Below are 71,065 nucleotides of genomic sequence, written 5' to 3'. Positions count from 1 at the left end.
GGGAACCTTCGCCCCGTTTCACTCATCTTTTGTCTAGGCAACCTCATGAATCATGTAATAATCTGCCGCTTACAGATCTTTGCAGAGGAACACGATCTCCTGCCACCCACGATGCTCGGTTTTCGAGCACACTTGTCTGCCCAGGACGTCCTCCTTCAATTACACCACGACCACTTGCATCCAGACAGTGGTTCGAGCAAGAAAGCTCTACGACGTATTGACCTTCATTGCGCCGTTCCAGGACTCGATGCGCAGACAGCTTCGAACTCTCTACGTACTGTCACCCCCACCGAAGCAGAAGCAGCTGCCATTGCGTTGGCTGCGGCCTCAACACACGTCTGTACAGTTATGAGGGACTCCAAAACGACCATAACAAACTTTGAGCGAGAAATAGTGGAACATACCACACCAAAGCTCCTACAGTCCCTATACAACAGAGTAGAATATATGGGTCCCGGCTCACGCGGGGAATCCAGGGAACGAAGCGGCCCACCAATATACTCGAGCATTCGTCCGCCGAGTGGAGGGCCTGCCGGAACCGGAGACATCAAACGAAGTCCTGCACTCACATCAGGACATGACCAAATACTACCGTCTTACACGACACACTAGGCCCACACGACACAGTAAACTAAACAGGCGTTAGGAGATCACCTGGCGCAGGTTACAGACACACTCATACCCGAACTCCTACGTATACTCGCACCTTCACCCGGACAGGGAAGTCCGTACTGTCACCTGTGTTGCAAGCTAGCTGCGCTCAGTCACATCCTCTGGGACTGTGAAGAGGAACCTTCATCGCGGGAGGAAGTGCTACTTAGCTTCAGCCCGGACGTGCAACTCCGAGCCGTGGAGCGAGCCACATCGCCTGGCGGCCATCTGGCCTTCCTGACGAGCCCGTCCATTAGCTCCCCACTCTGACGAATAAAGTTGTCTCTCTCTCTCTTTCTATATTTTCGACACTCAAGTGCCACCACTACGGTGATGCTTAATAATTGTGCAAAGGCGCAATGGTCCGCCTATGGGATTTTACCTACAGAACTATTTTCGATGCTACAAGGAATATTCGTAAAACACACAGATTTCTGCATCTATCATAGAGGATGTCCCTTCTATCTTGGAGCAAAGTAAAAAGAAGAACTGATATTATCACATGAATAAGAAAGGACCCTTATTGTTTGGTGTCTTGATGAGAAACCGCCATTAAGTCTTTAATCCCTGACGTTCAGTTATTAAATTAATTGTGATTACATCACTTTTTAACTGTTCTTCTAATTATGTGTGCTTTAGCATGGTTTCGATAATGGAATCAATCGCCTAATTACGTGTTTCTAGCAAGGTACACATCGCGCGTTAACTTTTTACTGGCAAATAGGTAAATTCAGTTAAGAAGGAAAAATACCATGCAACTGCGCACCCAGACAGCAGCTCCATTAAACAGCCTCAGTGGGACAGCAAGCTCGCCGGGCAGCGTATTGGCTCGATATTTATGCGCAATATTTCGCGGTAGGTGTTCGTGTGACGGAGAAATAAAGAACACGGGTGCCTGATAAAGGGAATGTAAGACACCCACCAAATCGCACCAGGACAAATTTTTCTTTAACTGCGAGGCTTTTCTTTCGAGGAACCCGTATGGGTTTCCTTTGTAGCAATTGCTCCGATAGGGTGAATGTCTCATTTTTTTCCCCCTTAATAATTATTTCTCTCCACCTTGCGGGTTTGCGCAGAACTATTACGTCAAACACGGGTGGTGTTATCGTCGCCGCTCGGTCCAGTAACCCGAGGAACATTTCGCCTTTCCACAGGCAGCTTGATACACGCTGCTATACTGCGTGTACGGCTGTGTATTTCGAGGTATTTCTCTTGTTACGTTTCGCCTACAACGCGCGGTAATGCCGGCGCGGATGCAACGGACGCCGGGGCTTTGTTCAAAGCGGCGGACATTTTGGCCCGTTCGACGCCGCCGCAACGCCTACCCGCCAAGCGTGTCCAGGCGTGTTTCAGTGCCACGTGTCTTCGTGTGTGCGTGTGTGTGTGTGTGCCCTCGCTTGTCAAAGCGCGGCAGCCGGGGAGCGGAGTTCCCCGAATGAGGAGCCTGGAGGTCTCTCGGCTCAACCGTTCGCGCCGTCGTGTGGGCGGGTTGGCGATGCGTCACTGCACTCGGTTCAGCAGGTCTCTCGGCTCGACCGTGCGCGCCGTCGTGGGCTCATGCTCCGCCGTTCCGTGACCTTCATCCCGTGACCTTCATCCCGTGACCTTCCCTTTTGGACCGCGACGCCGAGAGTATAAGAGCAGCTGCCCCCGGACGCCAGGAGAGAGACTCCGTTTTGTACTGTTGAGTTGCGTGCTCTCCCGTCTCTCCACTTCGGTCGACCTGACCGGCCGCTCTTTTGCTATGTTAGAATAAACAAGTTGTTCTGTTACCAGTCTTCTCTTGCTTTGCCGGGACCTTCGGATGCTTCCAGTGCCCCAGGCCGCCAGGCCAACGCTACCCTTGGGGCTTGCGACCCATTGGCAATAACGGGCGTCAGCACCGAGACCCCAACAACTCGTGCCAGCGGTGCGATTCCAACATCTGGTTGCCAGCGGTGAGATCGCGACAACGGAGGCCAGCAGCGAAGAGATGCGGTTGACTGTATGCTGAGCAGCTCAACGACCATCCGGGAGCAGTGCAACGAGCCCTGTGTGATGACTGGTTGCCTGCAGCGGAACGACTGCGCTGAAGTCTTGGCTGCAAGGTTTGGTGAGGGCGGGACTTTCTTCTTCTGAGTTTTGCCAGGCTTTTGTTAGTGTTAGAAACAGAGCTGGTAATTGTGGTTGTCGTTGCTACCGGGTTAGTTTGCGGCAAGACAATAGTAGGCAGTAGAGAAAGCAGCATTCAGAGCAGCCATGGATTTGAAGTCGTTGCGCAAACCGAAATTGCTGGAGCTTGCAAGAGAGTTGGGTCTGGATGTCTCAGACAAACTCAGAAAACCAGAACTGCTAAGGGCTATTCTTGAGTTAGAAGCTGAGGATGACGAGCTGTCGGAATGCCTTGAGACCATTGAGGAGAGGGAGGAGCAAAAAGAGAAACAGGAGCGCGAACTTAAAGAACAGAAAGAGAAAGATGAGCGCGAACGTAAAGAACAGAAAGAGAAAGATGAGCGCGAACTTAAAGAACAAAAAGAGAAAGAAAAAGAAGAGCGCGACCGTCAACACGCTTTGGAAATGAAGCGTCTCGAGTTAGAGATGGAACGCGCTCGTAATGGAAGTCAGGCACACGGTGCAGGAGAACGAGTATTGTTCAAAATGACTGACCTGATGCGGCCGTTTAAGCTTGGAGAGGACATTGGTTTGTTCCTGGTTAACTTTGAGCGAACGTGCGAGAAGCAGGGGTTCTCTCGGGAAACGTGGCCACAGCGCTTGCTCACTTTGCTACCCGGCGAGGCGGCCGACGTAGTCGCTCGCTTGGAGAGAGAGGAGGCAGAGGATTTCGACAAAGTGAAATCGAGTCTGCTAAAAAAGTACCGGCTGTCAGCGGAGGCGTTCCGTCGGAAGTTTCGGGAAAATGAGAAAGGCAAAAGTGAGTCATATACAGAGTTTGCGTACAGGCTTATGTCAAACATGCAGGAGTGGCTCAAAGAAGAGAAAGCGTTTGGTGACCACGAGAAAGTTCTGCAGTGTTTCGGGCTAGAACAGTTTTATAGTCGGTTACCTGAGAACGTGCGGTACTGGGTCTTGGATAGGCCAGACGTTAGTACGGTGGCTAGAGCCGCTGAGTTAGCCGAGGAGTTTGTGACGCGTCGGGCTCGCGGAGCTAAGGACGGTCAAAAGGGTGAATTTGGCTCCAAGTTTGAGAGGCCAAAGTTCACGCCCATGAGAGCAAAGGGGGATACACGTAGTGCGGATGCGAGTGAAAGCAGTCCGACCGAACGTACGGAGACGGCGGCAACCGAAGCCGAACGCAGAAAGCGGTTCGAGATGAGGCAAGCGCGCCTTTGTTATACGTGCCAGAAGCCGGGTCACTTTTCGGCGCAGTGTCCGACCGAACGTAAGGAGACGGCGGCAGCCGAAGCCGAACGCAGAAAGCGGTTCGAGGCGAGGCAAGCGCGCCTGTGTTATACGTGCCAGAAGCCGGGTCACTTTTCGGCGCAGTGCCCAGAAACAAAACCAAAAGTCGTGTTTTTTTCATTAGGCAGCACTGACGAGAACATCAAGCTTCTCGAGCCTTACATGCGAGACCTCCTCGTGAACGGGAAAGAGTGCCGAGTGCTTCGCGATACCGCAGCTACGATGGATGTAGTTCACCCCTCTTACGTAGAACCCGATATGTTCACGGGCGAGTGCGCATGGATCAAGCAAGCAGTGGAAGCTCATAGCGTGTGTCTGCCGGTAGCAAAAGTGCTTATTGAAGGACCTTTCGGAGCACTTGAGACGGAGGCCGCAGTGTCATCTATGCTGCCCCCCCAGTACCCGTACCTATTTTCGAACAGGTCCGATCACCTCCTGCGCGAGAAGGGGCTTTTGTTTGGTGAGGCTAGCGTTCAGGCCTTAACCAGATCGAAGGTTCGGGAGCTCGCTGCAAAGGCGGTAGTTACGGGGCCGACGTTGTTGAACGCTGAGAAAGGGTCAGAGGCGCAGCAAGCTGGTATTCAAAGCACGCCCGAACGGGATAAAATTGAGCCTGTAGCGTTAAAGGCACCAGATACTGGAGAGGAAATTCCCGATGCGGGAAAGTTAGAAGAGCTTCCGGTCGAGCTTCCGGGACTAGGCTCAGTGACAAACAGGAAAGACACCGATCAAGTCATTAGTGACTTAATAAGTAAAGCATCGCTGTCGCCTGAGCAGAAAACCGAACTACACCAGCTCTTACAAGAGTTTCAAGGTCTGTTCTCTGAGAGGCCTGGTAGGACTTCTGTCCTTACTCATGACATAGAACTTACCTCCCCAGAGCCAGTACGATCCAAGGCGTACCGGGTGTCACCCCGCCAGAGCGATATTATGGAGGCTGAGGTAACGAAAATGCTACAGCTCGGTGTTATTGAAGCGGGTGAGAGTGATTATACCTCCCCTTTGATTTTAGTTGAGGTACCGGGCAAGGAACCTCGTCCTTGCGTCGACTACCGCAGGCTTAATTCCATCACTAAGGATCAAATTTATCCGATCCCTAACATCGAGGAGCGCCTTGAGAGAGTGAGTAGCGCTCAGTTTATTTCCACCCTAGATCTTGTCAGGGGTTATTGGCAGGTTCCACTTACAGAAGAGGCTAGTAGGTATGCGGCGTTCATTTCACCAATGGGGACATTCCGTCCTAAAGTTTTGAGTTTTGGTTTGAAGAACGCGCCATACTGCTTTTCAAGCCTCATGGATAAAGTGTTGCGGGGACAGCAAGAATTCGCTTTACCGTATCTAGACGACGTAGCGATATTCTCCGCATCCTGGCCTGAGCATATGGCGCACTTGCGGGCAGTGCTAACCCGCCTGCGCGATGCGGGCTTGACAGTCAAGGCTCCCAAGTGCCAGTTAGCACAGGCCGAGGTTGTCTACCTCGGACACGTGATTGGTCGGGGTCGTCGCCGCCCCTCTGAAATAAAGGTGGCCGCTGTGCGAGACTTCCCGCAACCGCGCACGAAGACCGATATTCGGTCGTTCTTAGGTGTCGCCGGCTACTATCAGAGGTACATCCCCAGGTACTCTGATATCGCGGCTCCCTTGACGGATGCTCTAAGAAAGACAGAGCCGCAAACAGTCGTCTGGGATGAGACGAAGGAAAGAGCTTTTAGCGCCCTAAAGAGCGCCCTAACAAGCCAGCCTGTGCTACGATCACCCGACTACACAAAAGGGTTCGTTGTTCAGTGTGATGCTAGTGAGCGAGGCATGGGCGTTGTACTGTGCCAACGGGAAAATGGAGAAGTAGAACACCCCGTCCTGTATGCTAGTCGTAAGCTGACCAGTCGTGAGCAGGCGTATAGCGCCACCGAGAAAGAGTGTGCGTGTATCGTGTGGGCCGTTCAGAAATTGTCATGTTACCTAGCCGGCTCGAGGTTTATCATTGAAACGGATCACTGCCCTCTCCAATGGCTGCAGACCATCTCTCCCAAAAATGGCCGCCTCCTGCGCTGGAGCCTTGCTTTGCAACAATATTCCTTTGAGGTGCGTTACAAAAAGGGGAGTCTCAACGGTAACGCCGATGGCTTAAGTCGAAGCCCCTAACGTGGGAATCAGCCTCAAAATTGCTTGTTACTGATGTTTTTCTTCCTGAGGCAGGATTTTTAACCTATTGCTTTTGTGTAGTGTTTCAAAGTGATGATGTGCTTTCTAGTGCAATTTTCCGATTTGTGGACGCGTTCTGAGTGCTGCTAAACTACTGTAAGGAACTAGGCAGCAGTAAAAAAGGGGAAAGAGCCTGGCAGGGCTTAGTGAGGGTTGTGCCGTGCTTGCTGACTGAGCGGTTGACTTTTGGCGTGGTTCTAACGCTTGCCGGAAACGAGAACAAAAATGTCAACTCTCCCGAAGTCACTTTGCAGTGTCCTGTGTGCACCTGAACGTGAGAACGAGGCCTTCTCTGTGCGCTGCGCTCAAGAAACGCCAAAGGACGCCCGACTTCGGTTATGAGCATCATCGAGCGACATCCCTCCGGACAGCGGATGCAGTCCCCTGACCATCGGGATCTCCTTCCCCCGGCGGGGCGGTCTGTTACGTTTCGCCTACAACGCGCGGTAATGCCGGCGCGGATGCAACGGACGCCGGGGCTTTGTTCAAAGCGGCGGACATTTTGGCCCGTTCGACGCCGCCGCAACGCCTACCCGCCAAGCGTGTCCAGGCGTGTTTCAGTGCCACGTGTCTTCGTGTGTGCGTGTGTGTGTGTGTGCCCTCGCTTGTCAAAGCGCGGCAGCCGGGGAGCGGAGTTCCCCGAATGAGGAGCCTGGAGGTCTCTCGGCTCAACCGTTCGCGCCGTCGTGTGGGCGGGTTGGCGATGCGTCACTGCACTCGGTTCAGCAGGTCTCTCGGCTCGACCGTGCGCGCCGTCGTGGGCTCATGCTCCGCCGTCCCGTGACCTTCATCCCGTGACCTTCATCCCGTGACCTTCCCTTTTGGACCGCGACGCCGAGAGTATAAGAGCAGCTGCCCCCGGACGCCAGGAGAGAGACTCCGTTTTGTACTGTTGAGTTGCGTGCTCTCCCGTCTCTCCACTTCGGTCGACCTGACCGGCCGCTCTTTTGCTATGTTAGAATAAACAAGTTGTTCTGTTACCAGTCTTCTCTTGCTTTGCCGGGACCTTCGGATGCTTCCAGTGCCCCAGGCCGCCAGGCCAACGCTACCCTTGGGGCTTGCGACCCATTGGCAATAACGGGCGTCAGCACCGAGACCCCAACAACTCGTGCCAGCGGTGCGATTCCAACACTCTATTTTCCATACAAGAATCAAACTAACGACATGCAATTTTCGGGAAACATCCAAGTTTTACGTCTCCTAACAGTGTCTTCATAACACCCCAATTGATGCGTTGCCAATTGGATGAAGAAGTTCGCCAATTGCTTTTTTTTTTTTCTAAAAGGAGGCGTCTCACACAACAGCCATGTAAACATTATGCCGGGAAACGCAAACGTATCCTTCCGCGCAAATGAGGCAGAGCGAGCCATAGAGTTTTCTACGATAATTACTAGAGCGAACTCTGGAGCTGCAGTCCTTGTACCACCATGGGAATGATGGGAAGTATTTGTCTGATCTTCGTGCTTGTGCATTCAGACGTCCTTGCGGCTTTGTATATTACGCTATATAAATCTTATTGTCGACAGTTTCAGCGCAATCTGTACCCTTCAATGTGGAGAAGACGCCGCGAACTCGCACAATCGCTATTAATTGCAACGATTGAGCTTGTCCAGGTGGCCAAATCGAAACGCGCCAAGTGTCTCAAGGCACTGGCATGCCCGCGATAAATTGATAACGGCGTTTCATTCGCATGTCGATCCGTGCGTCTGTGGCTTAACGGTTTCAATATCAGGTTTCTGTGCTAGAGTTGCTGTGTTCTAATCCTGCCGTCGCACAATTTTAATGATGTTTATTTATTACGCAGTACATTGTTGAAAATGACGAGTTTACAAAGCCAGAAAGCCGTTTGAAGCCAAACAGACGAAGTTTAGGCAAATCCACGTACTTCCCACGCTGGTACAACCGCTCTCACTGCAGCTCCCGTAGACACTAGCGCCAGATTTCCCTCTAGTAATTATTGTATGAAACCTTATGCAGCGAGCCAGCTTTCGAAGCAAGCAACAGGATGAGCGCCTCGCCGAGAGAGAGGTGTATTCCATCGGTACCAGGATGTCAAACAAACGCCTGCGCAACGCCTAGTTAGTGAGAAGCAAACTCTGCGAAAAAGCGAGCTCGTCTCATAAGCATGCGCACCAAATAACGTATAGACGCCCACATCGTAAGCGCCTATACATAGTATGCACGTACGTCATTCAACGATACTCCACGATTACGGCAGCGCCATGTTGGCGAACCCAAAGGCCTATGCGCGCGCCTGCTGATAAGTACCCCAAGATGGCGGAAGCAGACGACAGCAGCGGATATGGCTTCACGCGCATACTATGTATAGGCAAGCGCCAACATCTATAAGTTACGCGGAAACGTTGTACAAAGTTATGAGCGTTGGATCTGCATGGTTTATTTTTTTTTTTTTTACTTTCTCAAGCTTAGGATCACAACGTGCAATAAATTAATGAAACCACGTTTATTCCACATGAGAATGCGCCGAGGGCGCTGCGGTGGAATGGGAGGAGGGTATTGTTGCAAAAGGAAAGGGTGAGGCGGCCAACGTGGAACGCAACTGGTTTGTCCGCCATCTTCTTCTGCCTGCGTCGCGTCAACGAGTGGCGAGACCGGGCATCCCTAACTAAGGCACACAGCATTAACTAAACACGACAAGCCGAGCTGTGTACGAATGTCTCGCAACCAACGCGCGGCGTCCACAACCAACAAGAACCTCGAAGCTCGATTGCGCTGCGTCGGCACACCTAAAGTGTACGCTCCGTTCACCCCACGATGCCTTGGCACCGTGACTTTTAAGCAACTCAAGGCTCCGAGACAATTGGCAGGGTTTGCGTCTTTGACGCGTCGTGTATGCAAGACTTTGAATGAGTAAAGGGCAGGACGAGAATGCACTTGCCGACGTCGCTCCAGCGAACCGGCCGTCCATGCAAGTTCATGGCTAGGCAATAAAGAAAAAAATGCTTGAATAGACACGGATACCTGTCTGCTTATCAACCCTGGTTCCTTGCGTTGGACACTGCAAGCACGAGTGCAAACACTTTCACACGGTAACGCATTCTTTACCATATAAATTACTCGGGTGACTTTGTTCCTTGTAGAGCACAAAAATACGAGAGTATAATAGTCGGCGTCGCCTAAACGTGCCAACGTCTAAAGCCAACAAATATTTAAAAATCTTCGAGAATGTAAAAGTCGGCATCGTTTCTCGTCGTAATAACACAGGCGATTATTTCAAAAGAAGCTGGAAATGTTGCAATAAATTGGAAAAAAAACACTACTACTTGCAAAAAAGCACGCAGAAAACAAAGCGAGGAAATTAAACAGACTGTTCCATGAACACCTGCTTGTAGGCCGGCGTCATGAGCTCGGCCACCTTGTCGATAAACTCGAACGTGTTGAGGTAGTCCTCCCTGCGGACGTTCCCGAACCCCCTGACGCACATGGCCAAGTCCTTGGTCATGTAGCCCGACTCGACGAGGTCGACGACCACCCTCTCGAGGATCCTGGCGAAGTCGACCAGCTTGGCGTCGCCGTCCAGCTTGCCCCTGTGCCGTATCCCCTTCGTCCAGGTGAAGATGGTGGCCATCGAGTTGGTGGACGTCTCGAAGCCGGCCTTGTAGCGGCGGAAGTGCTTCGTCACGGTGCCGTGGGCGACGTCCGCGATTAGCGTCTTGCCGTCGGGGCAGATGAGCACGCTCGTCATGAGGCCGAGCGAGCCGAACCCCTGGGCCACGAACCCGGACTGGATGTCGCCGTCGTAGTTCTTGCAGGCCCACACGAAGCCGCCTTCCATCCGCAACGACCTTGAAGGGGTTGGAGAAAAGAAAAGAAACTGCAATGAAGACTTTTATTAGAACTTCGCACTCGACACTTTACTGATCATCATTCTGACGGGAAGGTCTCCTTTCCAACTAACGCATGAGCAAGCGCCAGGCCACCCCGATATTCTTGAGGAAATAGGATCTCCTGCGTGGAACTGGTATTTCAGAATAGCGAGAAATGGGGTGCATTACAACGAAAAGCGATCATCAGTATTTGTTAGAGGAGTATATTGCTGCGAGGCAACAGACGCTTAAGAGAAAGCCCGAGCAAAAGACCGGCAGAGAAGAAGTCGAAGTGCGATTCGTGAAGTCTGGGTGCGAACCTGTGGCCACTTGGTCTCTGGCGGGCCTGCTGTTGTATATACATGGTAAATGGGCTCTTGTCTCTGTTGTTCCATCAATATGCTTATGTTTTAAAACGTGGGAACATAATAAACACCGAACAATTTTCACTTGTTGACATTTTAATATTTTCTCTGGGAGCACGTGCTTGAGGCCGAATTAACGTCAACCAGCACTCAGAGCTTAACTTTTTCCAGTAAAGTTCGCGTGTAGAACCCGTTTTGGAAAATACGGAATCTGTGTCGTAAAACGCATTGCTGTTTCAGTTCACAGTTTTCCATACAGCATTTTCCGCCGTGCTAGCCAGAACGTGAAGCCCAGTGGCGAACCCCAAGGGCCGAACCTCGGCGATACCACCGTCGCAGTCGGTAGGTTCCGTCGTTCCTTATGGCATATTATGGCGTAAAGCTCCTTCGTAAAGTAGCGGCACGCTTTGAAGAAGAATGCCGCCTCCTCCTCGCGCGCTCTGGCCGACGCCGACGCTGCGCTGTTATTGGCCTAATAGCATCACGTGGGCCCTCGCGCCGTGCTTCAGCGCCATTTGCGCTCGAGAAGCGTCTACGGGGTGGCGAGGAGCGCATGTTGGCGCTGTTGCTACGCTCAAGCGGTGTAGGCGGCGCCACGGTCGAGGAGGGCGCTTGAAAGAGAGGAGGAACGAGAAGCAGTGAAGGCGGAGGAGGAGAGTGTCGCTACTTTACGAAGTTTAAGGGGCTTTATTATGGCGCGGAAGGAGACGCCATCTGGCGGCGTTGCTGAGTACCGTGCCTTCCGTCACGTGTCTGAACTCTCCGCTCTCTTTGGTGGAATCGCCCGCGGCGTCGCTACGCGACCCGACCCGAACCGTTTTTGTGGCTAGAGCAAGGACAGCTTCTACTCGCAGAGGCAGCCAACAATAACCACGATAAACGACACGTGCAACGGTGGAGTAGTTTGCAAAGAAAGCTTAACATGGAAATCATCTGATTTCAAGCGGAATCAGTGGGCTGCACAGAGCACGGCCGCTCGATCGAAGCGCACAAGGTTATTCGCTTTGATGGAGTGGCCGTGGACAGTATATACGTCCTCATCTCCCTATAGCTGGATAATTTTACATGACTATGGTCACTGTGCTACTTCCGCTTAAGCAATAGCGACGAATAGCGCTACCATTCGATGCATTTTTCCTAAAATAATAACAGCAATTGCAAATAACTGTAGCAAACGTTTTCTGCAACACGAATAGTTTCTTGGCTATTTTCACCCGCCTTGGATGAATAGTTATCGGTCAATTTTCTCCTATAACACCGCGTTCTCAGAATTAGAGATCCGGATGTGGCCTCGAACACTGGGGATTAGCTTTGAATTATAATATATATATATATATATATAATGATTTATTTCCATCACCATTACATTGATGGAGGGGATGGGAATAAAAGCGATTGACGCTTGACTAAGTTCCCACCCCCCGTACAGCAGGTGAGCAGTGGCATGCGACGGCACCTCTGTCACGACAGCAAATACAAAGTCAAAGAAAGCATTAGTATAAAAACAAGTATGCAAAATACACAATCACCTGTGTGCGTGAAAAAAAAAATATAAACCGATTCAAAAGAAATACAAGTACAGCAACTGAGAGCAAAAACGCTTACGAAACAGCAAAAGAACAGCAACCAAAAATGCGCTTATAACACAATTAGACACAAAAACGTTCACAGATGTCTAAATGTTGGACAATCAAAGGGACGCGTTCATGAGAAAGTAGTTGCGAAGGTTAGAGCAGCTAATACTTCCCAAGTCTATATTTTCATCAATTAATTTGTTAAGTAAGAATGGAAGTTGAAATGCTACCATTTGGCGCCCATAGTTTGTTCTTACTTTTGGTAATACCCAGTGTGGTTTATGCCGGCGTGGATATGTGCAATGAAATAATTCAATCGGGGCTAAGTCAGATATATTACTTATGCATCTTCTTTGTTCTAGTTTATAGGTGCGTAGTAGTCTATAGGCATAGAGGCTGAAAACGTTAATGATCTTGTTCTTGAAAAATAAGTTTTTTGTTGAGTGTCTACTTGGCAGGTTATGAACTAATCTGAGGGCCCGTTTTTCGAGAGTTCTTAGTTTTTTCAGACCGGTTTGTGTAGCAGTACCCCATACTAATGAGCAGTAGTTTAGATGTGAGCGAAATAGTGCATGATATAGAGAGAGCTTTACCTTTTGCGGGAGATAATTTTTGGAACGCGTTATAAATCCTATGGCTCTAGATGCCTTTAATGCTACATCGTCTATGTGGTCGTCCCACAGCATGTTTTCGGTGAATGTTACGCCAAGTGATTTGAATGACCTTACTAACTCAATCTGGTCTCTGTTATAAAATAACTCACCGAAATTACCGCATTTTTTATTTTTGGGACGAAAAAGTACTGCCTTTGACTTTGCAGTATTAACAGACAAAAGATTTTTATCGGACCATACATGTATTTTTTCCAGGAGCACATTTGCATTTGTCCTTAGCTTACTACTGCTATCGTCAGATAAAAACAAACTAGTATCATCGGCGTAGATTATGAAACGAACATTAGTATCCACACTGACGATATCATTAATGTACAGGTTAAAAAGCAATGGTCCTAAGATACTCCCTTGGGGTACCCCGCACGAAACTGTTCGTAAAGTTGACTTATATTCGTTTATCTGGACATACTGTCTTCTGTGCGATAGGTAAGATTTAATTAAGAGTAATGCTGCGCCTCTAATTCCATAACATTCAAGCTTCTGAAACAAGATGCTATGATTTATGCAATCAAAGGCTTTGCTGTAATCTAAGAAAATTCCCAAGACGAGGTTCCTATGTTCAAAGTTCCTTAGGATATATTCCTTCTGGTGTAAAAGGCCAAGTTCCGTCGATCGGTTTTTTCTGAAGCCATACTGGTTGTCAGAAAGTATACTGTGTTTATTTAAAAAACTTTCAACTCGCTTAAGAATGAGCTTCTCGAACACTTTTGAGAAGACGGGCAGAATACTGATTGGTCTATAGTTCCCAAAGTCATTTTTGCTACCTTTTTTATATATGACTGCTACTCTAGCAATCTGCAATCTCGGGGGAAAAGTGGCCGTTTCTAAGCATAAGTTGTATATGTGCTCCAATGGCGCAGCAATGATATCAATGACGTGCTTAACTGGACGTATCTGCATATTTTCCGCATCACACGATGTACTGTTCTTTAGGCCTCTGAACGTAGACAAAATTTCACTTGTAGAGACAGGTTCTAGAAACAAAGACGAGGGACATCTATCAATAGTTACGTGAGTTGTGTCTGCTGAGAACTTCGGTGCGGCCGTAAAAAAGTTGTTAAATTTTTCAGCAAGAGAATTACCTGAGTATTCTATGCCATCGCTTGTAATTTTATCTGGAGTTGTAACCTGCGGGATGCCAGAGTCGAGTGACCGGATTTTACGCCAGATCTTATCAGGACGATTTAATGCAGCTGCAAAGTAGTTTTCGTAATGTCTGAGCTTTGCCTGTCGTATGTCAGAATTTAATTTATTTCTGCATTTCTTAAAGCGCTCAAGAACAAAAGTATATTTTGTATCAATAAATAGTTGATATAATTTGTGCTTTTCTTTAATACGCGTGTAGAGTTCACGTGATATCCACGGTTTTCTTATTGTTTTAGGTAGCCTCTTTAATTTTGGAACGAAATGCTTGTTATAGACATGAGTGAAGGCGTCGAGGAATAAGTCATAAGCGCTATCCGCCCTAGCTTCGCTATATATGTCAGAAAAGTCTACGCCTAGAAGGTCCGTGCGAAAGCTTTCTAGGGAACCTTCCGTTACACATTGATACATAGCTTTTACACCAAGGTAGCGTTTCAAGACCTCCTTCTGGCAAAATAAATATATGCCCATATGATCGCTTATATCACAGCATGTAACTCCTGAGTGAATGAGTGGAGAATTAATATTTGTTAAAAATAGATCGATACAAGTTTGGGAAGTAGGGGTTATGCGGGTTGCTGTGGTTATCATATTTGTGACACAGTAACATCTAAGTAACACATCAAAATTCACGCTGTTCACGGTTGTACATAACATATCTATGTTGAAGTCGCCACCGATGATCACGTCGTACTTGTTGCTCTTTGCCAAGCTTAGATAAGATTCCATGATTTCAAGAAATGCGTCCATGTTACCAGACGGCGGCCTGTAGACCACGGACATTACAATGTTTCCTGATATAACTGAAAGGATTTCAACATCATCCTTCAGGTAGCTGAATTCGTTCAAAATTTCACACTTATACTTATATATTTTCATTTCATTCTTAGCAGTCAGAAGAATTTCTATAGCTGGCTTCCTGTCCATCGCGCATATCACATACCCTTTTTCGGAACGTCTGACTTTCTTTATTACAAGATTTCTTCAATCCTCTCCAAGCAATCCTCTCCAAACGCAATTATTACTTATTAGTCCCATAGACTGCAGCGAAAATGCAACGGCGAATTTTACTAGAACGCCGTAAGTTACTTTTACGTGTTAATAGAGAATTTTTGGAAAGAAAATAAGGGGGGAGGGGGTGTTACGTGTTGCTAGCCAAATAATATAAACTAGAAACGGCCCCTTACATTGGAGTTATGAGGAGGAACTAACTAATGTATCGAAGTTATATTAATGAACTCATGAGGAGTATTGTACAGGATACAATAGCTCAGCTAGTATGTTACACGTTTCCCAAATACTTATCTCCCCAGTATCATGCATGCGTGTCATCACGCAGTTTCAAATATATTGGTCCAACCCTGCCGCAGTGACAACACAGCCAATGACGAAATGCTAGGGCTGCCGTTATGATCATGACAACCTGTAGGCGCCAGGTACCGTTTTCAATCGTATTTAGCCCCGCCTCTGGCTGTTTGAAGTTCTCCATTACTGGTCGTCAGCTGTTTAGCTCACTGAGAGTCCCTGTACAGATGATGTTTGATACCTGGCCACCATGTCATCCATGAGGCGGTGCTGGAAGAAGATGCCGACGTTTTTGAACCTCGGCTTGTACTTCTTTTCGTAGAGGCGCTCGAAGATGTCCTTGAAGCGGCCGTCGTACTTCTTGAGGATCGTCTCCTTGGTGCTCAGGTAGAGCGGCAAGTTGCGCCTGAGCGCGAACTGGAAGCAGCTGTAGGCGAACTCCGTGATGGACTTGTCCGTGTTGCACATCACCGCGGCCACGCCCTGCGTGTCCTCGAAGTCGTAAACTCGCATGCGGTACGGCGAGCCAATGTCCGGCTTGTAGCACACGTCCAACGATCCCGGGCCCGGAACCACGAAATCCCTGCGTACAAAATACCTTATTGTAGTGACTCAAAGCGCCCAATGATAAGACAATACTATGCATTGACGGGGAACCACGGAACTGAACTTTATTCTGATGGCAATCGCTTATATACGACTGATATAATTGACAGCGCTCCCTATACACAACACTTATGAACAAAAGTCGAAAGAAAGGCTCAAGTTGCGTCGAAAACAAAGATGGCCGACCCGGCAGCGACGACCACCAAGGTCGCGGGATCGAACTAGTTGTATGGGGACAAATAATCAGTTCATTTTTCTGCTCGCGTAAGCGACTACAGGCGCATAGGCAACGACAACCGTCCACAGACTCGACCCCTGCCATCTTTGAAGCTTGCGTTGGGAACATCGCGGTACCAAACCACGACGCAGAAGCCCAGTTAATTTTTTTTTACATGTAATAAATATTTTCAATATTGATGGCGGCCACCACACCGTATAAGGCTGCAAGAAGCTAAAGTTCGCGCACTGAGATACATTGTCTGCTTAATCGAAGTAATAAGCGCAGCCAACTGGCGGGCGCGTTTTCGCAGCTAAGCCAACTCTGACGTCATACCCGGGGCTTCCGTCACGTTCACGGCTCTGGCACGCGTCGCAAGGGGGGCCTTGGCAACCCGTTGCACTGCATTCGTGCTGTCCTCGATAGCGAGACGTTGCATTGGGAAGTACGGACGCGATAGAGCTCGGAAGTCCCCTTCGCTACTCCACCGTAAGAAAAGAAAGGAACGAGGACACTCACTAACCTGCCGAGGTGTTGGTCCCCGAACGCGTGTCGGGCGACCACGATCGGCTTTCGCCACTGCTTGATCAGCGGCGGCACGTTGGCGCAGATGATGGGCTCGCGGAAGAGGGCGCCACCGAGCGCGTTGCGGATCACCGAGTTGGGCGACTGCCACATGCGCTTCAGCTGGTACATCTCGAGCACGTCGCGCTCGGCCGTGATGGTGGCGCACTTGATGCCGCAGTTGTAGCGCCGCAGCGCGTCGCGAGCCTGCAGCGTCACCATGTTGTCCGTCTCGTTCCGGTTGCCGATGGACAGGTCGTACACCTGCGAGCCGAATCGACGACGAGCGAGAGGCGCGGAATCGCCACGCGTAAATAAGGTCGTCGTTGTACTCGCACGCTGCGCGCGCGAATCGCTGAAAAGGGCCGTTCACTGTACACGGCGTTACGTGCACCGAAGAGAAATGACTTTCGAATGAACTCGCTGTGGTACTGCGACAACTGATGGACAAAAAACAAAACGAAAGCGGATAAAGCACGATTGCCCATTCGCGACAGGTCAGAAACGAGCCGGACGACTAGGCAAACGACACCTATACATAGTATGCACGTGACGTCACATCCGCTACTGTCGTCTGCTTCCGCTACATTCCGCCATCTTGAGGAACCTTATCAACGGGCGCGCGCATACGCCTATAGGTTCCCCAACATGGCGCCGCCGTAAACCGGAAGTCGCGGAGTATCCTTGAATGACGTACGTGCATACTATGTATGCCCCGTTCCGTGCATAGCAGTCAACGTTGTGAAGGCTACGCAAGAAGTTCGGCCAAGAAATGTTATCACTCCGCGCGTTGCGTACATGGTTCGCTGCGCGCCAAGAGCGTTCGCTCGCGCAAGCGTGCACATGAGGCCCCTCGCGACGGGCTGCAAACGAAAAACCCGAGAAAAACAGCAAAAATAAAAATGATCTAAAACAACGCATTAACAGCCATACACCACAGTGTGTTTGTTTCTAAGGATTAGAAGTTGTTTCTTTCAATACTGAGTTTACATAAACAACAGTTGCGCACAATTGCAGTCAAAAAACATCGACATACATCCAAGTGCGAACGAAGCCATTGCAGGAAGTCTCCGTAGCTTCCTCAGCGTTGACTGCTATGTATGGAACGGAGTACAGAGCGACCGGCGCAGGCCTCATGCGCTGCATTTGGCCAAGACGTCACGCAACTATGAAGAGAGAATCGTGACTAAAGCGCACAGCAAATAGCTTAGTCGGCGAGAGGCGTTCCAGAGCTCCTCTAAGCTTTGGGAACCTGGTTCCGAAGCTAGTTCTCCATAACGGGGAAAGGACACGGCCTTCGTTTGTGCACGATCCTGCATTGTTCTTACAATCGTTCTTATACTCGTAAATGTAGAGTCTCTCGAACGTGGCCCGAAAGCTGTTCCACTCCAACTTCGATGAGCACGGCGTCCGCTCTAATCGGGCACGTGCCACGTAGAGCGGCAGCTGTTGGCTGCAAAGCGTGCCTTCACGTACCTTCAGGTCGATGTCGACGTAGGGCGCGATGAGTTTGTCGCGGACCTGCTCCCAGATTACCCTGGACATGTCGTCGCCGAGCATTTCGACGATGGGGCCGCACTTGATCTTGTCCATGACGTCTCGCGATCTTCTTTCCCGGGGGCCGCGGAAAAACGGCAGCAACCGCGTTGCTGGTGGTCCAGGATCGAAGCAGCGCTCGGGTGCGTGCTTTGCAAAAGAGAGAGAGAGAGAGAAAGAAAGCTCGTTCTTCACTGCACGCGGCAATGGTGCGCCAAAAGCATGCGGCGCGGAACAGCCCTACTTTCTTTTCTTCGTGGGCCGAGCATTGCAAAGCCTAATAAAGAGTCCGACGCAAAATCAGTTTAATCTGGCAAAGTATAAGCCGACAAAACCACTTTTTCTTTGTCTGCAGAAAACAGGTCGATTGTTATTGGAGAAAGTCAGTGTCACACATCACTGTTTCCTTTCTTTTCTTTTATTTTCTTTTTCGTTTATTCTTTGTGTGTGCGCGTGTTTCTTTTTTTTAATTTCGCACCGAAATTGAAAACCCATCAACAAAACCCATCGACACCGCCATCACCGGACCAACCTTCGAGCATTGGGAGGCCCAGATGACAAGCTCGTGCCCTGAAGACCAGCATCGCCTGGTGAGCAGGGCCGAGCTATCGGCTCAGGCCCACGGCATCCTGGACTAGGGACGCCGCCCAGCTCGGACGACTTTACCGTCGGCTCGTTTCTACTAATAAAGTTTATTCCTCCTCCTCTCCTCCTCGCACCGAAATGCCTCTGGCGGTTGTACGCGTATACGGGCCCATTCGGCGCTGTAACAGTTTGTGGAACCTGCTATCTTGAGTAACTCGTTCCTTCTGAACGAGAAGGAAGGGGGTTAACCGAGGGGCCCGATTTTCATTAATCATATCACGAGAAGCTAGCAACATTAATCCTTCTGAGTAATGTTGAAAGAGGGCCCTCAGTATTTCGGTTGGTGGGTCGGAGAGCACGTGCCGCTACGACCGACTCCAGCTGCATTGGTAAATATACAGGTATACGCGTTGGGTATACGTACAGTGCAGTTCAAAAGCTTACGGACCATAGTTGCCGCTAAATTTCTGCCTTTCTTCTCAGCCTAGGCATAAAGGCTGAAAACACGTGTACGGACCACGTGCGCCTGCTTGATCAGCGCCACGCTTTTATAGAAGTTGACGTGGCGCTGCTATGCCAGAAGAAACTTTTTCTTCTTTTCTTTTGCGTGTGCCGTGGTCTCTAGACTTTTGGGCTCGGCTGTATGCACAGTAAATTGTAACGGCGATAAACCACTCTTCTATTGCAAAGGTTGACAGTAAATATTCGAGAAAACGGTCCCCTGCGGGCGTACTTCGCATTTCTAATATTTCTTTAAATTTCTTCTTCCGCAGTCACGGCCAAAACTAAGACGAGAATAACACTAAAAAGGACGCACAACACGTAATTTCATAGCGTCGAAAGGGGATGTTCCGGTGAACTCTTAATTTTATGGGGAAAAAATTTTAGAATGTCGCATATACCCTCCGCTTTCGTCCCAAAAAAATAAACTGCGTAAACGCAGACCCACTTGTGCACTTTTACGGGTGGCAGCCCCGTAAAAGCGCGAGAAAACTGGACACCTCGTTCCTCAACTTTCGCTATCCTTTCAATGCTGCGTAAAAGGTTTCTTTTAAAGTTGGGCAGTGTTATCTCCTTCTTCTCCCTCCTCCTCCTTCTTCTTCTTCTTCTTCTTTTTCTTTTTCTTCTTCTTCTCCTCCTGCTTCTTCTCCTTCTCCTCCTCCTCCTTCTTCTTCTTCTTCTCGACCAGGTATTTGCGAAACGATTATTCATATGCACATGGCCGAATAACCAGTTGAAGGCCGCGCAGCGCTCTACTATACTCTCGAAGTAAAAAACGAGAAAGTCACTGATAAATCAAACGGGCAACGGGTGGAGCCCCTAGACAAGGGCCCCGCTGGCTTCTGCACGTCGTCTTGCTTGTCAGAAAATGGCCCCTTGGACCACGTCCTGTGAATTGGACAGCGACGCCTCCCATTGTGGGCGCTCCGTAATTTCTGTGTTTGTCTTTTGTGTCTCCGCCGTGCATGCCCGTGAAATGGGGTCCAGAGCTGGCGCGACCCCGCATCACGGGTACTTGTCCATATATCTTTCTGGATAAATTTTACGGAGAATGTGTAGATTGTTATGAGTATAGGTTTTCAGCTTTCTCCATGTAGCCTGTTCTTCCTTACTGAGATTCTTATGGGAGGAAAGGGAGGGGGGGAGTTTCATTTTATTCCCTCTGTGATAGTTTAAAATTGTAGTTCTGGTAAATTGGGATGAAGTTGTCAGAGGCGTGCTTTGAGCACCCGCGCTGTGTAGTATTTGCGAACGAGCTACTCTGTCAGCATCTTCGTTTCTCCCTGATTCCATCATGACTGAGTACCCATAAAAGGTGAAATTTGGCTCGGGGTTTTATATCTCGTATAAACCTATAGGCTGCAATGCATATTCGTCCGCTGAGGTAGCTTCCTGCATGCCACTTGTGAGTCCGCACTAATTTCTGTGGCAATGAAGGGAACGCTACAGAGGAAAAGCGCGCACAACTGAGAGCGCTCCCCGAAATAGTCCCGCATTATCATCCGGGTTAGCGTTTTCTGAGGAGAAAGAGAAAACATAAACAAATTACAGCAGCAACACATGACCAAATGCACAGTTGTGTGTTAAATTTGACTTTATTTTAACTCCTTTTCTCTTCCGCGTTTGGCCAAATGCGAAACCATCGCGCGTGGAAGCTACGCTGACTCACTATCTGCTACAAAAGAGAAATAAAGAGGAAAGGGCTCTTACAAAGCGTCGTTTTATGCATTCAAGCACAAAAGTAACTGGAACGCCAATGCATTTCTCCCCAAAATTCGGCAATTCGTATCTCGAAACTGTTGTCATCCTGAGAATTCGTTCCAATTGGATACGCCTTGCGAACTCCAGGGCTAGAATTTGTAAATCGCAATATGGGCTATAAGGTCATTTGCTAAAAAGTTAATTAGCGATTTTTTTGTTAGTTAGTCGATCATGCATTTCAATTCTTTGTGCACCGGTGTCCGCCGCTTCGAGTAGACCACCTCATGAACTAGAATTGTGCTATTTGCACCCAGGCAACGTTTAAGAATTTTCGGAAGTGTTCGCTGAAACACCCTGTAGTACAGTGCCGCGCGCCACGGTGCTGCTAGTCAGTGCGGTGATTTCGGTGAGTTCCGTCGTGCGCTCCGATTGACGAACCTTCGACTTCTCAGTCAATGGCTGCCTCCGGCTCCTTTGGACGTCAACGGAAGTACGCGAACGAGACCGAAGCGCCATTGGATAAATGTCGCAACGCCATCCCATTACCAACTATTATTGCCTGCTTAATTATCAACACATAATTGTGCCTTTCCATTGTATTTTAGATCGCAGCTCTTAGGCGCCCGTTTCTGCGTTGAGCGTCGGCGTGCCTCGGCATCGTACCTCGTAACTGAGCGAACGAGCACAGCGAAAGATGAAAGCGATGCGGAACGCAGCTGGCGACAAAAAAAAAAGAGGGCGCGAGGAGGAAAGTAGAAACGGAGGAGGATGCTACCGTGAAAGCATGGGGCTGAAAGCGGCGGAGGGCCGGACGGCAGACGGCCTGCGCATGAGCTGGATTGCCGGCAGCCCCTTGGGTGACCTCATCTGCGCTTGTGAGCGGGTCCATGGTGGCGTCAGGTAGTGAGGGCTACGCTCGTCGGCGGCGCCAACTGCTGAAGTCAATCCTCGGTACCAGCGTATGTGACGGGGATCACTGCCCCTGCAAGGAGCGACAGCGAGCGACTACTCGAATGTGACACTTCCTTGCGCGTTGTCGCAGTTGACACTGGCGGCAAGATTTCCCCGCAGCGAAGGGCCGCTCGCGTCGTTCGTGGAACGAAAGCGTGGGAAGAGCGTAGTGCCGCGGAAGACGGGCTGTGCGGCGACGATGGCTACGGTATGGCGCCAGAGTAGCGCGCTTCGTCTGTATGGAGACAAAGCGCTGCATGAGCGAAAGTCTGTCCGCGGGGGGTGCTGTGAATCACGCCCCCGCGTCACCCACACGCTGCCTCTCGCGATGTCCCGATTAGCGAGGCAGTCACCCCATACTTCGCTCCATTTGCAATGTGCCGCACGAGACAGATTGTCCGCGTCAGCTACGCTACTCGCAGCGTCCTCTTCCTAAGATAAACCGTGTGCCTATATAATAATAATACAAAGTATGGACAGGTGAAGTGAAAACAGGTGTATTGGTGAGCGCAAATTTCGCATTAGGCAGCGCCGTAACCGTCGGTGAACATTTTTGTCCCCATAAAGCCGTTGTGCTGCCTGCAAATCGCTCATACACACGCGCTGGCAACGCTTCCCTCGGAGTGGACATGGGGATGGCGGACGCCTGAGTAGACGCCGCGGTTGTCTCCACACCGTATGCATCAACGGGCAAGGAGGACATCGAGGCACCCTAGGATGCGTAAAGCCCCTGAATGATGCGCGAAGGTAAGCGCCATCTGGTGATGCTTCAAAGGACCCAGCGCCCCATGGACGCGGCGAGCGCCTCCCGTTGATTGGTTGTGACTACCTGACTTTTTTGTGATCCCTCAGAAGTTACAGAATGGAGCGTCATTTTCTTCTTTAGGTCACTATCACTATCACTTTATGATTTTCCGCTTCATAAGCCATATAATGTCTTAACATCAGATGTTGGCGCTTTCGCCCGATAGCTTCGTTTAGCATTGCGCCGAAAGCGTTTCAGAAACGCTGGCGCTTCGCTGACGTGACGAGTACGCCTCCAGCCGCGTTGCGGGCTTCGCATCTCGATGGAGGTGCACGAAATTAAAACCGTCGGCGTCTATCGGCGCCCAAACCGATGAATGAATATTAGCTCGAACTTCACTGCCGCTAAAAACAGTGTTACATACACACAGCTGCTAGGCAGGAAAGCTAAAGGGCGTGTACACAATGCTCGTTTTCCCTGCGCTTTCTGGTGTTTCGTCACCTGGCATAGCTCGGCGTCGACGCTGAGGGTGGCGCCCCCAAGAGACGCTGGTCCGCATTCCGCTCTTGTGGCTGGACGCCCTCTCTGGCGGCATTCATGCGACGATGCCAAAAGACGCAACGCCGGAAAACACCTGTAAGAACGCTGAATGAGGGCGGCCTTAAGATGTGGGAATGGCTGCACAGATAATGAGTTCCTAAATATAAAATCATCAAGGAATCTTATTTCTTCACCCGTAATTACATCGTTCAAGAAGTTTACTCACCTGCAGTACATAGTCAAGCGAAGAAAAGCAACAACACACGACAAACTATCGCAGTACGAGAGCGGAACTTGTCGGCAGTCCTCCGACTTTAGCGGCCCGCCGATACTCATTACGTTTCATGTAACTGTATACGCCCAAACGCAAGCCCTCGTGATTTAGTAAAACGCGTTGTTGTGTGACGTTAAAGTTAAAACTGCTTTTGACGTGCCGTTTTAATAGAACAGGAACCGTTCTGACAGGCGGAATGGTTTCCCCGGCTTTCCAAGAACGGTGCCAGTCCGAGGCCACCACATAACGGCCTTTCCATGCCTACAGCAGCGTCGCAGCGGCAGTTTTCCCCCTGTGTAATATTGGGAGAAACTCTATGCTGGGATCCCGACACACTGAGCGCCTGTCTCTGGAGGCATAGAGTTTCTCACTATATGTCTGGAGGCATTCAATTATAACCTTCTGCATGCGGACCACACATGCGCGTTCATAGAGTGACAGCATAATGGCGGCGGTGCCAAAGGCGAACGCGCCTCGAGCGTACGTGTAATTGTCGTCGCAATAATAATGCAGTGAAAAAAAGAAGTCGCTGCGGGCGCGCATGGTCATTGCGAAGTTTTGCATTCTGTTAACGCAGTATTTCGAGAATTATCAATTCGCAAGATCGCAAAGCCGTACGAGCACGGAAGGCCGAATTCAGGCAGATCTACCCATATTTGCCACCCTACCGATATCGCTCCCGCGCTGACCGGATCGTCATACTAGTAGCCATAGGTTCCATGCAGCCTTGCGGCTTCCGGAGGCACCATAAACAGTGCTCCCTCTAGTACTTTCGTTGACAAACTATAGGGTTATTCTTTTTTTACTTTTTTTTGCATACACTTACATCAGTGTAGCTACTGTAGCAAGACGCCATTTCTTAATCGCCGCAGATTTTTTATGAATCCGCCCGCCTACACGAAACCATATCGTATGACAGGAGTGTAGCATTAAACTACTTTGAACATCGCAGCTTCGACGAATGTAGGTAGCAGACGGCAGGCGAAAACCTCGAGCGTCGCAAACGCGGGGCGCCACTTTGTCTGCGACTGTCGGTGCTGTCGGCATACGTACAGTCACCCGCAAAAGTTTGCGAGACGCGGGATTTGCGAAAGAGCCAAATTTCCGCGGAGCCTGTGCACGTAGCCTCTAATTAAAAGCTTTGACCCGTAGCAGTTCTTGCGAACTACCCTGTGATCCATTAATTTATAAGCGCTACGTCTTAACAGAGCAGAAATCCGCATTTGTCATGAAAGCCGTGCTCGGTAAACTTTTGCGGGTGACTGTATACATGGCGACGACTGTGTAGGTTTGTGGAGAGGACGGCAGCGAAGTGCTCGCGGGACCGTGCGTCGCCGTGGAAGGTGAGCTTATTAACCAAGAGTGCTCAAGTATTACTTACGGGTCGGGCGCGTGCGGGCAGGCCGTTTCAAGTTACACGCTGTGTTATATGCATAGGGAACTTGTCCTCGTGCACGGCGCACTTGTTGCTCAAACGAAACTAGTACATCGGAATTTACGGTTGAGCCAAAAGTCGTGCACGTACGCAGTTGGTGCGAAGTCAGGTACATTTCGTCTGCTAATTCAGAAAGACGACGCGCAGTCTGCTCCGACTGGCTACAATCCAGTCAATCGAGTGCAGCACAAAACGCCTCTGCCTCCCGCCGCACTCGTCTGCACGATCCTGCATGAAGTGCAGGTGTGCAAGGGTGTAGGTGTAGCTGAAGAAGCAACAGATTTCTCTGATCCACGGGCGGCTTATTCCCCGGGTGGACAGCTTTCGTAGGCCGCCACGTTACAGAAAGCCGGACGCAATATCGCGTTTCTAGGGTCTTCATGAGCATCATCAACGTTTTTGCTGTGGGATGAAAAACTGTGCGTGGCTTTGAGCGCGCGCAATCCTCGTGCAGAAGAACATAAGAGAAACGCTTGGCGAGCGTGCCATTTCGGGAGCATAGAAGCGTTCGTGATTGTTTCGTAGCTTCGCTGTTGGTGCGTCCGACTCGTCAACATCCGCGACCGCTTTCCAGCATGGCTTGCCGGTGGATTGCCGCGATCCTACTGGTGTTCGTCGACCCGCAAGGTACGCTCGTACTATTACGTTCACGCTTCCACGTGGACCACAGGTCCTAAAATCTCGCGCTCTCGGGGCCTATTTACGTTTGGTCAACGACTTAATTGTTGGCTAGCGTTCTCCGCGGCCACGCGAGAGACGCCATGTCGGTGGTCCAGCTACACTATGCGGCCAACAAAATGTTGCGAAGCATGTCAGTTGTAAGCGCCGACCACTTGTTGGTCAGTAGATTGGCGACGATGGGTGTCAGTTGCATTTGTAATCTTTAAATGCTCGGGCATATCCGAGCAGTAGCGTGCTCAAACACTTATTGGTTGAAAGCGACGCTTTGAGCAGTTCGGATCGACAAATCGAAGAATTAGAGCGTGACGTCGTAAAACGTGGTCTACTCCTTACGGTTCACTCTCTTCTCCGATAGGACCCCGTATGCCCACCAACCGTAAATGGTTAAACAGGCTTTTGCTTCACGAGGGAAGGAAATAAACTATGATATAGCAATGCGTCCCGCAGCCGTCATTTGCAAGTCAACTCTCGGTGAAGCCATCCATTGCGCTCTTTCTTCCTCAAACACACAGGCCCGGCGGGCTTGGCCCTGTGCCTTTGGTCAGCGGTAGAGTTTAATCTTCGAGCACATGTTCCGGTGCATTGTTATTAGCGCTGGCGCACATTTTTCTCGCGCTGAACTCGTGCAAGTTCAGTCACGTCTTGTAACGAATACAACTATATTCGTTGAAAAGCGCGATGCCGTCGAACCTGTTGTCCTTTCAGAAGAGCGAGCGCTGAGATGGCTCAGAGCGGCGGCGTATCGAGGCATAGAGCGTATGGTAATTGGGCGTCGGGCTCACATTTTCTGGCTTCAAATGTATCGCGTCAGACTCTCTTTCTAGCTTTTCCTTGCTTCGGCCGCTTCGGGTTAGAAATCTAGCGCGACCTGAAGGACCTGAATAAAGTTTTTCGTGCCATGCCATAACGCCGCCTCTCACGTCAACTTTCTGCGACTAAATGTCTACGCACCAGGTAGTGGTCAGGCTACGTTGAGGACTGTTTTTAACTTCCTACAGGCGCTGCCTATACGCCTTGGGCTACGACGCAAATGAGACAACATTCTGAGCAGCAAAAAGACGCGCGCCCTTTTCAGGCTTGAATTCGATAAGTGGAGCGTCGTACGGCACGCGTACGAACGCAATTCAATACTTTCCGTAAATGGGAACTGTTTCTGCTAAACCGCCGGCAGATGTTCGCACAAGTTGCCAGCATTAGGTTTGACACCGCGTTTTGCGGTCATTTCTTTCCAGTTTTGTCCACGGTAAATCCGAGGTTGGTGTCGTCTGCTGCCGCGGCGCTCAAAAAATGTTAAATTTCGCTGCAGCGGATCTGAGGCGCCATCTGTCCCGGCTACGGTGAACACCGTGTTTTAGCCGTAGGCGTGACAGATTACGCCACAGTTGGGTTACAGTGGAATAGGCATGATTTTTTTTATTGGTTCACGACGAAACTGCTGCAAAGGAGGTATAACGTAGGGCACTTGACGTAGTGCACTTTGTCTCGGGCGCTCGCACGGCGAGCGCGAAAAGGGAGTAATACAGGCGTTTTTGCGGACGCCTGTATATATATATATATATATATATATATATATATATATATATATATATATTATGGCCCACCTGCTAGGACTAACGAAGAAGACGACGACGACCAGGACGTCGCACGTGTTCAGCCATCTTGGCCATAAACGCCGCGAACAAGTGCTTGCACCTTTCGGAGGCCTGCTACGTACGAACACTTTTTTTTTTAACATCCTTCTCGCTTGAAAGCTCGCTCGGCAGGCTGGACGTTTGTACGCATTGCGCCGCGATTTCCGCGGTTTCGTCGCTGAAATCCTTGAGCCCGACCTCAATCGGGTGGTTGGCAGCAAGGACGTTTTCAGCTTCGAATAAACACCTCTATTCGACGCCACGAACGAGAAAGGCGTGAGCGCAGCACCTAGCCAAACAGCCGCCTTGAACCTGGATGTCGTAGCCATCTTTGTTTATTTGTACAGCGTTGCCAGCGCAGGTGACGGATTCTGGTGTTGCCAATAGAAAGCGAGGTTCAGCGCTGTCGGGAACCTTCAACACTTTTTTGGTGCTACGCTTAAGACTTCTCACAACGGCGGAGCGATAAGGAAGGCAGCACCCAGATGGTGCGCAGGATGAGACTGTTGAGGAAAAACCGTCGGCGTTTGTATCTTGGAAGGTTTGCTCTCCCTTCGGGCTCAAGCCGCTGCTCGCACACGGATGATCAACGGGAACACTATACGCGTTGCCCGCGCAACGCTAGTGCCATATCAACGCAAAGTGGAGCGCTGTCCTTGTCGCTCTGCTAAGCCCAATAAAGTTCGTCACGAAAAATTGCTCGAGTGTAGACGCTGCCCTGAGAGTGAAGCCGGACCGCCGCCATTTTACCATATGCACGAAACAAAAAAAGAAAGCTTTAGCGAATGCACATAGTATACGAAGCTCCGTGTTTGTCTGGTTCAGCTCCGCGCCACGAGGTGGTTGGCTAGAGAAAAAAAAAAACGCTGTCAAACGCAGCCTTTGTGCCCGTGCTGCTCTTCTGCTATCCGTGTCCTTATTTACCGAAGGTATATAGATCGAAACCAACTAACTCGAAAACAGCGCTTTTAAGCACTCAACGAAAGCCGTGCTTTAATTGCTCATCGATCATTACCTTTCGCAAGCCGACTGGTATAAAGCTTCTTTTTCTTTTGCTTCGTCATCGACAGGGGTTTACGGCAACCGTAATCGATAGCGAGAAACAATGTAAGACGTGCGCGACGATACGCACCGCAAGTAACGAGACAGCGGAAGAGGTAGCCATAGCGCTCGCAGTTGCTCAGACTAACGTAACCGTGATAGTCAGCGACTCCCAGACAGCAATAAGAAACTTTGCCTACGGCCGAATCTCCCCGGAGGCACTACGCATTCTTCTTGCAGGAAGTCAAGATTGCAAAAGAAAGGTGTACATCACATGGAAACCCGCTCACGGCCTCGCGGAGGACGGCAACAACGAGGCGGCACACGACGCGGCTCGAGGGCTTACGGACCGAGCCGTGGTCGCAAGTGACGCCCCGGCACCCTCCGGACGTGACGGTGCGGTTAATGAGTGGGAGGACAGAATGGCCGCATATAATGACACCACGAAACACTATAGGTTACAGAGGGGCATATTCCCGCGACCTCACCCAAAATTGACAAACAAAAAAAAGCAGTCTGTCGCATGGCGTTTAGCAGAATGCGTTGTTGGGCAAGTTGGGCAAGTTGGGACAGGATTGCGCCTGTCCTGTCTTCTTCCTTGTGATCGTCTACAAAGCGCAACCAGTCTTTTCCAAATCATATATCTGGGCATATGCCAAACGGACAAATGCAACGAATGTGAATCCAGAGCCACTCGGGAGCATATATTATGGGAATTTCGAGGGATACGTAACAATAACGAGAACGCGGCCTCTAGCAACAGCCTTCGCACGCGCTCGGAAGACGCGCTGGGAGGCCCCGCCCTCGAGGATCAACTGTGGGCCGTTCAGCGGGCCAAGTATGCCGCCAGGACCCACGAAATCCTGGCCGTCACCTAGGCAGGGCCCTTGGCCCTCCCCACCAACTCGCAGGGCACGCAACGAAGTTATTTCCTCCTCCTCCTCTTCGCAGGCGTGGTGGCTGCCTACTACGGTGTACCCATCGGTCCAGTCACCATGATCGCGCATGGCTTCACGGGCAAAATGTTCGCCGCCACTGAAAAAAGCATCTACATAACGGAGATGAATTACGACGGACAAGGCCCATGTATGTCTGCTTCCTTGTACATTGGTTGAAAGACTGTTCCATTCTAGTACCGTTCGCGGAAAGAGATCTTTTCTTTTTTCTTCTTTTTTTTTGTAGACATCGCTTGGACACTAAAAGCAGCGCAGTTTTTCGGTGTGGTGAGAGCGTGTGTTTCAGTTTTTGGCAGACTGTATAAAATTGGGCGATTTTATTCTCATTCTAACGTGCAAGTACGGATGCACGTACTCTAACCAACCTGCGTGACTACGGCATTCCAAGGCAAGTCTCCGACTATTCACTCATGCTCAGTGATTGGTGGGATGAACGCGTTGTATGCCACCATTGCGTTATTATCTTCTCATGCCTGTTGCACAGTCCCTTTCAAGTGCTCAGGTTTCCCTACAGCATTTCTTTTTCCTAATGCAAGAAATATGCTCCTTCCTTCGCAGATCCGCAGTAAATATAACAACCGAGAACTCTTTTAATTTCGACAAAAACATCCATTTAAACAGTGGCTAAAGTGTAACGGCAAGTGCTTTGTGGTGACTCTCATAAGAACTATGTTGTGCTAGTTAATCTTCATTTCTGAGGCTTCGCACGATTCTTGTGCGTGATTAATGACCTCGTTTAAGTGGACCTGGTCATGAGGGTTATTGTGCCTGCGATAAATTAGGCAGTCATCTGTAGATAGCTCAATTTCGGCTAATATTTTCCCAGCAACGTAATTCACAAATACTAACACAAGGATAGCGGTGTTAGCGGATAGCCCTTTCAGAGGCAGGAATCGAGCAAACGTTGTAAGTTAATGCACACTGTTGTCGAGAGTAGAAATTAGCTTCTATCCGCGACACTAACACATAATTTTTTAGCATTGATTTTACCTTCAACAAAGCTTTATAATGCGAAAGACAATCAAACGCTTCTTTGAAAGTTTAAAATAATTCTATCAACTTGAGGTTCAGCATCAATAGCAGCCGCGAAATCTTGAGCAATTTTAAGGAGCGCTGTCACTGTCGATTTCCCGTTGCGGAAACCGTGTTACCTACAGTCAATTAGGTTGTTATTTTCAAAAATAAAGAAAAATGCCGGTATATATGCCTAAATATTATGCGCTCCCGCATTGTTGAACGCTTGAGGACAGCAACGAAATGGGCCTTGTGGGAGCTTATCTGATGGGAGCCGCCACCCTTATAGGGGCGCAGGAATGACGGGAACTGCCCAGCGTCAGCCTTCTCCGCAATGCGCGCGTGCCTAACCTGCAGCACGGGTACCAGTCGGAAGTGTTTGAATACGCGTGCGGAGAAGTTTGAAATCTCGTTATATTCGTCACTTTTGCTTTTGAGGCCATGTCCTCGGCGTGCACAACTCTGCACTCGGCTCCCGGAAAAGGTTATCTCACAAACTTGGCGTCGTGCGGAGAAACTCTATGGCTCGCAAGGCAGCTAACCAGAAACGAGAACCAGGGGAGGGGGGTATTCTGTAAGAGTCCACCCAGTGGACTGTCCATTTCGGCCGCTGCTGATTGGCTAGGGCCACTCGTCCCCTCTATCTCGTAGAGCTGCAGCCAATCAGGGGGGGGGGGGGTATTCTGTAAGAGTCCACCTAGTGAACTGCCCATTTCGGCCGCTGCTGATTGGCTAGGGCCACTCGTCTCCTCCTCTCTCGTAGAGCTGCATCCAATCAGCAGTGGCCGAAATGGACAGTCCACTAGGTGGACTCTTGCAGAATAACCCCCCCCCCCCCCCCAGAACCCCGTTGGCCACACTGCTGGGCACTCTGAACAGGCACTCGTTCCTCCTTGATTGACGTGAACCCGAGCCATCGCGCTGCATTGCGCGGAGTTGGTTAGATGCCAAGGCAAGAGCCGGCCGTGATAAGCACACTCGCCTCGCGGACCTCGCACCCCTTCTTCACCTTACGCCTAAATCCTTCCACGCAGCGGCGTTCTTCTGGGGCGGATTTGCCCCGACTCTCAGCAAGAACGGCGACCAGCTGCCCGACGAGCACGGAAGGTGCGTGTACAGCGGAGAGTGTGCGCTCGTCCGTGGACGCCTTAGAGCGTTGAAGCTCGGCGAGCCAGCTAAGCCAGCGGGTCCAACGTAGACGCCACTGCGAATGTGGTACCACACGTGCGCACTTGCGTCTATACGCTGGGCTCGCTGAGCTTCAACTCTCCATTACCGTTTACGGAATGTCTTTTTTACTGCGTAAGTGCGCGGCGGCGATGACGCTGGCAGCGACGTCTCGGGACTGAGAGTTTAACCGTAGAGCACACAAGGCTAATGCTGCAGGGTCCACAGGTATTGTACTTGCCTGCTGGCGCAAAGCGTCGGTAGTGACACGACCGTTAACGTGCGCTTCTTTTCTTTTTGTTGAATGATTTTCCCCCCCAACGAGAAAGAACACTGATGCGATACCGAAAATGTTCGAACGTATCGTAGTTGAACTGAGCGTCTTTACCAGCTTCTCCGGCTCCGGGAAACGGGCTAACTTGTAAACGATAAGAGCTTCACGGACAGGCTCAAATCTAATACAGAGCTTTAACCTGTCGCTAACGTATTGCGTTTTGCGGAATACCGAGTTACGGGAGGCGTTTGCGTGAGCGGCCACGTCGGTAGCACCATTTTGTGGGACAGAACTCAACCAGAAGGCAAAGCTAATATTGCAGTCACCAATCATACTCGTCTGCGCTGTATTAAACCTCTTCAGTGACGTAATCATCCGCAAGCATTGCGCTTTTGTCGTCGTCGTCGTCGTCGTTGTTGTTGTTGTTGCTGTTTTTGTTGTTGTCGTCGTCGTCGTCGTCGTCGTCGTCGTCGTCGTCGTTGTTGTTGTTGTTGTTGTTGTTGTTGTTGTTGTTGTTGTTGTTGTTGTTTGCGAGCGGGGTGGTGGTTTGTTTCATATGTCTTCGACGAGAATAACCACGTAGAAAAAACATTTCTGATGTGTTTTGGTTGGAAAAAGCGTCACAAGATGTTGCTACCATCGTAGCCACTGCGAGCAACTCGGTATTCTGCAAACTGCTGTACGCTTACGGACAAGTTGGGACTTCTTAATACCGTCTATACTGCATGCACAATAGCGCGGGCGCGTTCCTGCACATTCAAAGTGCCAAACTGTGTATCCCCGACCCAGTCCTCGAAAGAAGCACTATTCGCGAAAAAATACAGCCAAGGACTTACGTTAGGAAAAAAGGCGTGCCGACACGGACACACAAGGGAAACGTCCGGACAACACAAAAACTTCCTTCTAACGTTAATACCTAAAATACTGTTCAACTGTCTCTCCTTCTAAGCTTCATTGTTAGCACACTGAACGCGTATCCTTCTGCCTCCACTTATATGCGCAATCCTGCAACTTGCACAATCGCTATCTGTGTGTGTCGTGCCAGGACTACGTGCCGCTTTACCCACAATCGTTTAAAAGAATGGACGGTGTTTGTGCTGTCCATTTCCCTCTTCTTGTGTGCGTGTGCGCATGTGCCTAACTTTCTTCTAACGTGAATCCCAACAAACCAGTCTCAAGTTTCTTTTTATTCATTTATACTGCCGATGCCATCAGGGATCGACAGCACAAGGGCCAAGATCGACAGTTCTAAGGGCCAAGCTTGTAACTGCTCCCGTCTCTCAGTCGGTGCTCACGTGGTTACTTCTTCACTCCTAGAAAGAAAGTATAAAGGGTAGTTGCGGGCGCAGATACTAGATTAATAGCCGTTGCCACCTTTTTGCCATCTTTTGCTAGCCGTTTGCGACAACGCAAAGTTAGTACGTGCGGCTTTTATTATAGGCAAGACTTAGTAAACGCTGGCTTCCCTACGCAGAACACAAAGCCTGCAGTGACTGTTTCGCATCGAACACTAAAAATTATGGCCTTCTGTTAACGTGAGCCATGTACTCGGTGAGGACATACGAATTCCGTGCAAGCTCGGCCCACAAAACTGCCTCCGCGCGACGAAGCATAGTTCTCGAGGAAAGACACCGACACCGAAAGAACATCGCTTCCGCCGGCAGGTCCCGCCGGAAGAGAACGGATGTAAGTGGCACGTGCCGTCTATATTATTTCCGAGTTTGATAGCGGTGTATTTGCCACTACATTATTTGGTTGTCACGCGCAATAGCATACTATTAGTCGTGCTGCGCTTTGCTCTCTAAGGCCCTAAGCCGTCATACGCTCCGCCATGGCATCGGCGACATTTAAGAGCATCGATCCATCTCGCCGTGTCGCCCCCCCCCCCTTTTTTTTTTTTTCAGGGAATAGACAGGCCAGTGTCCCGACAATGACAGGGCGGGACGGGATGGACGAGTGTTGTGCAAACCAAAGCCGTATTTAACCTTTGGCGCCCATCCATCGTAACTTTTTCTCGCAGAGATTCCCAAAGGGAACCGCTAGTGTCTGCGCGAGCTGCCGGTACGACAAATAGGTTGCGTTCGAAACGAGGCGACCGTGACGTGTTTCCGGCTCCTGCCGTCGCTTCCGGCGCGTGCGGTACACAAGAGGATAGCCTCCGAGATAAGCTTTCGTTATTACGAGAGAACCGTCACCGTGGTTGCGAGAAAGGTGGCGTAACAAAGAACTTCCCACAAGGATGCTTGAGGCCGCAGGCACGGAGGTTAGAGAAATTCGTGTGCTATAATGCACATCACTCAATGCGTTGCAGAACAATAGCGGTACTGGAAATTCCCCTAGTTTGTCTCTATTTTTTTTTGTTGAAACATCTCTACGGCGTCTGTCGAAAGTACATGTACATCCTTTAGCACTGCGTGTCCTTTAGGGTGAAACTACATCGCACAATATTAAAAAAAGGGTGCAGGAAGAAGGCGAATTTCACTGGAACTAATCAAGCTGTCAGAATTTGTGATCATCTGTTGTTTTTTTTTTTGCATCGTCAAATACGAGAAAGTACGTCGAACTGCATTTTGGGCCGCGAGACGTATAAATGAAAATTATATTTTCAAGGGACGCTGCACCTGGTCTAAATACAGTGATTGAGTGCAACATAGGGACTTGGTTCTTTGTTGTGGTCGTCGTCCTCATCGTCTATGTTGTTGTTGTTGTTGTTGTTGTTGTTGTTGTTGTTGTTGTTGTTTCAAGGGGAGAGCAGCATAAGTAGCCAATGGTTATGATGACTTCGCAGCAATGCAGTGCTGAAGGCCTACGCGAACGCCAACGTGTACCTGAAGCTTCCCAAGAAAATCACCGACTACAAGGCCATTGGCATCTTATGCACTTCAGCCGATGTAAGCAGTGCATCCTGTAAGACCAAGCTGTGGTGTGTTATATCGCGGGCAACTGAAAATGCAATAGGGGCAGTTTACGAGCACCAACACAAAGAGATGCAACATTTCTGTTGGCATGCATTGCACTTGATGTGCAAGTTGTTTTCCTTTACAGAGAACGGCGTATAGAATTTACAGGTCTAAAATATGAGCCAGTTTATGGGAACGCATGGTGGAAAATCAGCCAAAAAAAATGTACACGGTCGCTACAAGCCACAAGCAACCCTAGTGCACCAGCTCTTGCCATCGGTTGATTTTTTCTAAGGGGAAAAAAAATAAACGTACAAGGGGAACCACATTGACACGTTGGGGTGCCCATATCATCACGGCGCGGTTCAGCTTTTCCAGAAACATAATGCCCATGGAATGACGTGTTACCGCAGGCATAAACTTGAGCGACTCGGTTGGTGGCGCCTACAGGTTGCTGAGATTTTAACCAGAAGACATACAGAAATGCCTTACCACAGTAAACAACCTGATGGAAAGCGTCGACCGTTACGTAATCGTTAACATTCATCTGTTTCTTTATTTTTCTTTGACAGGAACACCCCTGTAACACGAAAACGTGTCTCACTTGTAGTGATTGGTCAAAGCGTAACGAGTGTCACAGCCAATCTCTCCCATGGCCCCATACTCCGTTAATCTGCAATACGTTTACGGACAAGCTGAAACTCCCTTGTTCTCGGACGACTACGTTTCACTGAAGCATGCGCACTTGCATGTTTTACTTTAGTGCGACAGCAACTATACGGACACTTAGGCAAATTTCCGCCGTCGCCGTAACGTTCCGTATGAAGTCGAGTGCGTTATAATCCTGTCGCGTGGCGGACACCTTGGCCGCGAAGGCGAGGGTGCGAGGGTTTGCCGAGAGGGATGGTGGCTTGATGTGAACCGTTTTTCTTGCACGCACAATGTTAGAGGTCACGCGATCAAGCTCAGGATAAGCGGGAGGGGGGGGGGGGGAGTGCGTATTTTCCTCTAGCTCGGTTGTGGCCAAGCATGGCTCTCCGCACAACTGAGCGCACACGCCGCCCAAGCACCGTATCTTCGAGATAATCTCGGTTGGCAGCAAAGCTTTAGGCCGAGCCGAGATGGCTGATGGCTTCTCACCAGCCATATCGGCTCTCATTACCTTTCGGGTGTGGCGTCACAGTTCAAAGCGCGCAATCCTTATGTTGGATGCTCTCGTTTACCGAAAGCATCCAACTACATATATTTAATAACATATATATTAATTTTAATTTAACAACATATGTTTTAGTAACGTTTGGTTCAACCAAGGCATATATATATATATATAGTCGCCTGCGGCAGATATCATAATTCTAGTTCATGAGCTGGTCTACTCGAAGCGGCGGACAATACTAATAGTTGCACAAGAAATTGAGATGTATAATCAACTAAATAATAAAAATTCATTAAATAAGCTTTTAACTAATTACATTATGGCCCATATTGCAATTTACAAATTATAGCCGTGGAGCTCGCATGGCGCATCCACTTGGAACGAATTTTCAATATGACACCAGTTTTGAGATATGAATCCCTGAACATTGCGGAGAAATGCATCGGCATTCGAGTTAATTTGTTAACAAAACGTCGTTTCATTTACTGAGGCGCACAAGTAAGTGGAACGCCAATGCATTTGTCCCCAAAGTTCGGGAATTTATATCTCGAAACTGCTGTCGTCCTGAGAATTCGTTCCATGTGGATCCGCCTTGCGAAGTCCACTGCTAGAATTTGTAAATTGCAAGGTGGGTCATCAGATAATTAGCTAAAAAGTTAATTAGTGAATCCTTGTTGATTAGTCGATCTCGCATTTCAATTTTGTGTGCAAATAATGTCCGCCGCTTCGAGTAGACCGGCTCATAAACTAGAATTGAGCTGTCTGCCGCAGGCAACCTTTAAATAATTGTGAAAGTGTTCGCTGAAACACCCCGTGTGTATATATATATATAGAATGTAAACGCTGGCGTCCCTATGCCATGGCATCCTCTTATGCTGCTCGTATCCAAATCCACGCCCCAGCGACAGTTGCCCCCTGAGTAACACAAGCATATAGCTTACGCTGTGTTCTTGAGGCTGCATGAGCCGGAAGGGATTGCGAAGCCGAAATCACATCATGGCCACCATGTTTTGGACACCCCCTATTCCGAACTGAGTAGTTAGGTATTTCATTACATGGTATAGTACCTCTGCCCTATATCTTCTTCTTATCCGAAGACAGCTGCGGGACATAATCTCTTCTCAAGTCAATTTCTATTCCCGGCTGAACTGTTACAAACAAGAGAAACCAATATGTGCTGTTTGAAACATGGCAGCCATGACGCCTTCCCGCCAAAGAAACCACTTCCGGTGCGGGCAAACAGCAAAAGCACACGCTTTGAGATTCGTTTCGGTTACTCGGATGATTTGAAAGCGACCTACTCTTTTTCTCTAAATACCGCGCTTGGGTGCTGAAAGCTACACCTTCGTGTATACGTGGAGAAAGTCACCGTCTCTTCGGTCATGCTTGTTGACGTAGAAACCGATTTTTTTTTTTTTTGTCTAAATTGGAAATCGAGTTATCGCCTCATTGTACTGGATTGGCGCGTTGCTGCTGGGACGTGGATGATGATGTATCGCGCTATTCAAAACGCACTTCAAGGGTTCCTTTGGGTCGCGCGTGATAACACATTGGTTTCGATTACAGGGACGTAAAATTTGACAAAACGTGATCAAACTACTGCTGTTTTGCACGCATCCGACCTTATTATCAGGAAAGAATAGTTTGCCTATTCGTTTCCGAATTAGTTCTGGAAATGATTCAAATCAACGCGAAAAAAATAGTGCACCAATGGTCTCTGAAGCACGCGGGTGTTTCGCCGCATTTCTTTGACATCCCGCTCCTGTTTTTGCGGACGCTACGTAGAGCCACGAGTTTTGATGCACTGTCACATTGTCTGTAGTGTGCGGCGTAAGAATACTGCGTGTCAGACAACAGCAAGCGGTTCTTTTCTGCTGTCTCTCTACTGCTGTATACTGTTCGCCAACATGTGGCGCGGGGGGTCCAGGGCCGTCATAATAGGCGGTTCTCGAATCAAGGTGCTTTATTCGAATCAACAAACCAGCGACGACTGCCTCCGCGTAACAGAAACAAATCTCGAAGGCCACGCGTTTCTGGGCTGCATGAGCCGGGTGCGACTGCTGGAGCCGGAAACGCTTCATGGCCGCCATGTTATAGACAATATCTATTGCAACGTGGCATTGGGCGGGGAGCTGCCGTGCAGGCCGACTTCGGCAACGTGAGGATACCGGACAACTTCGTGCTACCGAAGGAGCAGAGCCTCGGCCAGCTCGCTGCAAAGAAGCCGAATACCATGGCAACCGAGGTCATCCTCAAGGACAGCGCCACCATGCTGATCAAGGGGCTTGATTACGACGGTAGCTGCGCCGGCTGTGAGTATTCAGACCAGCTGTAACGTGGCCTATGAGATCTGGAGACGCGCGCTGCGCCGCCAAATCTTGAAGGCCTTGGTTACGAAATTCATGCATATGGCCACAATGAAAACAAAAAAGAACACCCTACAGTGAGTACAGCGAACATAAGTGAAACGCGAAATGAGTCTGCTAACTATACGAGTATGTAGTCTTAGTCACCCGTCCGGTGCTTGAAATCTCCTCGTCGCCCCGCAAGGTGCAAAGTCCCACAATTTGTGAAATTATTATGTGCATAAGCTATTCAGCCCGCTGTCAATAAATCGTAACAGCCACTTCTTTTTAAAGTATCTCTATAGAAAAACTCTAAATAAGTCAACACTAATGAAGTATTCTTGGGGAAAGTATCTTCATGAATATTGTAGTGTGAGTTCATTACTAAAAAGAAAATGGGGTCAAAGTTTTATTTTCTTAATTTTGCATCGAAACTCGCGTGCTAGTACGTCAATGTGACGTCACAGATTATAAAGCATTTCCTTTTCTATTTGGGCCATTTGGGCTCTGTAAGTGTTGTCGAAATTAGCTAAGTTCATAATTTTACTTTTTTAGAATACTATGTAGTCCATCTTTACCGATAAAAATGGCAGCCACAGCTCCAGTCTAGCGCTATGTAATGCGAATCATTTAGTAGAAGGGCATTCACGAACAGTACTGCTTTCCTGAGGTAAAACGTACAAGTTGGGAAGATGAAATCCTTATATGGCATTGCATTGTTAGATGATGATGATGCTCAATTTTGCATTGTTGCAGTATGTTCCATTACACATATGCACCTCGCTTCGATAAAATTTCTCAATGTCCATCAGCTCACTGATTTAGACCGTGGTTTGACCGATCACTGGTGTTATCATCGGTTATGGCGGAGCAAGCCCAATGTGCGTCATTGCTGACGTCGATGCGCACTTGCGGTAGAACCCAGGTGCGCTATGCCTAGACTCCGAGAGTGGAGGTGCCAAGGGCCAAGTGATCGCACATTGTTTCATCGGTGCTCTACCGAGTCTGAAAATGACAATGAGCGTTGTCTAGGCGTTTCAAACAGCTATGCGCCGAAATGCACTTCTAAGTCACGGTACAAGACGACGCGTTTGACTATACTGCCCCAGTACGGGCCCACAAAAACTGTCAGATACCCGGCAGAAGAATAACCGGGATACATTCGACAAGAATGCTTCGCGTTAAGAGGTGCAATCAAAATCCATGACGTCGGGAGAAATCCATGGGAAAGCGTTATATCGCTTATGAGGCCGATAATCCGGCGTTAGCGTAACCACGACATGGTCCAAAACGGCTATGAATTCTCGACCTTTGGGGCGAGTCGAGCCTACACCCTTTGGTGTTAAGGGGAATTTAATTAAGGCACCGTTAACTAGGCGAAGAAACAGCTTCACTTTTTTACGGTGGCATCCACGTTCTGATTTGGCTGCCCCTTTATATCCTTCTTAGTTTTCATGCTGAAAGTGCACAATACATGCATCCGGTAGATTTACATTGCATTTATGGTTCTCTGTGGTATAGTATCATCGTTTACAGGATACACACGTTCATTAACTGACGTCATATGCCACTCTGACCCTCTTAAACATTGTTGTCCGCATCTTCCATTTAATATGTGCGGGACTATGTAATAGACTGTAATATTGTCGGGTCATTGCAGACGCTTCAAAAACAGGCCGAGTAAATAGTTACTCAACGACATAATTGGCTGTTGTCTGTTTCTCCTCACGCAACGATATGTGCTGGAATGCGCGAATGACATCATGGATCAAACTGTGCAATACTTGTACATTTAAGAAGGCCGGGTGAATCCGGCCGCATGGCGACTAAAGTATTTTTTTCTCTCTCTTTCTGCAGCCGCGTTCTTCGTGGCAGCGGCGGACGCCAACACCCCAGCGGCTAACATGACCAAATTGGCATATGACAACGGAAAGTAGGTGACACTTTCACTTTGTCCCTTGACTCCATATGTGCATGTACTGACTCCTTACACGTGCCTGGGTAGGGACCCCTGACACCGCCTCGATGCATCCTTTACTGCGACAGCAGTGACCTTCTCGGAACCAAGCTTGGCGTGTGCATTCATTCCGTTACGCTGGGGAGGATCGTTGCCGTCATCATCGTTAATGTTTCGTCACCAGGCCGGGTCGCCATCCCCAGCTGCAGCTGCGCCATTGCACGAAGGAAAAGCCATCCACGATGGCCACCGCTGGTATTCGAACCCATGTCACGGCTGCGATGTGCATTTCAGTGTCGGGCACGCGCGCTGCCCAGTGCTCTGCCACGCAATAATTGCAACGTTTCGCGCACCACACAGCCTCTGAGAGCGGTGGTTTCTGCGCATGCGTTTCGGAGGCCATAACGAGCAATGCTGCAGCGGTTAAGGAGACATTGCGTGCAGCACATGAACACTGTCCCTGGCAGGATGGCGGTGCGTTAGTGCGTATAGTTTCCCCTTGTCATGCTAGCGATGATAGCATCGGCAGCGCTAAGCTGACATACATGACATCATTATGATTATCAGCCCTTAAACATGTGCCCACAATAAAGGACACGCCGACAGTCGGGCGGTTGATGGAAAACGAAGTCGAAAGCGTCGATGTAGGGCATCAATTTCAACAGCGACTGTCGCGACGCAGTTTTACACAGCAGCTCACAGAATTCACAGCCGTCATGTGCCCTTGAGCAGCAAAACGTTTCGAGACTCAGAGCCATTCCTCCTTAGCCGGGACCTTCAAAACGACTGGTGGAGCTTGAAAAAGCAGTAATCATTTAACACAGCAACTGCTTTATCACCGGCGGCTTGAACGATGATTTACACAAAGACTGAATTTCAAAAATTGGGTAACGAAACTTCACGTTCAAGGGTATAATCTCAAATACCACGGTGCCGACACACTGAGCACGTAGGTGTTTGGAGGTTGACCTAGGAAATGGTAGAAACATAAGATATGACTTTTACACAGTATGACACTGAACGCAAGGAAACTTCACAATAACACGCAAAAGAAACGAAAAATGAACTGATGTACCAATATTATCCGAATGAAATATATTAGTATATTAAAATGCTCAAGCGCGCTTTAATTGAAGAATAACTAGCATACGCCTTGGGTCGAGCAGATGGGAACGTAAGGTTTCACAGAGCTATACCAGCGAGCTGAATAAATATGGCCAGCTGAGGCGTAGAGAGTGAGAGAGTGCTAAAGTGTCGCATTTATGCTTATTTCGAATTTTGCAAATTCTACTTGATCGTCAAATAATGGCGCATAAAAAGCAAGCGACAAATTCATAAGAACACACGCTGTGATCTTCCCTTGTTTTAATGCACCAGTATTCGACGATCATAAATATATGGTTACAATATCAGCTCTTGTGTAAATACCATACTTTTACGTAATTTTTTCTCAATCCTTAGTTTAATACATTGATTCACGACCACGCCGCCCCAAGAAAAGCCCTAGAACCGCCAGGTTCTCGCAGTACTTAGGAAACAGCAATCAAACGAAAAAAAGATGGTGGTCTTCACTCAGGCACAATGCTGCTGTCGCAGTAAATAAGTTCGGAGCTGAAGGAATCACTGAAGTCTGCTGTCTTTTTTGTCTGTCTGTCTGTCTGTCTGTCTGTCTGTCTGTCTGTCTGTCTGTCTGTCTGTCTGTCTGTCTGTCTGTCTGTCTGTCTGTCTGTCTGTCTGTCTGTCTGTCTGTCTGTCTGTCTGTCTGTCTGTCTGTCTGTCTGTCTGTCTGTCTGTCTGTCTGTCTGTCTGTCTGTCTGTCTGTCTGTCTGTCTGTCTGTCTGTCTGTCTGTCTGTCTGTCTGTCTGTCTGTCTGTCTGTCTGTCTGTCTGTCTGTCTGTCTGTCTGTCTGTCTGTCTGTCTGTCTGTCTGTCTGTCTGTCTGTCTGTCTGTCTGTCTGTCTGTCTGTCTGTCTGTCTGTCTGTCTGTCTGTCTGTCTGTCTGTCTGTCTGTCTGTCTGTCTGTCTGTCTGTCTGTCTGTCTGTCTGTCTGTCTGTCTGTCTGTCTGTCTGTCTGTCTGTCTGTCTGTCTGTCTGTCTGTCTGTCTGTCTGTCTGTCTGTCTGTCTGTCTGTCTGTCTGTCTGTCTGTCTGTCTGTCTGTCTGTCTGTCTGTCTGTCTGTCTGTCTGTCTGTCTGTCTGTCTGTCTGTCTGTCTGTCTGTCTGTCTGTCTGTCTGTCTGTCTGTCTGTCTGTCTGTCTGTCTGTCTGTCTGTCTGTCTGTCTGTCTGTCTGTCTGTCTGTCTGTCTGTCTGTCTGTCTGTCTGTCTGTCTGTCTGTCTGTCTGTCTGTCTGTCTGTCTGTCTGTCTGTCTGTCTGTCTGTCTGTCTGTCTGTCTGTCTGTCTGTCTGTCTGTCTGTCTGTCTGTCTGTCTGTCTGTCTGTCTGTCTGTCTGTCTGTCTGTCTGTCTGTCTGTCTGTCTGTCTGTCTGTCTGTCTGTCTGTCTGTCTGTCTGTCTGTCTGTCTGTCTGTCTGTCTGTCTGTCTGTCTGTCTGTCTGTCTGTCTGTCTGTCTGTCTGTCTGTCTGTCTGTCTGTCTGTCTGTCTGTCTGTCTGTCTGTCTGTCTGTCTGTCTGTCTGTCTGTCTGTCTGTCTGTCTGTCTGTCTGTCTGTCTGTCTGTCTGTCTGTCTGTCTGTCTGTCTGTCTGTCTGTCTGTCTGTCTGTCTGTCTGTCTGTCTGTCTGTCTGTCTGTCTGTCTGTCTGTCTGTCTGTCTGTCTGTCTGTCTGTCTGTCTGTCTGTCTGTCTGTCTGTCTGTCTGTCTGTCTGTCTGTCTGTCTGTCTGTCTGTCTGTCTGTCTGTCTGTCTGTCTGTCTGTCTGTCTGTCTGTCTGTCTGTCTGTCTGTCTGTCTGTCTGTCTGTCTGTCTGTCTGTCTGTCTGTCTGTCTGTCTGTCTGTCTGTCTGTCTGTCTGTCTGTCTGTCTGTCTGTCTGTCTGTCTGTCTGTCTGTCTGTCTGTCTGTCTGTCTGTCTGTCTGTCTGTCTGTCTGTCTGTCTGTCTGTCTGTCTGTCTGTCTGTCTGTCTGTCTGTCTGTCTGTCTGTCTGTCTGTCTGTCTGTCTGTCTGTCTGTCTGTCTGTCTGTCTGTCTGTCTGTCTGTCTGTCTGTCTGTCTGTCTGTCTGTCTGTCTGTCTGTCTGTCTGTCTGTCTGTCTGTCTGTCTGTCTGTCTGTCTGTCTGTCTGTCTGTCTGTCTGTCTGTCTGTCTGTCTGTCTGTCTTCGTTCCTTCATTCCTTCCTTCATTTCAGTACTTCCAAGTCACGAGTGATCTGCGTGTCAGCGTGACGAAATTGTTCCTTTCAGGGAGGTATCCTGGTGTCATGGATCATATGGAGAGCCATAGCATATTTTGACGTTGCTAGGCCTAGAGAAACGGCACTGAGGCGGGAAAGCTTGTCGATTTCCATCTACCAGCTGGCGGTACAGCGTTGCACTCTGTTCAGCGACGTAACTGCTGTGGCGCCATCTGGGGACGTATACTGCGACGCTAACTTTCGGCGATACTATCACTTTCTCTTGACGCAGTGCTCGACCAGCCAATCGGTGCATGCCTGACGGCTTAGGCGATCTATTATCGCCGAAAGCGATCATCGAAGAATACGTCCCACTCTAGGGGAACATTGGCACACTTTCCCACCTGCCGGTATATCTGTCTAAGCTTAACAGTGCCATAATAAACAATTGCTCTCAATAATGACCAAACAACGCTTATTTATACTTTGTCCTTAGTGTGAGATTACTATAAGTGGATAATGGCAGTTTTCATCTTTATCTTTTAGTCTCACGTCTAAGAGGGAGTAACGCGAGATAATTGTATTGAGGTGAGCAGCCTGAATACCGACGTGCTGTTGCACAGTCACGGTAACCGGCAGGAAGTCTCCCACTACGTTTACTGGAGCCCGTTAAGCTGCGGCGGTGCGCAGTTGTGGCAGCCGGTATCGGTAACGGTCAGGCGGCAAAGTTAATGCGGTCTGGCGCTAACGCGACTAGCATTGAAGCACACCGTACTGCCACAGGCGAAGCGCGTCATGTATGAGGCGCGTAATGGAGCCGGGCTGCTCGCTCGCGCTTCTGTCGTTGTGCCATCTAGCGGCGCCGCCGTGAAGTCCGTGTGTGATGCACGTGTCTGAATAAAAGCGTCGGCGTGCATATGATGCGAGTTCCATGCCACACAGCACCCGAGGACTTTTAAAGGATTTTGTTAGTTATTACTTTTTATATTTTTTTTTACCTAGTGGTAGATAGCCAGTGGTGTACAGCAACGAAATTATCCCTAAGCCTCTCTCTCTCTCTCTCTCTCTCTCTCTCTCTCTTTAACTCAGTTTGATAAAGAACCGATTATTGTTAACTTTACTCGTTAATAAAACTGTGCAAGTTCAAAACTGAAGCTCCTTCAACCGCCCGTCCGAAGTGGTTTAGAAGCATCATAGCAGCCGGAGGCGCCCGCCTCCACCTGTGGCACTACACTCTAAAAAAAGTTTACACCCTTTGGGGTGTATATCTGCCGCACCACAATAATCGTCATCTGCCTTGCTTCCGTTCCCTTTGTTGAAAACGCCGCGCCCGCTACTTTCCTGTCGGCAGACTGATAACACGCACGCCGTTCGTTACTGGAAAGTACCGGACTCGCCGCGTTAAAGAAAGGAAATGCGGACAAGACAGATGACGTTTATTGTTTTGTGGCAAGATACGACTCAAAGGGTGTAAACTTTTCTTAGAGTGTATACCCTGAAAATGTTCCCGATCGCTCTAGGATGCCCTCTATTGAGACCTTCCCTCCTGTGTACGCAGGACGACCAAGCTGGAGCGCTACACTAAGGCAGACGTCACGGTCACGCTACCCGCTGACCACCACTGGGACGAGTTCGGGTGGTTCTCGGTGTACTGCATGGACACGAAGGAAAGTCACGCCGATATCGCCATCGCCAAGCCGGTGGCCCAGTCGCTGCCTGTCTTCATGGCTCCCTCGAAAGACCCTCCGCCTCAGAGTAATCCTGCTGGAGACAGCAACAAGCCTAAGGACAATCCTGCTGGAGACAGTAACAAGCCTAAGGACGATGCAGGTATCTTTCGCGAGGCTCTGGAAACTCGCAAGAGTTCGCAGCACCGCTAATTCTCTCGCTGATCAGGTTCTTTAACAGTTATATACCAGGTGATCTTGCTTTTGACTTTTTTTTTTGTTGTTGTTGTTGTTTGTCATCGAGCAAGCGTTTCTGCCTACGCCTCTATCGTGCATCTGGAACAAAAACTACGTCATGGCCCGACATGGCAGCGCCCAGCCAGCTTGCTTCAGGAGAAACAGGAAGCCATTTCCAGGTCTATATTCCCAAAACAGCTGTCGCAGTATAGTTGTTCGTGATGGAAAATTCCGACTAATTCTGATGCTTGGCATATGATTAGCGAAGGTGAATCGCCAATAGCGTATAGCACTTAAGGAACAAGTACTTTTATGAACTCGGTCCTTGATTCCCTTGCTCGTTGGTGGGAAGTGAGTGGTGTTGAAGACTTTTTCTTTACCTCCATCGTACCAAGGCAGCAAAGCTCGAGCGTTATCTTGGCAGCCTTCTTGAGAATGGTTCTCTATATCGGGGCATGAAGACCTAGTCTAAAACAATGGCCGCTTACCACGTCACTGACTTGGATTGCGAGCGTGCGCGATCATTATACGCTCTCATTAGTTCGGGGTAGCTCGCGACTTGGAGACATCAGAACACTCTTTGATCTGCAGAAACGCTCCAACGCATTCAAACGCGCATTTTGAGCAGACCCAATGGCGAGAAGTGAGCGAGGAGGCAAGGACGTGTCCCTTTGTCACACGCGCCTTCCTATCCTCGCTGCGAAGAATCTGCGATGATGAAGGGCCTGTCCCCAACGTAGCAAAAGAAAACCATGCAATCTGCCTCCTATAGCTGTGGCTATCGCAGTGCCATCAGCTTGGTTCGCGTGCCGGTGCGCTTGGACAAGTTTTGTCTGTTCGCCACATTGCGAAGGTAAATTTGGGGACATGGCCTGATTTCAACGAGAAGCTGACGACGACGACGAGGGTCTTTGGCATAATGGAAAGGGTGCATGGACACAGCAAAACAATGTGACTTGCAGCTCTTAATTCTTGTAGTGGTAACCGCGGTCGTCTTGTAACGTGTCACGTGACTGCCGGACATCATTGTCTGCGTGGCATTAAACTTGCCCATTGTCGAAGCGAAAAGTGCTCTCGCTGACTCAGAGCTTTGCATGCACATGCCTTTTCCAGATTGAACTCGAATTGCTTTCTGACCTGTCTTGTACATTTGCCAGCTGCTATGCCGGGGGCAAAAAGAAAAAAAAATACAATTGCTTTCTGAGATGTCTACCTTTCGTCTAACCGTTCACTGCGTTTATCCTTACACGTTATCTCTCTCTCTCTCTGTCTGTCTGTCTGTCTGTATCTCTCACAGGGTATCAATAATGAGTTATGCTATGCTCTCAAAAGTGAGGAACGTACACTGTGTATGCCCTCAGTACGTACGCGCGATCGACAGACGTCAGCTGCTGGTTTTTCCCATCTCGACAACCAACCGTTATCAGAGCAAAAAAAAAGCTATCCTCTGCCATTGGCAGGTCTGTGAATCCAGTAACCATCCAAATGTTACCTTATAATTTTTTTTAATGACAACGGGCTTTGGACTTCAGGGTACCGTCTAGCCAAGCTAGATGGTACCCGCGTCTCTCAATCTTTTTGCAGTCTTCATTCATTTTCGTGCGACTGTTTTCCTTCCCGTCTTTCATCAACGCAGCGTAGCTCGCTATTTGCTGCGCCCTGCCTCCATGAAGTAATTTTTCCTCTCTCCATTTGCCGCAGGCACATTGTCGGCGCTGTCAGTTGTCACCCTGAGCATTGGCGCCCTACTGACTGCTCTCGCCGTTCGACGATGCTTCGGTGAGTTGACCATTTCTTGCCGGTGACATCGTAAATGACCTGTTTGAAGCCACCTAAAAAGGTGTCAGACAGTGACGCCAACTAGTCTATCTTGCAATGCATTTGAAACACTCAAGCAAATGCCTCTGCGTTCCACATGGCGCCTAACTTCCGGCTGCTTTCTCTTCATCCAATGGCGTCCTTTCTATTGCGTTCTTTTTTTTTCACAGCACCGCTCACAACCTTTATTTTCTTACTGGCGGGTGAACGTAAGCTACTCTAGTAATGATGGTGATGACTATGATTTATTTGCATCCCCTTCTAAACGCGGCGACGACAAATTAGTAACCTATCCTGCTTGAACTAATCAAGTCATATATATCTATAGCAGTCTAGCACTTTGCCTATAGTATCTCCTTGATCTTTTCCCCATTCGTTAAGAGCCTCTATTTCTAATGGCAGTTAATCATGCCTGTCAGCACACTGGATCTGTCAGTTTCCTTACTTCTGAAGGTATCTAGCTTATGTCGATTGCTGACCACTTATGCCTCCACTTAGATATTGTGTGCTGTATGCGACCATACTGGTCGAAAGAGGGGCACTGGATTCTGCACCACAATTATGCCCCTGTGCACTCTGCATTTGTAGTGTAGGAGTCCCTGGGATGCAATTCCTTCACCGAGCTGGAACATCCTCCCTACTTGTCAGATTAAGTCCCCAGCAGCTTTTTTTTCCCCAAATGCAAACTGGTGCTCCGGGCGCGGTACTTCGGGGGTATGACGACAATTCAAAAAGACACGACATTGCTGCTGAAGTGCTTCACAGAAGAGGACTTTCAAGGGGGCTTCCAGCAATGGAACAAGAGGTGCGACCAGTGCATAGTGTCTATAATGAGGAGTATTTTGAAAGTCACCACATTGATACATCTGAAAGTTTGTACATCAATGTTCGTTTTAACGTACCGCACGAACTTTAGGACAGACCTTGTACACTGCTTCTCTAGCGGCGGATGTTTCTGCATGGAGGGTGAAAGATGGTACCAGTCATCTTTTTTTTTCCTTGAGAGCACCCTGTACTGCGTCGATGATGGATACCACGTTGTCAAGTGGAGAAGACTAAGACGGGCAAACCAAACACGATCAGGACGAAATGTACGCTGTTGCTCCTAGCGCTTCGGTCACCATGTTTCAAGATGCGGGCTTGAGCCGTCGGTGTTTGTGCCTGCGTTCGTAAACAGAATTTGCGCTTCTTTCCACCTCGTAACAGTTTTGACAGAGGCGCGGGGTATCAAAACACGAAGCACTGCAGCGGGCGCCGCATAAATCGTGCCGCAATGACCAACGGCAACTATGTACCCCGATGACCGACGGACCATGCCCACCTCCGGTGTAGCAGACTGTCACTTCCGTCGCATTATACCAGCCCAAAGATCCAGGGAAATTACATGGCACCGATGGAAGTGACGTTGAAGATTGGATTTTCTGGTATGAGCGCGTAAGCAAACATAATCAGTGGGATATGCGATGATAATGTTAGTGAACATAATATTTCATCTCTGAGGCACAGCGTGAGTCTGGTAGGAGACGCATGAATTTGGGTACGCATGAACTAGGGACGATGGTGCTGCGCAAGCGCAGTACCATCGCCCTTAGTTTACGCGTAATACGACATCACGAGCTGGGAGGGACGCAAGGAGAAGCTTCGGGATCTGTTTGAAAGGCCTGTTGTTCGACCTCTTGCAGTGAAGAGGGAGCCTTGGACCCGCGCTCGAGGTTCGATAGTCTTTTGTGCCGTATATTCAAGATGTGCTCACGCTCCGCCGTAAAGTCGACAACAACATGAATGAGACGGACAAGGTTGGCCACATCCTGAACGGCACTGCAGATGACGCCTTCACCCTGAACATCTACAAGAACTGGGTCTCAGTCGAAACAATCATCCAAGAGTGTCGGAAGCTTGAACAGGTGAAGAGCCGTCGCATTACGCAGCACTTCCGCAAGCTTCCAAATTTCAGCAGGTTTCGACATCGTCGACGCCTGGAACTGATCATCCGTGTGGTTAGAAAAATTTGATGCGGATGATTGACGCCAACTCAAAGTCATGCCTCCAGCAGGGCTTCTATAGAAACCACGCACCGAAACTTTCTTTCGAGTTGATGTCGTCTGCTCAGCCCTTTCCCGATGTCAACTACCGGCAACAAGTTGGTTGCTGCTGCGACCGATTACAGCCCCGCGCTATGCCATTACGCGAGCCCTGCCCGCCATTTGCGCCACAGACGTCGCGGATCTTCTCCTGCTTAATATCATCCTACATTACGGCGCCCCACGGTAGCTTCTCACAGATCGCGGACGTTGCTTCTCTAACATCATTGACGGCATCCTCCACTCGTTCTCTGTTCAGCGTCAAGTACCCACAGCTTATCAGCCACAGACAAACGGCCTTACAGAATGACTTAGCAGAGCGCTTACCGACCTGCTAGCCGCGTAAGTTTCTACAGGCCATCGGAACTGGGACGATGGTCTGCCATTTGTCACCTTCGCCTATAATTCGCACCGCCATGACACTGTTGGCTATTCGCCGTTTTACTTTCTATTTGGCCGTGGTCCTGTGCTGCCCCTGGAGACCGTACTTCTCTGTTTGTTGTTTAGCTTGAGATTATTCCGTACGCTATACAGCATGTAGGAACGGACGATGGACGAGAATATAGTAAAACTGTTAAGTCAGCACCTGATTTCTGTTTTCGTCATTTGCCCATTGTTCGTGCGCGCTGTATTCATGACGAACCAACTAGCCTGCCTTATCATCTTCAGTGCCCTCAAGCTGAGAACCAAAATGCACCCGAACCGGGCGCTTACGGTGATAATGCATGTGAGAGCTGCTTAATGTTAACGCCACTTGTGTGTCGCTTCACGCACCTAGAAATGATAAGAAATTGATTGATTGATTGATTGATTGATTGATTGATTGATTGATTGATTGATTGATTGATTGATTGATTGATTGATTGATTGATTGATTGATTGATTGATTGATTGATTGATTGATTGATTGATTGATTGATTGATTGATTGATTGATTCTGACTATTGGTAGGAAGTACTGATATTACGGTGCGAAGGCCGCTTATTCTAAGAGAGAGGACTGAAGCTAGTTTCACTGCAGAGTGCTCAACAACGTTCATTGCGCGGTTTCCAGGTCTTCGACGCAGCGGTTGGCCTGGTTCTCGAACACAAGTTAAAATGTTTGTTTAACTAAAATAATTTACTCAATCCGAGATCTGATTGCTGGAAATTTTGGAAAGGAATTGTAGACTCAGTGGGTCCTTCTAAGGTAATGCATCCAACATAAACGGTTAATCACCAAATTTGTGACACACCAATCAAACACGCACATTACCATATTACACACACATCATTATGTGAATCTGCCGTCAATGCGCCGTCCAGGCACAACAAATAAACAACAAATTAACGTAAAAAAATGTGCTTCATGCTTCTTACGTGTCCCAAGAAATTCCTGTACCTCATTTTCTTTGTATTCAGTCTGAAGAAATTAACACTAGCAGTTGTACCAACTTTTTAAGAGTTGTTATCGACTTTCACCTAAAATTCTGTGGCGATGTTCTGCCTTTTATCAATCGCACCCGGACTCGGGGCTCTAATTCGCGCTAGGGCTCTTTTTGATATCACAGCAGTTGTCATTTTATAATATGCATTTTTTCAGTAATATTATTAATTGTATTGAATCTCGGCGCAGCACTTTCAATATCCATCAGTCACGTATCCTAACCCTTCAAAAGCAAGCTATTTGCATTATTTATTTCGCACCTAGTCAATCGCACTCTCTACCCTTTTGAATTAACTATGGTGTGTTACCTGTATGCCGACCTTATCATTATAGTCTAGGTTTATTGTATTTCAAAGCTTTTCATCCCTATCTCTACCTCAATTTAATTGCACCACTATACGCAAAGATTATTATAAGCAGTACTCGTTTTTCTGTAAAGGGCAATTTATTTTTACCTAACTTACATACTAACTATAGAAAACAAACTATTCCTTCTTTTTTCTGCCATATCAATATGAAACTACCTGCCTGCCGACTTAAAACAATGCAATTCCATGTTTAAACCCAAGCTACAGGATCACCGAGATTTTTTTTTTTTTTTTCGAAACTTCCCTCACCACTTTTCTTTACAGAGGGAGGCCAGCGCGCCAAGACCTCCTGAGGACAGCTGCTTATTTCCGTGGGGTGAGTATGCTCCTTCGGGTGCGTCAGTGTGTATAGCTGGGCCCCCAAACGCCGTCACCTTTCTGCCATCTCGGGCTTGTGCCTGAAGCGTAATGTCCACTGAGGGGAAACGCCACGGTATGCGGAAACATGACTTGTCATGGCTGCGCTCGTGTAGTCGTGATTTCGAGCTGTGTTTCATTGCCTGTTATGCTATGCCGTCGCTTTTCTCGCGAGTCGAGACGAAAAAAGGGGGGAAGACTATAACGACCCGAGTGGGCCTCGGCACCATATCGGGTGACACCGGCAGATACCCACAGCAGACGTACGCACACACGGTATAGTGAAAATCGGGCACAAACGCACGCGCGTCATCACTACGTAGATTAATTAACTATGGGGTTTTACGTGCCAAAACCACTTTCTGATTATGAGGCACGCCGTAGTGGAGGTCTCCGGAAATTTCGACCACCTGGGGTTCTTTAACGTGCACCTAAATCTAAGTACACGGGTGTCTTCGCGTTTGTTTGCTTGTTTGCTTGTGTACTCCGTTCGAAGTTAAATCAATAACGAAACGCGTACGCATGCTGGAAAGGCTATGTGCTCAAAGCAAAGTTAAAGTTCTTAAAAATATGTACCATAACACTTCTAACCCCTCCCCCCCTATTTTGCTTTATTTCCGTTCCCGGAATTTTTACGAATTTCGAATCTAGCAGGTTCGCAGTTATAGTAGTCTCATTTGTTCTGCAGTGGGCTTAACTTTTTCCGTGCCATTAACTCCTGAAGGAATCGCAATGTTTTGCAAGGGATATTCGATACAAAAAGAACAAAGGCCGAAACTACCCTGAGAAATCAGATGCCCGGCCACACGAATTGCATAACTTATCTAAATTTAGCTCTTCAGATCGCTCAACGTCACTGAAATTTAGAACAAATGCCACACGTTGCCACAGTATCAGTTTACGTGCCTGATCTGCATCTTTGGAGCCTGCGACCTAATGAATGTAAAATGTAAATGAAAACAAATCTGTGAATAATAAATTGTACCGACTCTTCACAGAGCTGTGAGTCAAAATTTAGAAGATTGAACCTCCATACGACTCCTTGAAGCATATTCAATTTGTGACAGACAGCTCTCCCGTGTCGCGACAACCTAAACTAAAAGATTAATTAATTTCGGGGGTTTCACGTGTCAGGTCTACAATATTATTATACAAGGCACACCGTAAGAGAAGACTGAATTAATATCTGACCCCCTCAGAGTTCTTTGAAGGGCCCATGACGCCAAAATTCTCGAGCTTGAATTATCCATTGCATGCTAAACCGTAAGCGTCCCACAGCAAGCTGGCAAACTTTGAGCGCATTCGGGATGGTACAACATTTGTTTTTGAATTATATTGATGTCGCAGGAGGTGCAGCGGTGGCCTAGAGGTAGAACACCCGCCTCGCGTGCAAGAGGTCCGTGGTTCGAATCCCGGTGCCGCGCAATTTTCCACCGGATAAAAAAAAATCCGCGTGTTGATAAAATTGCATAAACAGGCCTGGAGTGTGGCCTGATCCCGGTGACCAGAACCGGTAACGCACTCCCTCACCAGAGTAGGATTGGCCACCCTGGTGCAGTACTTGGCCACAACCTCCTATATGAACACAACAATCAAACCCCGGCCCTCAGTCCCCAGCAGCTGCGAAGCAATTGACCACGGCGGCGGTCAGACCTGCGACGCTGCAGAGGGTGAACCTGGCAACGTTTAACGCTAGAACGTTATCTAGTGAGGCAAGTCTAGCAGCGCTATTGGAGGAATTGGACGGCAGCAAATGGGATATAATAGGGCTCAGTGAAGTTAGGAGGCCAAAGGAAGTATATACAGTGCTAAAAAGCGGGTCTCAACAATAGACCATATTCACACTATCAATCAGGTGATAGAAAAATGTGCAGAATATAACCAACCTTTATATATAGCTTTCATTGATTACGAGAAAGCGTTTGATTCAGTCGAAACCTCAGCAGTCATGGAGGCATTGCGTAATCAGGGTGTAGACGAGCCGTATGTAAAAATACTGAAATATATCTATAGCGGCTCCACAGCCACCGTAATCCTCCATAAAGAAAGCAACAGAATCCCAATAAAGAAAGGTGTCGGGCAGGGAGACACGATCTCTCCGATGCTATTCACAGCGTGTTTACAGGAAGTATTCAGAGACCTGGACTGGGAAGAATTGGGGATAAGAGTTAATGGAGAATACCTTAGTAACTTGCGATTTGCTGATGATATTGCCTTGCTTAGTAACTCAAGGGACCAACTGCAATGCATGCTCACTGACCTGGAGAGGCAAAGCCGAAGGGTGGGTCTAAAAATTAATCTGCAGGAAACTAAAGTAATGTTTAACAGTCTCGGAAGGGAACAGCAGTTCACAATAGGTAGTGAGGCACTGGAAGTGGTAAGGGAATACATCTACTTAGGACAGGTAGTGACTGCGGATCCGGATCATGAGACTGAAATAATCAGAAGGATAATAATGGGCTGGGGTGCGTTTGGCAGGCATTCTCAGATCATGAACACCAGGTTGCCATTATCCCTCAAGAGAAAAGTTTACGACAGCTGTGTCTTACCAGTACTCACGTACGGGGCAGAAACCTGGAGGCTTACGAAAAGGGTTCTACTTAAATTGAGGACGACGCAACGAGCTATGGAAAGAAGAATGATTGGTATAACGTTAAGGGACAAGAAAAGAGCAGCTTGGGTAAGGGAACAAACGCGAGTTAATGATATCTTAGTTGAAATCAAGAAAAAGAAATGGGCATGGGCAGGACACGTAATGAGGAGGGAAGATAACCGATGGTCATTAAGAGTTACGGAATGGATTCCAAGGGAAGGAAAGCGTAGCAGAGGGCGGCAGAAAGTTAAGTGGGTGGATAAGATTAAGAATTTTGCAGGGACAACATGGCCACAATTAGTACATGACCGGGGTAGTTGGAGAAGTATGGGAGAGGCCTTTGCCCTGCAGAGGGCATAACCAGGCATATGATGATGATGATGATGATGATGATGACGACGATGATGTCGCAGTTGGACCGTGCTGCAGTCTGGCAACACAGATCCGTGAAGAAATGAATTTGAACCCCGTAAAACAGCTCCCTCGAGTACCGCAAGCTGATCTCAAAGGCCATGCTTTTGTATACTGCAAGCACCATGTGTCGTTTCGTTTTAGAATGTGCAACCATGGAGAGAGGAAATAGTTAGGAGGGAGCAGTACGTCACGCAGCCAGGCTTGGCAAGCGAACGTCCCGTGAAGCCCATACATTTCTTTAGTGGTGGCCCAACACGCGACCTCTTGCGTCGAGATCATGAAGCAAGAATCGAGATTTACTGAGACGTTTGGTTCCCAGTAGCTATGCCAGCAGTTTTACACCGAAGCTTTATATGGCTAGCTGATTCGTCAGTCAGACCATCTGTCGCCTGTACGCCGAAAACTCCTCCGGCGTAAACCCATGCGCATGCCCGAAAAAAAAAGGTGCGCGATTGGCTGCGCCAGTAGTGACGTCGTTGCTCTCCGTCGCAGCCGAGCGCGCGCGCAGCAATTTCTCTCCAGCTCCGAAATGGGTAGGCCATGCGTCATGCGTACTCCTGAGGAGCAAGCAGCTTTCCATCAACGGCGCCGCCAGCAGAACCAGGAACGAGCTCGTCTACGCCGTGCCGATGCTGCAGCCCGGGCACAAGAACAGGCTCGTGCAGGCGACCGCAAGCAGCAACGGCGTACCGAGGATCCGGCAGCCTCCCAACCAGTGGTGTAGCTAGGTTGTCTGGCACCCGGGGCCCTTAGCTCTTCTGTCACTCCCCCCTCCCCGGGTGTAGTCGAGGAAGGCGAGGATATCGACACTTTTCGGGTATCTTCAGACGTATATGACACCCCCCCCCCCCCCTACTGGCCCCGTGCACCCGGGGCCCACGGCCCCCCGGCCCCCCCGTTGCTACGCCACTGCTCCCAACCCGTTGTTTAATGAACCGTTGGGATTAAACCAGGGGTAAAGACGGGGGCCGCACGTTTCAGCTTCGCTGGTCAGTCATCTATCTGTACGGAGTGTTTGGGCGGTGATTTTTATTCGGTGCGTGCTTTTTCGGCTGCCCTGCCGTGGCTCGGCCTATAGAGCGGGAACACTAAAACCAACCGTGCACTTTGACGGGCGAGCACGTGTTGGGCTACCACACTCGGCTTCGGTCGCATTGCACGACGCTCCCTCCTAACTTTTTCCTTCCTCCATGTGTTAGCTGCTGCTTTTTCTCGTGCGACTGAAGGGATTGCGGGCACAGCTCAGGGGTGACGCCCTTGCTGCGCCGTTGGGTTTGCCTGAGCATATGGCGCGAGCTTTGAACTTGCATTGCTACGAGCCACCGGAAGTGTGCACTACTGACGCTCGTCAAAACAAAACCTACGAAACTTCTGCAACATTTTCAATGAAGTAGACGTACAGCTGTGCTTGTCCGTGGCACGTGAAAGAAGAAGACGAAGACCTGCGCGGTGATTACGTGAGTGTGTCTGTTGCTGGCTGACACTCACTCTCCCAGACGCAAAACACAACTCTCAAATTTACGCACCCCGCTTCAAACTCAGCTAGTCTCGCGAACGGAATGTGCTTCCGGAAAGACTCGGGCCGAAAAATCTTACCTCAATTTTCGGAGGCCGAGAGCAGCAGCGAGAGATTCACGAGCCCGGTTGCTACGGCAACGAAGATGTTTGGCACACCAGTCCTAGTCCTCCTTCGCGAAAACTCCGAGGACAGCTAAGCGCTTCTTATGAGATGTGAATGCGAAAGCATTAGCGTCAAACTGAACGCCACTGAGCGATCCTTCGAGTGTCGCACCGCGAATAATGTACCGTAGCAGCAAGTAATGTACCAAGTAGCAGCAGCCTGCAGTGTCAACGCTGCATGCCACCGATGTCCTGCGTTACGAGAGACAGGGGAAGCAGCAGTGGCCACCAAGGCCTGCAGGCGTAGCGGCACGCGCTGCCGGAGACAGGAATTAGGAGCAGCTTGTGGTGCTGGCTCGAGCACTGCGTGTTGGCTTTCGAGAGCCAGGGTGACGTGGCGTCGCGGCAATGATCTGTCCGCTCACGCAACACCTGGCGCGGCATCGAACACGAGGTGCTCCCTTTCGCCCGCTCTGTTCTGTGGAGGGGAGCTCGTGACATGGCGTCGCAGCCAATGGGTCTTTAGGTGCCGTTTCGCAGCTACAGACTACAGAGGCCGGCTTCTTCGCTCGATGGGCCATTTGCTGTTTTCGCATCAAAGTAGCCCGTGGCTTCCACTACACTCCCTCCAGCACACTCGGGCTGGTCAGGGCCTCTCTTACGTTTTGCTTCCTCCTTGGTGGGAGGGGTTTCGAAGGAACGATTTAAAACCAACATCGCGGCCTAAAATGTGCGATATGAGCCCAGTTATGTGTGCGGGGGAGGGGGGGGGTGAGATGGGGGAGCATTCACATGGCATGACGGATGCAGCTTGTCACCGTGCCAGTACCCAAACATTACAGCCGCATTGACGTCAGTGCTTCATATCAGCTCTCGTGCACTGTTTTGCATTTTACTGTGACTGCTTTTCACTAGATTATCACTGTTATCAAATCGTAGCTCGGTGCAAGACTCGCTTGTCACGCTGTCGTGCTTTTACTTGTCTATACATGGCTTCTCAATGGGCTAGTATCCCAAGATGGCGGTCACGATGACGTCAATACCAACTATCTATAACCATTATGGGCCCTCTCCTCTCTCTCACACAATGATAGACTGAGAATAGTCAGACGACAGTGTCATGGCCCTCTTTAACGGGAACATAAATCTAAACACACGAGCGTTGTTTCTCTTTATCTTTTATTTTTTGCATTTCGCCCCCCCAAGGAGATGCGGCCCCTGAAGCCTGGATCGAGTCTGTGACCTCGAGCTTAGCAGCGGAACGTCATTGCCACTGAGCTACCGTAGCATATGTATCTGAGAACCTGCTTCGGGAATTCGATTCCTATTTTTATCTTTCCTCTGTTGTTCCCGTTGCGAGAAATCTAAAGTTGTTACTTAAGAAGTGAATTTCCCACTAGAAAGAGTTAAAGGTGCACTGAAGAGTTAAGATGTACACTGTATCGTTCGGTCTCACCATGCTCGTGCACTTGATAAGCCAGAAAACACACCAGTTTACGCTGATAAAGCACTCCTTCGTAGGTACACTTTCGTTAACTTCGCGGTAACATATCGTCATACTCGAAGAGAAATTGAAGTCCAAACTTCGATTTATTGCACTTCGCGCAGAACCCCCGCTTTCCGGTGTGTGACGTCCCAGATTTGCAAATTCGAGTCCTTTCGGCGCAGTAAAAGATTCTGAAAACTTGACAACAGCCTTTGGCTCCTTTCGATATTACATTCTAGTTCATGTTTATACGGATAAAAAAAATGGAGGTAGACCAGAGCAGAGGGTGTCAAAACTCATGACGTCACAGAGCGCTGGTGCGAGAATTTCAAAGTATCTTGCCGCCTGTATTTGGCTTCTGCATCTTCTCTTGCTTGCAGAGCATCTTAAGAGGGATTCTGCTTTGATCGTGGAAGGGCTATTTATTACACCTAATTTTCGTTTGCTCTTTGTGTTCCTCTCATATTGCCGCATCAGCCCTGCGGGACGTCAAAGATCGGTCAGTTAGTGAGACTTCAGACCGGATATATTTACACCGCACACAATGTCTGTCATAATGAGAAATTGCTGTTTTTGCTTGTTTGGTTGTTCTTTTTCTTTAAGGATGCAACTACTTTTGACAAACATCGCCAACAGTGTGAAATATTGCCCTTTTTTATTGTTCCTTTAGCTCAGGCTGGTGATGACCGCTCGAAAGTGCGAGCAAATGCAGTACCAAGGCCGTGGTGGTTTGTTTGTTTGTTTCGTGCAGCTGGCAGGGATCCACGTCTGTGCGGGCGCATTCTACCTGGAGCAAGACCGACCTCGCGCACGCCGACTCACCAGCGGTCGCCTTCCACCACTGTACAACCCTAGAAATAAAAGCTGACCACATGGCACGAATTTATCTATCTCTATATCCATCTGTCCCTCACTCTTGTCCTGAAGCACTCATCAGTTCACTCAGGGCTTTTTAGACGGTCATGCAATCGCACCAGTTCCGACGTACCACTTCGAAATCCAGGTGTGCTCAGGACACCCGTCTGTAAGTGAGTGTGCACTGACACGCATCTTACAAGTTCTAGAAATTCTGTCGCATGCTTCTCGCACGTAATGACATAACACTTAGCAAGTGTGAAGCTTAATAAACAAAGGTAATTTGCTTGAAAGAAGGACCTAGCGTCATCGGCATTATAGTGTCATCGCGAACAATGTCTGCTGACGTCGTGTAGCAATGCGGCTACTTATGATGACGTTGCTCGCAAAAAAAAAAACGCCTCCGTTACACCCTGTGGAAGGGGATGTACAGCGAAGCTGTTGCCGACGTTAGACAAGCTCGACCGGCGTTAGACAACGTTAGGCAAGTGCAGCATATATGCTCATTCTTATTCAACTAATTTTACTGCGATAGCAATAGTGTGGACACTACAGGCGCATTTCTGCCGTCGCCGTCGCCGTGAGGTTCCGTATGAAGTTCATAAAATCCTTATCGCGCACCGTATGCTGTTTGTGCGAGTGAAAGCGTCAGAGGGTGAGCCGGTGATCGCGGCTCCATCTCGCGCACGCAACGCAGGAAAGTGGGGAGGAAGCGCGCCGCCTTCCGTCGCGCGCGTGGCTCCAGGGGCAAGGAAGAGGGACTCTTTCTACTCCGGACGTCCCTCGGCTCTGCTCGGCAAATGTTCTTGCAAACTTTGCTTTTATAACAGGAGCCAGATTTACACGCCTTTTACTTCTGTATCGCAATGAATCATCCCCAATTTCCTCTGACGATATTCTACTCGTAAAATTCGCGTGGAACATGGGCAAATACCTTTCACGGCAATGCAAGGGGGCATTATAAAGGTTTCGTTGTAGCGTGTCCAACCTAAACCTTTACCTTCATATATCTGGTTTATCAATGACTAACCATGGCACTTTTTCTAACGAACCAAAACAATTCACCATTTCTTTGTCTTTTCACCTCTTCTCCTCCCTCCGCAGAAAGTTTCTAGTACTTCCGGTTGGTAATCTGGGTTTAACGCTATCAACATCAAAGGTATTGTTCTTTGGTGCTTCTCAATTAGGCACAAACCACGTGCGCGTTTAATATTTCTTCTATGCACAAGTTCATTGAAGCGTCCGGAAGGTTACGCTGCGAGGGTACCTATACTTCTATGCACAAGTTCATTGAAGCGTCCGGAAGGTTACGCTGCGAGGGTACCTATACTGTGTACGTTACTGTGTACCTATACTGTTACCTATACTGTGTACCTATACCTATACTATATACCTATACCTATACCTATACTGTGTTACCTATACTGTGTACCTATACTATACTGTGTACCTATACCTGTTACCTATACTGTGTACGTTATTATTTTTCCTCTTATGAATAAGTCCTCTCTAAATTTTTTTATGTCTAATGTTTCTTGTTGCTGTGTTTTTCCATTGTTCGCTTCTGAGCCTTCTTTGTCACTTGTTGGGTACGCTTTTCGTTACTACCAGTGTGCCCACGGTGGGTACGAGCCATCTTCTGAGGCAAAAACAACAAAATAACAAGAACAACTGTTATATGTACCATCATAGAAGGAAGACGAAAACGAAACGAGTCACGTTCCGTGCTACCACGCGAGCCCCTGGCCTCACACGTTATTGACCCGTGGAGACGGCAGCCGCAGACCTCAAAGAGCAATCGCTGAGCACAGCGCATCGAGTACTTCAAGCATGAAGCCATCGGAACCAGATGTCGAGAAGACCGCGCAGGCAAGCAGCTCACCGACTGAGCTCGACCGCCGGGGAAAGACGCCCGAGCCAGGTGCGGCACCGTCGGCGGCCATCGCTAGCCGTAGCCCCGTCAAAAGTCCGACTCAACCAAAACGTTCACCCGACGATGCAGGCGGCTCGCCGCCCACGTCAGTCGAGGCCGCCTGGGCATTGACCTCCATCAGTCGTGCGGACGAACCGAGGCGTCGTGGCTACGCGCGACGACGGTTCACGTCGAGCTCGACGTCGTCGCCACCGTCTTTAAGAAAGGCTGCCTCCACCGGGAGAGAGGGGTCTTCCGGGGGCTCCGACAACCTGAAGCGCCATTCGTCGCGGAAGAAAGGGTGTCATTTTATCGATGCGACGACGAGGGAGGCCGTTGAATCGACGGCAACTGCGGGCCGCGGACACCATCGTGAGGGCGGCCATGATGAATCGCAATCCCGTACTCGGCTGAATGAGCTTGAAGCACGCAGAAAGCTATCGCGGGTGCCCACGAAGCACAGAGAGCACCGAGGTTTGCACCGAGCGCCAGAGCCCCAGCGCCCAGCGCGAGAGGGAGTTGCCGTGACCGCGCACGGGGAGCATCGACCAAGACTCGCGGAGTGCTCGCAGACGCGAGCGTCACTGTTTACCGGGGAACCCGTGAGCGTCGCCGACAGATCGTCACCGCAGCAGGATGGGCCATCTCGGACGCGACGTCGTCCTTCCATGAGCCCGTCTCTGGCGAGACCACCTTGCGACACCAAGCATCGGGCGTCTTGCTCGGCCACGACGTTACCGACCGTGTTGCAAGGCGAGCGCAAACTCGACGCGACCGGCGCAATGGGAGACGTGAGGTGCTACGCGGCGTGGAACGCTCGGAAAGGGTCCACGACGACCTCGAGTCGCAGTGGAAGAAGGAGCAGCAGCTTCCAAGGGCTGTCCTCCGAAGGCACGCTCGCCGGAGGTAGGACGGGTGGGCCCGGCGCGCTGACTTCCTCGAGAGGACTTCGGCGCAGTTCGTCGACGGGAGGCATCGGAAACCTCCGCAGCTCGAGGCGACGGAGCGAAGGCGCGGAGAGATCGACGGCCTCGATCCCAGGCAGTTTGGAGGACCGGCGCCGTGTTCCCTCCAATTTGGGTGTTGGGCGACAGCTAGAGGTAACGTGCACAACGGCAGTTACGTATGTCCAGTTCGTGTTATAAGATGCCACCTTCTTAAAAGGAAACAGCCTTACTTCAATGCAGCTCAAACGTTCATTTTACTCTACTGAAAAAAGTGATTCAACTGGCGCGATAAGCACACCCCTGTTGCTAAAGTTATTCACCCAGCCTACGGATCAAATCTCAAATTAGTGAGGCCTGCAGTACAACTTGGGCTTTTTTTTCTTTAAAAGGCGTATTTCGTAGGGTGCCGACTTCCTTAGCGCTAACCTTAACCCGCAACGAAAGAAAAACCAGATAGGCGCAATAAAACGACAGCACTACTTTAAAGGCCAAATACTATACCGTGAAAAAAGGTCCAGTTAACTCATTTAAAATATAAAGGACCATCTGTGCAATGTTTGATTTTCGAAGTACTAGCGGAAGCGTCACGAGAATTTTGTAAAAAATTGTTTTTGATACCGGAAGTCGAAAAAAGTCGCAGTTTCGCCCGAAAGGCAAAGCATCGATTGCGATAGCGAAATAGTAAAGGCTATATGAAGTCAGGATAGTAATTCTTTCGACTGTGTAAACTTGTGAACATTCGCTTACTTACTAAATTAACAAGCATGGTGTCACGCGCGCACATGCAAACATGAACACGTTTCGCTCGATGACCACGGAAACTCGCTGTCAAAACATTTGAGTGAGGAAGCGCGGCAGCCTCTCGCTTCTACGTGAACTAAGCGGCGAAAACAAAGTGCACAAGAAACTGTCAGGAATCAGCGTGCCCAGTCCCCATCGCAGATCGCTTTCGAAATAGGGCCCACGTGGCCGCGTCATACGCAACAGTCGCCGGGGGTAGAACGCCTGCCTCCCTTCTCCTTGATGCCTTGCGCGCGACGGAAGACTGTGCGCGCCCTCCCCGCTTTCCTCCCTTGCGTGCGGCAAATTCAGCCGCCGTTGTAGGCTCACCCTCGCACGCTTTCACTCGCACATGCAGCATACGGTGCGCGGCGACGGTGTTATCGCGATTGGACATCACGCCAAACATCGCGGCTCTCGCCGACGGTGGCGACGATGGCAGAAATGCGCCTGGGGTGTCCATGTGATTGGTATGGCAATTTAAAAAGGCCGCCGTTGCCGCTCGCCCGAAGCAATGCGTGGCTTAGCAGGCGTGGCACCTCCGCGTGACCTCATAGGTAAGGCGGCACCCGCGGTTGCCCGAGGTGCGATAAAACTCGGAGGTGGCGTGCGGGGGGACTTGGGTCACAGCGGCGAACCGCCACGTGCACACATCGCGTTTGCTTAAGGTGCCGTTTAAAGACTGCTCACCGGAAAACTAGCCAGCCCTGCGGCATTGCCAAGATGGCATCCGGGGTATGTACTATTCATTTTACTGAACAAATTTAATCTACAGTGGGCCTTTAAAAAGCTTGACTATTACGACAAGATATCTAGCGCGAACTTAACAGCACGCATATATATATATATATATATATATATATATATATATATATATATATGATCAAGTGGCAAATGATCAGAACATTGAAGATTTGGCTCGTAGCCACGTGCTGTTTAGTTAAGTTCGCGCTAGGTATCGTGTCGTAATAGCCAAGCGAAAACGGCGTAATTACACACACACACACACATATATATATATATATATATATATATATATATATATATATATATATATATATATATGTGTGTGTGTGTGTGTGTGTGTGTGTGTGTGCGTGCGTGTGTGTGTGTGTTCGTGTGTGTGTGTGTGTGTGTGTGTGTGTGTGTGTGTGTGTGTGTGTGTGTGTGTGTGTGTGTGTGTGTGTGTGTGTGTGTGTGTGTGTGTGTGTGTGTGTGTGTGTGTGTGTGTGTGTGTGTGTAATAATTACGCCGTTTTCGCTCACGGTATATACTACAATGTCCGTTATCGCAAAGCCCATACCCGACCAGTTTTCAGATCTGTTGAACATAGTCCATGTAGAGTAGATGCGTACAGAACACAACCATTTTGCTCCAATACCAATGGCCGGATTCGCAAACATTTTGTTCGTGCGAACTATTTTTTATTCGATAAGCTGCTTGCGTAGCAACGGTTTCATTATCTTGATTCGCTTTTTACTAAATCATGTAGTACGTATTATTCACTGGTTTGGCAACGCGGGTTAATTATCACGCAAATCTCTCATGTGCATGCGCTTAGCGATGAGGTGGTGAATATTCGCCCATCAGTGTGATAGAGAACAAAGTGATAGTGCACTGGGGCCGAATTTACCAAACTTTTTGTTCTTAAGTGCTATTTGGTCATTGCCCAGTCACTTTTACCAATATGTCTCACATCACGATTGGCTGCGATCTACCTTTAAGAACAATTCTAGCCTAAGACCATATTTGTAAATGGTGCCCGGTTTCTCGTATACGACTGCACAAATGCGAAATACACGGTCTTGGGATGCCGAGCGCTCGATGATTTCATTATGAGAAAGAAAACCTTCCTTTTCCATTATTGGGCTTGTAACCTTGCGAACAACTTCCTTAGGTCTTTGTGGACATCACGAAGAGACATCACGCCACAAGGGCAGAACCAGCTTTGGCGACATCAAGCCACACCGGCAGCTCGCAATCTTTCGTGGAGCATATCTCTGCCACTGTGAAGATTCATCCCGGCAAAGCGCCCTCACTGGGAGAACCGCCGAAGCCAAGCGACGATTCTCAACTCGCGGAGAAACGAGAGGAATATACTGACGAGGGATATCTGGTGGATCTAGAAAGATTCATGCCTCAGTCTGAGGAAGCCCTGGCTTACGCCGAATTGCTCGGCTACCCCAAACACCGTCCGAAGGCAGCTCCGCAACCCGCTGTAGAAGAGGCTGACTTAGGACCAAAAGTGAACCTTGAACGCTTCATGCCTCAGTCCAAAGAAGCCCTCGCTTACACCGAATTGCTCGGGTACCCCAAACACCGTCCGACAGCAGCTCCGAAGGCCGCTCGGAAGGCAACTTCGAAACCAGTTGTAAGGGAGGCTGACTCAGGACCAAAAGTGGACCTTGAACACTTCATGCCTCAGTCCAAGGAAGCCCTCGCTTATACCGAACTGCTCGAGTACCCCAAACACCGTCCGACAGCCGCTCCGAAGGCAGCTCCGAAACCCGTTGTAAAGGAGGCTGACTTAGGACCAAACGTGGACCTTGAACGCTTCATGCCTCAGTCCAAGGAAGCCCTCGCTTACACCGAACTGCTCGAGTGCCCCATACCCGGTGCAGAGGCAGCTCCTGAGCCTCTTGCTGAAGAGGAGCAGCCGGAACCGATAGTGGACCTTGAAGGCTTCCTACCCCGATCAAAGGAAGCTCTCTCTTACACCGAACTACTCCAGTATCCGAAACACCATCCAAAGTCTACTCTGAAACCCGCTACGAGTACAATACGCTGGGGTACGCAGGGAATGAGAGGAGTCTCACCGCCATCCAAGACATTCTCCTGGATTCTTCCAGAGAGAGGTCCAGGACGGCCCACATCCCGTCGCGCTAGCCTGGCGCGACCCATAGGACCAGCAAAACGAGGGTCTACTCCACCTCCGCCGCCGAAAGCTGCTGGCGTCGCCGCTCGTCCGCTTCGGGCAAACGTCCGCGACACCACTCCAAACGCTGTTACCAAGCAATCCAGCAAAGAATCCCTGCAAAGACGAGCGTCGGTCTCTCAAAGCGGAACGACAACACCGAAAGCGGGGGGTGCGCCACGCAAACCGTCAAAAGAACGGGTAGCGCCCAGTAAGCCGGTGACCCCTCTTCCTTCTCCTGCTCCGGGACGAAAGAGAGTAGTTGCTGTTCGGCCATTTGTGGCTAGTTTCCATGCAGTCGATGAGCTATATGAAGCTGACGAAGGCCCAGATATCGCTTGTAGCCAGCCAGCCGCTCCTTCGATTACACTGTCGATGCCTCAAACCCCCATGGTTATCCATGGCCCCAAAGGACGTGTTTTAGCTCGTCCTTTCTACATGTCAACTCAAGGCAAGTTAAGTGACGAGCAGCCAGCCCTGAAACTGCCAGAGAAACCGCCGGAGGAACCATCTAAAAAGCTTCCAGAGAAGCCGCCCGAGAAGCCCCTAATGAAACCACCTGTGCCGGTAGCCGCTTCCGTCAGTCGTCCGCAGCATAGGCGCTTACCGAAAGGACTGCGGCCATTCAAGGCGTCCGTGCGTGACACCGCGCTCATCGCCGACAGTGCCATGGCGCGATCAAAGCCCTTGATCATCGAAAAAAAAGTTCCCACACCCATGACCAAGGGCGCCGCAAGGGCTCCAGCCGCAAGGCCTTTTGCCATCGGCGTCCAAGGCACGTCGGATGGACGACGCCGTCGGCGAGTCTCCAGTACCAAGGCCCTGACCGCGCCTCGTGGTTCTGTCGGTGCTCCGTCGGTGCCTCTTCCGCCAGCGCCTCCAGGCATGCGCATAATCACAATGTCGACCGGGCACAAAGACTTCCGCGAGGCGATGCTTTGGGACTATAGCCCCGCGCCTCCACCGAAGACGCCGCAGATCCACTCCAAGCGCGCCTCGATTGCCCAATCACGGCCAGGAGCTGCACCTGCCGGGACTTCGAAAGGAGGAACAGGCATCCCGTCAACGGTAAAGTCTTCAAAGGAGGCAGAAGCGAAGCCTACCTCCCATAAGCCTCCGTCGCAATTGGCCACTCTGAGACGGCAGTCGGTGCCTTCAACTATAGCACAAGCTGTACCACCGGAACACCAAAAGGCTGACAAGGAAGCAGCGAAAGCCGTTTCCGCACCACTGCTTCCCGCTACACCAGCGAAATCGGCTTCTGCTGACCCAGAGACTGGCGTGAAGGCAGAGGCCAAAAAGCCGGAAGCCAAACCGGAGCCTACAAAGCTACCTGCGACAACGACTGCCTCAAAGGAGGTGAAGTCGTCGACGACGCCGAAACCTGCTTCAGCAACTTCAGCTCCAGTAGCGCCTGCGCCGCAAGCGGGAAAGACTCAGGCTGCACCCAAACCACTGACGGGTAAAGTGGCCGCCGCCGCAGAAGGAAAAAAGGAACAAGGTGCAACTGCGGGTGCTCAAGAAGCCCCGAAAGTCACGCAGAAAGGAGCTGAAAAGGGCAGAAAGCCGTCCCTAGCGAAGACCGCAATCGATCCTTCCAAGGCACCGGCAGCGAAAATGCACGGGCCAGCCTCGGAATTCCAGAAGGCTGTTGTGCCAACGCAGCCTTCTGACGTGGACGAAGCATTAGTTGACTATCGCTTTTACAAAGCGTCCGTCCAAGTGAGAGAATCCCAGGGACTGCCAGTCAAGGCCCCGGCTGCTCCCCTGTCACGCAAGACCTCGATACTGGCAGCGACCCCATCACGCAAGGCCTCGATACTGGCAAAACCCAAGGCTCCAGTGCCTGTGGCCGCCCCTGTCGCAAAGCCGGAGGAACCACGCAAGGAAACGGGCCATCCGCTTCACGTAACGGATTCCAGGGCTCTTATTCCGGTGAACGAGGAAAAATCCGCCTTGATACCGGTGAAAAAGCCCCCTGCGAAACCTGAACAAATGAAAGCGCCCCCAACGGCACCAAAGGAAGCTCCAAAGCCGCCGCCTGAAGTAGCCGAAAAAGCGCCTCCGACGAAGACGCCAGAGCCAGCTTCGCATCCGACCAGAGAATTCAGAGCGGCCGTCATGAATGCTGGAAAGCGCAAGGCTCACGGCGGGTACAGATGCGCCAAGCACAAAGACGAAACCTTGTCGCAGTACGAGCGCAGAAAGGCCATGGTGAAAGCCAAGCGTAAAGCGAAGGCGAAAGCAAAGGCAAAAGCGGATGCCCTGATAAAGGTTCATGAGGAAACATCTGAGATAAAGCCGCTTCGAAAGAAGTCCAAGAAAAAGAAGCACAAATGCCACGCTGCGCGAAAGGCGGAGAAAGAAGAAAGGGAGTCCCGCGAGAAGGCTGAGACCACGACGAAACAGGATGAACAAACGACAGGCAAGAAGTCCAAGAAAAAAAAGAAAAAGCCGAAGAAAGAAAAAAGTGAGTCTACCACCTCCGATCTCCAGGTCAAAAAGAAAGGCAAGAAGAAGTCGAGAGATAAGTCCAAGCAACGCGCGCCGCCCGTGCACTATGTTCAGAGTAGAACGTGTTCAGTAATTCCGTGTTGCATCTTCTTGATCACAGCCTTGATCGTTGCTTTGCTGATAGTCTATTTCTGGCCAATCCTGGAGGTTGCGACAACCACCACCACCAGCTATAGCATCCCCGATGCCGCCACGGTAACACTTCCGCCACCGTACTCAACGATATACACGTGTTCCAGCGACGTCTGCAAAGCCGAAGGCGCGTACTTGAAGTCGCTTCTCAGTACCGACAAAAATCCCTGCGACAACTTTTACGAGTACGTGTGCGACGGTTGGAGTAAAGTCCACCCAGTTCCGGGCACGGGAGCTGGTGGCGTCCAGTCAATGGACACGATGCTGCAGGACAGGCTCTTGGCAAATCTTGAGCCATTGCTGCTAGGCATGCCAGACACAGACGTCAGGGTAGCCGCCGATCTGCACGGGAACTGCTTGCGACGGGACCAGGTTGGAAACGATGGTGACACGGTCGTCGGAGTTGCCCGGCAGTTATTTCGCGAGTGGGCAATCAAGGAGTGGCCGTTACTCAAACCCGATGCAGTCACAACTTCGGTGGCGTGGACGTTTGCGGGAGAACTAGTGCGGGACCTTAACGTGGCCGCTTTGGCCTCCGTCAGCGTCGGCGTCAGCACCAAAGTGCTCGAAACCGCGGCCATCGAACTTGATAAACCACGCCTGCTATTCTCTTGTAACGACGCGTCCACGCCTGCCGTGACGGATCTGTTCAGTTCCGCCCTCAAGGAAATAATGACTAGGTTCTCCGCAGCATCCGGCAAAAAGGACATCGATGAGGTCATGAGGGTCTTCATACGCATCGGTTCGTCCCCCACGTCTGCGGCCAGCCCGGACACTGGTCCTCTATCTTACACGTTAATCAAGCTCATCGACCTGGACAACGGCTACAAGCTCTTCCTCGAACGTGTATTCAGCGGCATAATCGCCATCGACGGCACGACCGAAGTGATGCTCAAGTCTACCGACTACTTGCGCAACCACCTGACGTCGGCCATGCAGGAACTACCGGCGCACGCCGTGGCCAACTATTTGGGTTTCGTGGCGCTCGCCAAGATGGCGCCCTTCTTCCCAGAAAAGCTCGCCAGTTTGCGGCAAGTGTTCGCCAAGGACGTGCTCGACCGCACCCTGCCAGACGTCTCGCGGACCAAGACCCTCTGCCTGCTGGCGGTGCAGCAGCTGCTGCCGGGCTGCTTCGCCAAGGCGGCCGTGAACCTTCGCGGCATGTGGCACGCCGACCTGGCCCTGGTCGACTGGCTGTCCCGAATGCAGTCCTCGTTCGGCCGCCACCACGAGCTGGTGGCCTGGATCGACGAGTTGTCGGCGCTCGTCGTGCGCTATCGGCTCAAGAGGAACCGCATGGCGGCATTCCGCGACGCGTCTTCGGAGCCCTGCGCTCCGGCGCCCAGCGAGATACCGCGGAGCAGCGAGCACCCGCTGCGCTTCTTCCAGCAGGTGTCCATGCTGCAGGAGCAGAAGCGGCTCCAGGCGATCCTCAAGAGCGGCCGCGACGTGCTGGCACTGAGGGGCGAACCGCGCTCCGAGCTCACCACTGTGCCAGAGTACGAGGTGATGCGCCAGCTGGTGCACGTGTCCATGGCGCTCTTTAACACGTCGGTGCCGGCCAACAGCACCATGTTCGCCTTCCATCTGTCCAGGTGCGCCCAGCGTTGACCATGCGCGAGCCGTAATATCGCTCCCTATTTGTGACCCAAATACGTCCACGTGTGTACACTACAGGGTCGTCGTTGCAGTCGGTATAGCCGCACCAAACACATTTAGCTTGGCGTCACAGAGAAGTAATCGTTCGGCGCAAGCTGACGCCGTGCGAGGGCATGCCGAAATACGCCTGATATGCACTTCCTTGTGGTTGCCATATTATGAGACATGCCCAGGAATTTTTGACGTTGCACTTCGGCAATCTGTTGAATTTCACCGCAATACACCAGCGTTACTCAGTGGGCAGCCATATTAAATAATATATAGTTCAGGACATCGGCCAACTTTCAGTCAATTTCAAATAGCAACGTCGAGGGATACTTGCTTCTAACCGCATACGCACTTACGGCACTTAGTCGGCCCTTTGTGCTGTGCTGTAGCAGCGTTTTATTCAGGAACAAAACAGCTCTATAACGCAGTGCTATGCCACAAATATTGGTCGTAATTAGTGTCGTCATTCGAAGGAAGTACACTCTCGACGTTGCTAGCGAAAGCTTTTTGAAACTCGGCAGATCTACTGATTTATGTTTTAGAGGCGGGGGGGGGGGGGGGAATTGCGGCTCATTAAGTTACACTGACGTATTTCGGTTATGTTTTTCAGCAAATTACCGAAGCGGCAGTGTACAAAATGCATGCGTTGAAGAGAAAAGCTGAATCACTTTCGCTTGCTAAGGTATTCTTTAAATCAGTTTTATTGGTTCCGCGGAAAAAGCATCGACTGATGGTGCAGAAAATGAAGGTAAAGCCACGCCTTTCATAAATTTCGCTCTTATACACCTCAGCTCCGGTATGGCAGTGTGACGTCACGGAAATTTGGTTGTCGTACCAGAACTGATTCGGCATTCGCTTAGTTCTCGAAACTTGGTCGATTGGTAATGGGATTTTCTTAGCATACGATGCGATCTTTTGTGCAATTGATGAACTCTTATACCCGAACAGACGCTGTCTTAATTTATGACGTCACCGACAGCTGGAACTTGGTGGCGGCACGTAGCAGCCCTGGTTTCGTACTTGCTTCTTCTCTAGTTTGTCAAGCCCTCTGTCACGGTTTAAGAGCAGCCGTCTTGCTGGCTATCGCAAAAGCACAACTTGCTGATGCAACTGAACTTAACATTTATCTTTAGTGTCCCTTCATCGTACTTTCTATGTGCTTTCAGCGTGTCGTCGTCCGAAGTTCGCGTCCCTTACAACTCTATACACACGATGCCTTAAACGGCTCTGAAAAGAATCCCCAAGGCTGAAACGTATTCGACGTAGTCGCCGACCAAAGCAAATACCCGAGGCCCGAGTCTTGGCCATGGCAACGGCCAAAGCGCCGCTAGAATATTGCACGGGCAAAACGAGTTCTGCGCAGACTTCTGGAAAGTGAAGGAAGTTCCGTCGAAGTTGTTGGCCTTCACGCAGCAGGTTATCGCGGGAAGACACGTGACCACTTCGTGCACGAAGTATCACGCCGTGTTCCAACAGGATATATACGCGCGTCGGATATGTGGTGGCTCGGGCTGTACGATGCTCCATGCTTGCTCGATGGTGGGTAGGGCACGTCAGTTTGGAGGTTGATTCGTATCGCTTGGTGTACGATGCGGACGCAACGCAAGGTGCGTCACGATAGACGACTGCTCCAGTTAATGGAATATATTGAAAGCTTTGCGGGATCGGTTGTTGGCATTACTGCTGAGACGTAGTTACTAGCACGAACAAGGCTAACGGGAAAAAAAGAAAGAAAGAAAGAAAAAAGAAAGAAAAAGAGAAAAGAAAGAAAAAGAAAGACAGTCGAAGTCTAGCGCTCTAGCTGTCCCGTACCAACCTTTTTTTCCGTTAGCCTTGTTCGCGCCAGTAACTATCTCACAGCAATTGCACGAACGCGAACTAGCCCAACTCTTTTTGTTAATTTGTTAAGCACGACTGGTTGCGCAACAGGTCGAGCAGTTTGTAAGGGCGTCTACACAAGTACGTCGCCCGTTCCCCATCCCTTCCCTTTACTGCGTTTGTAAAAGTAAATATCCCCCTGTCTTTTCACAAGTATTGACTCTACGATGCTTGTCCATCAGTGCAAATATCGCTAAAGAAAGACAAGAATGGGGACTAAC

At 49.7% G+C, this 71,065-nt stretch overlaps 3 protein-coding genes across 3 annotated transcripts in view; 2 read left to right on the top strand and 1 right to left on the bottom strand.

Moving 5' to 3' along the window:
- Nucleotides 1-8,697: 8,697 nt before the first annotated feature.
- Nucleotides 8,698-18,759, bottom strand: LOC126534183 (isocitrate dehydrogenase [NADP] cytoplasmic-like). Its single transcript, XM_050181439.3, has 4 exons — nucleotides 18,004-18,759; nucleotides 16,487-16,791; nucleotides 15,382-15,723; nucleotides 8,698-10,058 (listed from the first exon to the last, which is right to left on the bottom strand). The coding sequence occupies exons 1-4, from the start codon at nucleotides 18,118-18,120 to the stop codon at nucleotides 9,572-9,574; spliced, it is 1,251 nt and encodes a 416-aa protein (XP_050037396.1). The 5' UTR covers nucleotides 18,121-18,759; the 3' UTR covers nucleotides 8,698-9,571.
- Nucleotides 18,760-25,196: 6,437 nt separating this feature from the next.
- LOC129385728 (protein Skeletor, isoforms B/C-like) lies at nucleotides 25,197-58,155 on the top strand. The gene is made up of 10 exons (XM_055072740.2): nucleotides 25,197-25,422; nucleotides 29,100-29,234; nucleotides 31,153-31,225; nucleotides 34,348-34,450; nucleotides 37,759-37,927; nucleotides 39,818-39,893; nucleotides 44,758-45,029; nucleotides 46,805-46,882; nucleotides 51,060-51,111; nucleotides 58,017-58,155. Exons 1-9 carry the CDS (start codon nucleotides 25,371-25,373, stop codon nucleotides 51,086-51,088), a joined length of 987 nt encoding a protein of 328 aa, XP_054928715.1. The 5' UTR covers nucleotides 25,197-25,370; the 3' UTR covers nucleotides 51,089-51,111; nucleotides 58,017-58,155.
- An 8,408-nt stretch (nucleotides 58,156-66,563) lies between these two features.
- Nucleotides 66,564-71,065, top strand: part of LOC140219289 (uncharacterized) — a 5,796-nt gene continuing 1,294 nt past the window's right edge. The window contains exon 1 of the mRNA XM_072289072.1: nucleotides 66,564-68,914. Within this exon, the coding sequence (XP_072145173.1) occupies nucleotides 66,669-68,914 (2,246 nt within the window). The 5' untranslated portion in view covers nucleotides 66,564-66,668. The remainder of the gene's footprint in view (nucleotides 68,915-71,065) is intronic.

This window comes from Dermacentor andersoni, chromosome 7 (assembly GCF_023375885.2).
Source record: "Dermacentor andersoni chromosome 7, qqDerAnde1_hic_scaffold, whole genome shotgun sequence".
Lineage (NCBI taxonomy): Eukaryota > Metazoa > Arthropoda > Arachnida > Ixodida > Ixodidae > Dermacentor > Dermacentor andersoni.
The sequence above is the reverse complement of the archived record's forward strand: the minus strand, read 5'-3'. Positions and strand labels throughout refer to the sequence as shown.

Coding starts and splice junctions, on each gene's coding strand:
- LOC126534183 (XM_050181439.3), bottom strand. CDS start 18,120: ATGGACAAGATCAAGTGCGGCCCCATCGTCGAAATGCTCGGCGACGAC. Junction 16,792..18,003: donor ACGTCGACATCGACCTGAAG/GTACGTGAAGGC, acceptor TTCGGCTCGCAG/GTGTACGACCTGTCCATCGG. Junction 10,059..15,381: donor ATGGATGACATGGTGGCCAG/GTATCAAACATC, acceptor AACCCCTTCAAG/GTCGTTGCGGATGGAAGGCG.
- LOC129385728 (XM_055072740.2), top strand. CDS start 25,371: ATGGCTTGCCGGTGGATTGCCGCGATCCTACTGGTGTTCGTCGACCCG. Junction 29,235..31,152: donor TTACGACGGACAAGGCCCAT/GTATGTCTGCTT, acceptor CCTTCCACGCAG/CGGCGTTCTTCTGGGGCGGA. Junction 46,883..51,059: donor CGCCGTTCGACGATGCTTCG/GTGAGTTGACCA, acceptor TTTTCTTTACAG/AGGGAGGCCAGCGCGCCAAG.